Source organism: Perna viridis, chromosome 12 (assembly GCF_037379345.1).
Source record: "Perna viridis isolate PV_CMFRI_1.1 ecotype Kerala chromosome 12, ASM3737934v1, whole genome shotgun sequence".
NCBI lineage: Eukaryota > Metazoa > Mollusca > Bivalvia > Mytilida > Mytilidae > Perna > Perna viridis.
In genome coordinates, this window is record NC_142456.1 from 37,211,774 (window position 1) to 37,267,132 (window position 55,359).

Sequence of the window (55,359 nt, forward strand, 5' to 3'; positions counted from 1 at the left end):
TTGCTTTTTTTGCAAGGGCTGCTCACCCTTCGAAAACATCTTAGATTACTCACGGATATAGTACGACACATGCTATTTGTTTTCTGCCTACGGATTAGTTGTTTTATGTTGTAATATCTGTTCTCCGTTGTTTGATTTTGGTGGTCAGTCTTAATTAGACATTCCTACATTTACACATTCTATATTGTTACACCAAATAGTATGATCTGCACAATTGATTTCATGTATAAAAAATGTAGTTGTGCTGTAAAAATATATTTGCAAAAGAAAAGCATGTAAGATATGCCGACCACTGCTTCCGATAGTTTATAGCGGTTCAATTTTAATATTTTTTTTAATTCATATACTAGATTGAAACATAAAATGTGAAATGCAAATTCATATAAGTTGTTAATGAACAACGTTAATTTTCATTATCAAAACTGAGTTTGTAATTATACAAACTTTCGCAGAAACTTGATTTTTGGAAACAGTCAAAAATGTTTTTTAGATTAGTCATGTTTAATTGCATTTAGATCCAGTCGACTTCATGGAGTATGCTATGGTCGTATGGCGGAATGTTAGCACCCAGCCTGCTGTTCATAAAATGTAACGCATCCATCCCATTTAAAATAGATAAACTTTCAATCTCCTGATCAACTATTTCGCAAGTTTTATCATCCTGTAACTCTTCCTGAAAATAATCAGATACAAACCACGTAAATAAATGTTAGATGTAACATGTTAGTTTAACACTACGTGTCAAGTGAATAACTATTCATATGCTATGACATGTGTTGCTTTTGGGAATAAACAATGTGATTCTTCTCAAAATAGTAGTTTTTCATTTATGTACAGAATCTCCCATAATAGAGGAGCTAATTTTACATGTACAATGTACATATTTGTATATATCGTAATTTTGTCTTACAAACATAGTTATTATAGGTATTAGATATGGTTCCGTAAAACACAGATGATGAGTCTTTTTGATTTCATATGTCTTAAGGATTAAGACCAAGGGTACGGGACACAACTCTTGAAATTCGTGATATGTTTGTAACATATTCATTTTCACCAAAGTCTTTCAACCTTTCCTTTGCAATAGAATAAAATTCATCCAAGTTGCTTTGATGCTAACTAGAGATTGATGTAAAATGTTGAATACACTCATTCCAATGATTTGTAAGAGTTGTGTCTCTTACCCTAGGTTCTACCTCGTTAAGTTGCTCCTTGATGAATTCAGTATTGTAAAATTGAGACTGACATGAATATACAAAAAATCGCATAAAATTATTTGTTACATAATGGTTGTGAACCGATAAAAATAATCATAACAGATAATTATTGCAGTCAATAGTTTCTGATTCAAGGATCGATGTTTAAAACATACCCTGCGAGAGTATATGTTCCTTAGCGACACTTATTAATGATAGTATGTTTTTTTATTTTATTTAATACAGTTAAACCTGAATAACCTGAACCCTTTGTGGACTTTTGATTTTTTTCCGTTAAGACAAGTGTTCGATTTATCAAGGTTCAGGATAGGTTTTACTATACCTGAGCTTTATTATCTTTGCCTCTTGTTCATAATTTACTAACCACTAAACCTAATGAAATATAACAATATTAGTCATTGTTGTATACATGCATAGTCCCTTAACAAACGTACCTGGTATAATTTGATCACGACTTGAACTCTCTTTTTGAAGTGTTGAATAACCGTTACTATTGTAGTTCCACCAAAAATTGTTCCCAACACGGCTGAAAGAATTGTTAAAATTATTCCGATTATATTAGGCTTCACTCCTTGTTCATTGTAATAATGTATGTTGGAAGAATTTGTTGATATTGCATCGTCATAAATGTTGAAAGAATTTGTTGAAATTGCATCGTCATAAATGTTGAAAGAATTGATCAATATCGTCTCTCCATGGCTACCAGTGCTTATGTTGACCGTTTCTCCACGGCTATCGGTATTTATATTGGTGATATATTTTGATATGGTTACCAGAAAAATTATCGGTTTTGCTGGCGAATAGTCTAAATCTGAAATTTTAACTAGAAAATACAAAATTATCATTAATTGTAGCTTTACCTATGAATCATTCAAAAATAGTCAATAAAGCGATAGATTTAGGGTAAGGGACACAACTTTTACAAATCATTGGAATGTTTGTATTCAGCATTTTATACCAATCTCACATAAGTAACTTTGACTGAATTCATTCTGTTTCAAATGGAAGCTTCATAGGCTTTGCTGAAATTGAATATGATACAAACATATCACTGATTTCAAGAGTTACGTCCCTTAATCTAGGTCTACCTCCTTAAGTAATTCATTCTTTCACATAATATGTTTAATATGTTTGACTATAAACCGTACTTAATTCCTTAAATTTAACACCAAATTTTGTTCTGGAAGTTTGGTTGGCAGATCTTGACTGTTAAAGTTTAGTAAGAATCTTATATGAAATAATGCAATATTTCCTATCAACATGTATGAAACAAATTTGAGTTATGCTTCTTTGGATAGGTTAATGTCAAGATCTATTTATATAGAGTGTGAAGGATATTGAAAAGGCGACTAGTAGAAAACCTGTTCCACTAGATATTTTTAGATCTGCCAGGTAGTCAGGTGGTGAACCTGATCAATTTGCACCTGGACAGTTGTTGAAGGCAGATGATTATGAGTATTTAGGTTGGAAGTTTGGAGGAAATATTGCCAGAGATGTGCATTTCCACATCAGGAATGATATTGACATAGCATATATTCAGTGGGTGTCATGCTCACCAGAGTGATATGAACTCCCAGGTAAAATATTATTTCAAGGTGATCCAACCCCATTCATTTTTTGTATTTGAGAATTTCGCGTGGAATATGGTTGATTTTCGGTTTGTCAGTTTTGTAAATATGGAGCATACGGTTGTCAAATTTGTATTATTGGCGGTTTTCATTGTGTAGATAGTTTCGGTTCTCAGACCTTTTTGTTCCTTTCACAGGGGACTATGGTTAGAGTTGGCCTTTGTATCCATTTATTATGTACAGCTATAAGTTGGAATATACATTTAAATAGAGCTCATTACAGCTGTGCTATATGGAAATTATTTGGAATTACAAGAATTACAACTATCAATGTGTTCAGTTTGATAAAACTTGTGGTTGAAATGGAGAGTGGTTATAGTTTTAAACTGTCATAATATTTACAAGCCTTTTGGGATATTATTGTTATATATACTAGTCCGTTTGTAGTAATGAATCGAATAATATACTTAATTCAAAATAATACTGTCATGATGAGCTAAACAGAATTGTGATATTTTGAACATTGATATCGACTGTGATATAAACTAGATATAAACTTGATATTTATTTATTTAAATTCTTATATTTTAATTAAGTGTATTTATTTAGTCTGCTTTGTGTCTTTTTGTGGTGTACTGTTGTGATGGTGTGTGAGTGAAGTGTAAGTTGAGAATGGTCGTACGTGTGTTTTTGCCTTGTGTTTATTTATTTGTCTTGTGGTTGTGGTGTAAATAAATGTATTTTTTTTATTTGGTTTCTAATTTGACAGATCTCAGACTCTGATTTAAATTAAAACGGTTGTAAGAACCCAGATGTTGATTCCCACTTCATTACAACATTAGTGGCAATAAATAATCAAATAAGACATTAGTCCTAAGCAAACAACGTTTGAAGGTAATACTAAATGGATCGATAAAATATATTTAAACTACAAAAGATTTAATTAGCAAACACTGATGGACCCTCATTTCAGATAAAAAAAACATAATTAGCACTTATATTATTTACCTGAACAATCTTCTGTTGTGCTTTCTTTATAGGAGCAGAGACATTGTAATCCGTCCTCAGCAAAGTGATTGTATATTAGTCCTTTTTCCCCTTTATCAAAACAAGAAAAAAATAGTCATCATAATATTCATGAATAACTTGTACACTCTACTCGAAATGACAATTTCTTGTACATTGAATTCGGTCTAAACTGAATGAAATAAATAATCCGAAAAACTGTCTGAAGTGACTAGTGCCTTAAAAATCAAACCAATTAAAATGTTCAGACGTTGTTTTCATTGTACAGTATTGAAACAATAGGGGGACTGTTTCAATAGCATTTGATATTTTGTTACATTGGAAAGGTTTCTTCATTGAATCGACTCTACCACGAATATTTGCAGAATTTTACAGCGTTTCAAGATGCACAAGAACTAGTTTAATATTCCTAACTAAACCCATTTTAGGAGATGGCTTTTCAGGGTTGAGTTTAAAAAGGTTTAACAGTAATGTATATAGTACCTGAACCGATTCGTGCAACTATAATTGCGATCGTTTAACATCTAATCGGTCACCGGTTACTCGTTACCATTTGGTCAACGTTTATTTAGTCAGCGGTCATCGATTCTTCAAATAGTTGTATGGATCGGGTTATGGACTGTACATGGACTTTGTGTAGCCCGTTACATTTAGGTGTTTTTGTTCAAAATGATCTTTAACAAAATTTTCCTATTTGCTCGTTTTTACAGACTTTAGTTTCCCGTTTTAAGTACAGCTATGCAAAAAAACCAGGCAGAAGCTTTTTATTAAACAGCAAAAAATATATGTATCAGATAAAAGGAAATGAACATAGGAAATGTATTTGAACAGTTTCATTGATTATGAAGAGATATGATGAATCACTATCTGCCTGGCTTTTTAGTCACAACTATACTAAATTAGTCGTTTATATTAATATCAGAGGGGATGTAGAACATGCTTGTTAAACTAATCAAATTCATGTTAAGTAGCAGCCTTTACAAAAATAGAGATTCATGCATATTAAAAACCCACCAAATACAAATTTATTTCTCATTCAGTAATGGATATACATATATATAGACCACAAAACCGGTCTTAATTGTCATTTGGTTGTTGCGCCTTTGAGATAAAAGTTGTATAAGTCGTGTATACATTATCGACTTGCAAGAGTTACCTCTCTTGATTAGGTTTGATTTGGTTGATTTTAGTGGAAGATACATTTATTGTTTTCAAAACAAATGCAGATCTCAAAACAAAAATTACTAAATAAAAATATCATAAGAATAATTAGTAAGTGAACAATTGCCATGTTTAAAAGATAAAATGGAACTGAATACAAATAAAATATAAATAAAACATAAAAATATCAAAGAATATGAACAAAACATCGTTGGCTTGTAGAGGTTTTGTAAACTTCGGACATCTTTAGCGTAGGCAGTCTCTGAATTTATATGGACTGGTACCCAATATTTGTTGCAGAAAGAGTAAGAAAACAAATAAGCAAATTTAGTTTATCACCTTGTAGTTGGACTTTGAAAATAAAAATACATATATTTTATATGAAATTAGCACTTTCAGAGTCATTGCTTCTAACGTATTTGATTGGAGAAGGATATGTCCAGAATACAAACGTATTTTATAAAAGACTGATACAATAACGTAACAATAGGCTACACGTGAACTGATAAAGTATTTAGTATTTATTTCACCATACACTTCCACTGCTTTTGTCAATGCCTGCAATTTATTTGACTTTGAATGTTATAACTAGTTTTCACGTACAGAGTTAGTGTACGTGACATTTAAAAAAAGCACAATGTGAAAATTCGCATACCTGTGCAATTAATAATAATGTGTCCTGCTTCCAATAAACAAGAAACTGTATTCAAATGATTGAAGAAGCCATAACACCCATAATCATTGACCTCAATCGTTTGTAAAGCTGTTGTGATAGAACTAGTGAGTACAGAATCTCCTATCTGTTTATTTAAATGTCCATCTAGGCAGGTACAGTCATGACACGGGATACAATGTCTGCAAAAGAAGGTCATCCGGGGACAAAGACCAGACATGATAAACACAGCAAAGAATATAAATAAACCAAAATAATACATTCAAAATTACAAATGTAAATGAGCATCTCGGACTCCACTAACAACAAGCAATCTAATAAATGCAGTTTCAGAAAATAGTTTCTATTGCCTATAATCTAAATATGATATGACGTATAAACAACGTCAGTGATATTTGCTGAGGTTTATATGTATAAGGAATACAAGAAATATACTGTAGTTGAAAAATTAAAACATTTGATAATAATGTACAGTGTTTAACTTGGAAATCAAAACATCATTAAATGTACATTGACTTGAACTTAACTGAACTTCTTTTGGACGATAGACATCTGTTTGGATTCATGAATTTTTTAAACTTTTTAAAGAATGACAGGAAAAAAATACGGTTTTAAGAGATTTTTGGTTTTTCAGGGAATCGCTTAAGACATTTTTCAATGTGCATTATATATTTTTTTATCATTTTTGTCGCACATTGGCTTCTAACAATCTTATAATAGTATTTAAGCATTATTATCAAACAAGAATATGCATGTAATGGGTCGATTCACAAAAAGACACGAGCCGAAACTATATCTAGGTGTATCCTCTTGTAGTTCTGTGTAGCATTCTTTTTATATGTAAAGTGATCAAAACAATATAATCAAAGGACAACGTCTAGATAGGACGAACAATACTACATGGCATTATCTATAGAAAATGAAAAGTGAATAAGCCATGCGTACTCTGAAAACTGGAAGCATCAACCAGGTGCCCTCTAGGGTTGATATACAGCCCTTGAATGTTACAAATGTCTGACTTACACTTCATATCATCCGTAAATGCCTATTGCCGTCATCTCCATTCCCTATAGAAGCCCAATCTTATTATTTAATTTTGAAACATACGATTTTATTATAATAACTTTTTTTAAATTCCTATTTCCCAAAACAATACCCATTAAAATGCAACATTTGTTATTAAATAGAATTTCATTGGATAACTTCATAAATTTCAGGACGTCGATTCAACCATTTACTGATACAAATTTTATCACATGCACGTCTTGAGATTTTTTAAAGTTATTTCGACAAAATATTTGTAACACTATAATGCAGATAACCTCAGAGTTTTGAAAATTTGTCATCGGCAATATGGCGTCTCTAAATATTTATATATTGTCTTTGTTCCATGTATTCACGTTCAACCATTCTACCACTGACGCTTTGAAATTTTTTTAACCGATAAACAAAACAATCATCTCCTAATTCGTTACCCAATTAATCCGTCGTCAGATTTTTTTCTACTATCTACATAGTTCTTGGTAGAGATTCCTCATACTTTGTAAGGAATAATTCCAAATCATCTTCTAAATATATAAAGGAAGATGTTTACAAAAGCCAGATATTTAATCGACAACATATGTGTCCAGTATATTGGACATGTTTTTCAACAAACGGTCGGCATTCCAATGGGAACAAATTGTGATCCTTTACTTGCTGATCTATTCCTTCACTCTTATGAGGCTGAATTTATAGCTGATCTGATCAGAAAGAAAACATATCGTTTGGCTAGATCCTTCAATCTCAGTTTCCGCTATATAAATGACGTATTATCTTTAAACAATCCTAATTTCGGGGATTTGATACATCGCATATACCCAAAAGAACTTGAGATAAAGGATACAACAGACACTGTGAAGTCAGCCTCATATCTTGAGCTACACTTAGAAATCGATGGTAAAGGAAAACTATTGACCAAACTTTACGACAAACGTGATGACTTCATTCAGAATTGTCAACTTTCCTTTCATCTGTGGCAACATCCCTTCAGCACCTGCGTATGGAATGTTCATATCACAACTCATACGTCATGCCAGAAACTACGCAAACTTTTTGTATCGCACTAGACCCCTAACAAATAGGCTCCTGGAACAGGATTATGTTGCTACAAGATTGAAGTCATCACTATAGAAGTTTTATGGTCGTCATCATGAACTCGTGGATTGTTATGGTATATCCATCTGCACCATGAAATTGATTTATTCAACGGATCATAGTTTTCCTTTCCTCGTTTGTCTACCCCGGACTTGACTTTTTATGAGCAACTCGGCGGGTGTTTCTAGAAAAGCAGAGGACGCTTACCCTACGGGTGCACCTGGTCTATGCTCCCAGTTTATAGTGGAGTCCGAGTTGCTCATTTGCTATTGTTACTTTGTATGTATGATTTTAGGTACTTTATGTTCTTTGTTGTGTATGCCTCTTTTCCATGTCTGGTCTTTGTCCCTGGATTACATTTGTTTGATTACCGCTATAACTTTGGTTCCCTTGATTACTCTAATAAACCATAAACTTAGTAGATTCTCCCTAACAGGTTTATGTTCGTGTCTACGTACGAAAAGAATAATAAGATAAGTGAACAAAAATGTGCATTTAAAAGCTGTAAAAAGAATTAGATACGAAAAAAAAAACAAAACAAAACCCACAACAAAACAAATAAAACGTTTTAAACCAAAGAAAATGGCAAAAATGTTCGGTCTAATGGCATTTGATAGGCGCGAAAGATACCTTAATATCCGAAAGCACTGTCAACCGAACCAGACTTCGATTTGATCATGACAACAGTAGCTACTTACAAATACTGGTGTAAAGTAGAAGTTACTATCATTTGAAACGATATCTTTGTGACTTTGTTACCACTAAAGTATCTGGAACGAAATAATCGCATACTCATTTTATTAATTGATTTTATTTATTTGTTATTTTTCAAAATTAATTACTGTTTTAATGTTTGAGGTTAGAAATATAAGAGTTTGTGTACTTGAAATAAATGAACATGGGTCATATGAGTTAGGTGGAACGGTGGGAAAAGGGTCGAAAATAGTTTTAAGGTCTCCCTAATTCTACACTTAGAGTGTTTGATGTTTCTATGAATGAATGCAATGTGAGAGAGATTGTAAGTAAGTTATCATCGAGTTAATGACACCTATATTGCAAGTGTAAAATACTTAGTAAGAATGAAAGTTGTAAGTGCAGAAAAAAAATGAAAGTGAGGTTGCAAGTGTCCTATTTCAACGACACGCATCAATAATTACAAATGTAAATCAATCATGCATGTGTTTTGTAAATATATGGTTTTTCCTTGAAATGATCTTTGCAAATTGTTTGTACATGTTATAATATGCATAGACTAACTTTGTACATGTTGTAACATGTATTTCTTGGGTAATACAAATTATAACATGTACGCAGTTTTGAGCATGATATAACATGTACGAAAATACAACTTGTATTCAACAAATATATGTTTTTTCATCCAATCGATACTTAAAAGGTAACTGTTTTGTATTTCAAGCTATTAGTTGACCCATATTGAACGCTTTACAAAGTCCTACCTCAATTAAAATATTTCGTTCATCAAGATTTTGGATTTACCTAGGAGATTTATAACCTTGGTACATTAGGTATCAAAATAAGCTAATTTAGGAGAGAAAAAATCAGTTAGTTACAATGAAACATCTTCATCATGTTCATTGTCAACGAGTAGGTCAGCCATTTTTATCGTTATACAAATATTTTGACCGCTTCAGCAGACCCAATTAAAATCAATATTCATTTAAAATATCGGGTAAAACATTGTATAAATAGTTTTAACGCGCTATTTTCTGTAACGTTTTGGCTAAATAAAATAAAAAAGGGCGAATCTTGCTAAAAAAATAACACCAAAAATCAATAATGTAAACAAATAGTTTATGATTTATTAAAGAGTAATCAAGGGAACCAAGGTTATAGCGGTAATCAAAAGAATGTAATCCAGGGACAAAGACCCGACATGGAAAAAAGACATACAAACAAAGAACATACAGTGACTAAAACCATACATACAAAGTATGTTGCGGTTAGAATGCTGTTATAATTCTAATGAGCTATTTGAATTCATTAGCAAAAAAAAAAAAAAAAAAAGAAAAATTAAAAAATAACAAAATAACAAATAACAAATAAAAGATAAAAAAAAAAGAAAGATTATATGGGAAAACAAAAGATTTAGGGATAAAGACCAGACATGGATAAGAGACACACACAACTAAGAACATAAAATAACCATTCAAAGTAACAAAAGTAAATGAGCAATTAAGACTCCATGGACGAGGTGCATCGGTGGATTAAGCCTCCTCTTTTTTTAAGAAACACCCACAAATTTGCTCATAAAAAGTCGTCCGGTGTACAAGATATCAATTATATAATAGGAAGGGTTCGATCCAATGATTTGGTAAAATAGATTCCAGGATATCATTTGCTCATTATGCCAAAATATTGCACAAAATTAATACAATTTTTCAACAAAAATTTTGGATAGTTCTAAACTCGGTACCTTCATCATTACGTGTATATGATTACATGAACTGTACAGCACTTGTTTCGGGAAAACGTCCCATTTTATGGTAAATGGGGTGGGGATTTTGAATGGGGAGGATAGGGATATAGGGAAATGTTTTTCAAAGTATTTATTGATATGATAAATGCATTGAATTAAAAACCAATTTGAATTTTTAAAAATTTGAAAACATTATTTTTAATTTGTCAGTATTATAATTGATAAAGAAAAATGAAATGCACAATCGAATATGATGTGCCTCAATACACTTTAGACCACAGCCATGGTAAAAAAAAGTGATGAACATATGACCAACATTTCGTGCAAGACAAAGGCTGCCTCTGTCCAAATATATGAAGAAATTAGGCATATTAGAATCGAAATAAATCACGGAAACTGCATTTTATCATTGTTTACCACGGGATAGCCATTTATGCCGTTATTTAACCACCATTTATTGCTCGAGGAAAACAATGCGACATAAATGTCCAGCCCGTGGTAGGACAATGATAAAATTTCCGTGAATCATTTCTTAATCAAATATGCCAACATAAGACACTGCTGGAATTTTTTCTTGAATTTTTGAATGTTTCCGCCAACTTGACCAAAGATGGTTTGTGATTTCTATATATTACTTTGATCGGAGTTGAGGTCGGTAAAGATAAATTGAAAAACAAAACAGTGTCTAATGTTGGCATATTCAATGTACAATTTGCAGATTTCATTACTCTGGACATCATATTTTCAATCATTACAACATGATATGCTTACTAATGTAATTGAACATGCTAAATGTTCTACTTAACATTCTAAACACCAATAAACAATTCTCATATCAAATGTGAGATTTCATGTCATGCAAGGGGCCACACATGTTCCTTTCCGGGCAATTGGGACACTGGCAAACTTGTTAACATACCTTGTTTTATTACAGTAGCACTGTCTTTGGACACAGAAAAGCAAGTTAAAGGTTACAATGAAATGAAAGGGAAATAAGTTATCTCCATTTAAGGATGAAATTGCAAAGCATTTTATATAATGTATTCTTCAAATGCAATGTCTATAATAAAAATAATATTTTGAATAAGATTTCATGGAAAGAGTAATGAAGGGAACCAATATATCAAAAGAATGTAATCCAGGGACAAAGTCCAGACATGGAAAACAGACATACACAACAAAGAACATAAAGTAACTAAAATAATGCATACAAGGTAACACAAGCAAATGAGCAACTCGGTCTCCACTTAAAACCGGGAGCATGGATATGGATCAATGTGGAAAAAACGTGTTTTTCTTTTCACAATGATCGATTCCCCGCCTGATTCTTATATAGAATAGCACTTAATTATTGCTTCAACAATTCATCGTTAAATGAATCGTTCAATTTAAATCTGAATACTATTGTTTTATTTTTCGGTACTTATCTTTCGATGTTTCCCTTACTCAATATAACTCAACTTTATGTCCCGGTATTGCCATCAATATATTAACTATTTTAGCTCATTTGTTGATTCCGAAATAAAACCAAATGAAACCTCAAATTAATTTGTTTTGTTTTGATTTGTTTTGTTTTGTTTTGTTTTGTTTTTTATTTTGTTTTGTTTTTGTTTTTTGTTTTTGAAGGTTTAAAGTATGAGGAAATGAAAGTACTTAGAATAAATTATCCCCTAACCTAAATGTGAAATGAGTCCCTTTAAGGTAGTAGACCTGGGTAAATGACGGTTATCCATATAGAAAAAAAGGTTTTTAGACACTAGAATTTTTAATGACTCCTGATATCCAAGTTTAAAATGATATTGATGTAAAATTGAAGCAACTCAAAGCATATGTTTTACTTCTAGAACAAAGATGTCAGCCTCAAGCAACTTTCTCTTTGTAAACTAGAAAATTGAACTGTTAATTGATTGTTTCAAATGGGTATATTAGGAAAGCATTCATTAATATGTAGACACCATGACTTCTATTGCATATCATGATTCCTGCAGATAAAATATTCATACCGAAATATGAAATATGTCAATATATTGTATGTCATAACTTGACATGAATGAGCAAGTGTGGCTAACGATTTAGCTTGCAAGTATAATAAATCATACATATCCTTCAGAGTTGAAATAGATCCTTTCTTAGAATGCCTTACGAAATGTCTAACTCTCTTTTTTTATTATGTAGCTGCGTTTATCATGGATTCTACCAGTATCTAACTGTGATCATCATATAAATTTGTCTCATTATGCATAAATGAATATTTGTGTGACATTATTTTGCATCAAGCTGTGTTTGGCAATGCCCTTTATGAAAATAATCAAAATTTGATAATGACTAGGCTGACCTTATTTAATACTTACATGATCTGAAACATTAACTGACCTTAACTGAAGATCGTTTAAATATTAAGAAGAAACATTAACTGATCTTTAAATGAAGATCGTTTGAACAGAAAGAAAAAAATGATTTTGGGTGATCCATTAACCTGTGTACGGTTACAATTTCCAAGTAAGAGAATTAAATTCCTTTCGTTTTCTGTCAGCTTCATTAAGCATGAAATTCCTTTTCCATGATAATTCTGCTATTTAACACACCACACCCTTTTTGGACCGTTGGACTGTAAGGAAGGTACAACTAAAGTACTGTCACTCTTTGTATCGTACTTTGTTTGACGCTGGGACTTACTTATAAACGAGCAAGGTAGATTTACTTATGACCTAGAGATAGCGTAATGCCTTTTTTTATCTATACAGGGTTTGGCGACCCGTTATACGATGTAGACTTGCGATTAACAAGAAGGTGTAGGACTTTAATTGAAACAAGCATTTCTTTTATTTTACGGAATTCGAAATGAACCTGACATAATTGCACAATACACATGTGCTAGGTCGCAAATGAAAGTTTTTTCTGGTATCGCAATTTGTTTTTTTTTTGTTTGGTTTTTTTTTCGGAATGGTCGGTAAAATATATTTTTTTCGCATACCCGTTTGTACCATGAGGAACCATTATTACGAAACCTTAATAAAACAAGTGATTAATCAGGAGCGTATCAAACTTATGCAATTGGAATATAACAATACTTGTACCAGAGATACACTCCTTGCTTGTATACATATTTCCGAGTTGCGTCTGATGAGAACAAAATGTGAAAATCAATAAATTTAAATGTACAGGTTTAATTGTAACTATTAATTGTAATAGTTACAAGTTCCAAAATTCCAGGAGTGAAGGTATTTTCCCCAACTACAATGCATGATACATTATTTTAAGCCCTATCTTAGACAACCAAAACGCTATATCTCCTTATTTCTGCAAGCTTGGTGAAGAAGCAGTGATAACTGACTACTATTTTACAGTCTTCAGTACGACTAAGCCAGGAAGAGTATCCCGCGAGCAAGGCGAGCATGCAACTACGAATCATCGAGGCAGTCAATGTGACGTGTTGAAATTTACTTTAGAAAGAATGGAAATAAGCATATAGTATATTCAGGAATATTATAAATTCGTATTATGTCGTAATTGTATGAAAAATATAACTTACATTGACTCCAAATAGTCCTGGGAATCGAACAGTATGTATGGCACCGATGTAAGTTTGTTGTGGGAAAAATTTCTGTAGAGTAAACACTCAAGCACATATTAAAGCAAAATATAATGTCGATGTACTGATGTGAATTAGGAATTGGACAATCCACAGACTAACATTTGAATAAGTTTAAACATTTTCCTTTCCTCGTTTGTGTACCCTGGACTTGACTTTTTACGAGCAACTCGGCGGGTGTTACTAGAAAAACCCTACCGGTGCACTTGGTCCATGCTTCCAGTTTTTAGTGGAGTCCGAGTTGCTCATTTGCTTTTGTTACTTTGTTTGTATGATTTTAGTTACCTTATGTTTTTTTTTTGCTGTGTATGTGTGTTTTCCATGTCTGGTCTTTGTCCCTGGACTATATTATTTTGATTACCGCTATAACCTGGGTTCCCTTGATTACTCTTTCTATGATATGATACTTACACATATTGTAATATCCGGTTTTTCTTAAACAAATTTGGAGGAATTGAAGCAAGTCTGTTTCCTTGAAAAGATCTATAATATATAAAAATAATTGTATATCAACATGAAAAAAATATCAACAATTCTAAATTCACGGTTATATTGTACAATTTGTTGAATTGCCATGAAGGGGACAGTAAATTCATTCCCTCGAGGCGCCCGCTATTGCTCGAGGAAACGCCAAAATCTGACCGATGGTACTAGGGAATAATAAATATTCTGTTCTTCGAAAAAAAGGGGGAAATATTTTAATATATTGAGCCATTTTCATAATCTCATTGTGTCATTGCTTTTCCTATTATAATGCTTTTATAATCCCATTGAACAATCCTCTTTTCTAATTACGTTGTCGGTATCAAGAATCAAATAGCGTAACTGCCATTGTTAATTGTCTGTTAACGTTGAATTGGATTAAAACAACGTTCAACGATTGACTCAGATAACATTAGTTCTTTAATAATCTAATGCAAATCAGAAAGAAATCGAAACACGAAATGATTACGGCACCACTGGTCAATATTAAAACTTTAAAAAACAATTAAGGGATACTTTTTTATCAAATATAAAAATAATCGAGAAGTGATATGAATACCGATGAGAAAGTGGATCCACAAAAACCCATCAATTGAGCTACTACAAGTCACCACAATATCTTCAATGATGTGTAAAACCCATACAGTAAGCTGTAAAAGGTCCAAAAACAAATGAAGTGAAACCATGCATGAAAAAACGAAAATCGACCTACTTTTGGGGGAAAAAAACGTAAAACGAATTAGAATGAGCATAAAAAATAACAACGACATGACCTCAGGTTCCTGGCTTGGGACAGGCATATAAGATATGTGGCAAGGTTTAAACATGTTTCTGAGTGTTTCACCTTGCCCTAAACTTGGGACGGTGTCAGTAACAAACAATAAATGATTGAGTACAATAGGTATCTTTTTAGCTTCATTGTTACGCTAATTTGTCGACACAGTCAAATCTATCAAAGGGCATTCAAAACAAGTTGATACGTCCTGAAATCTTGTTAAAAACACCTTCGTATTAGTTTCGGAACTGGCAGAAGTCATAAATCTGCCTTCAATGATATTTTGTGAAAAAGAAATTAATGAATTTTGTTTGAAGAGAAAAATCCAGATACACAGCCTAGATCATTTTCAAACAGAAACACATCATTTCAAATAATTGATAGGATAAAAATTGATGAAATTGTTTTAAAGGCAGAAATTGTATTGCACGGTCACTAGTGGTCGTTTTTTTTTCGTTAGTAAAACTGGTATTTTGACCAAAATGAAGTTCAATTTATCCATTAAAACATGAAGTGAATAAAACGGAATAAATCACCTTTGTCATACTTCGTCAATATGCGATATTAAGTAGCCGAATTTTCAAATATCAGTTAAAAGTAATGTACGCATGCCCAATAACTCTTAAATTCACTTTTATTTCAATTTGGAAGCAGCTACAGAGCACATTTTCTGTCTTAAAGTCATTATGATATTGTACTTTTTAGATAAAAATAGATCTAATATTATACAAACTTGACGTCTCATTTTCTACCAAAATTATTGCAACTGGATATTTTTGGAATTTATTTTTCATCAGTATAAAAGAATATATTGTTTGTTAGCGGATAATCTGCAACTGATATATGTTCGTTAACAGTGCAATTCACTAAAAATATGACTCATTTTACAAAATAAAAAATCTTGTGTTTGTTTCTTGATTCTAATGGACCTGATAGTCAAATTATCAAAGTGGTTGGTAATTTCATTCTATGTTTTACCCGGTGCCTGATTCTTACAGAGATTGATACTTTAAACATACGACCGTCAAACTCAATATTAACTTGTACAATATTGAATACTTACACAGTAATGAGTGCCCGGTTATATATAAACAAGTCATATGATAATTCTTCAAGTTGATTGTTCCTGACATATCTACCCAATTTAGAAAAAAAAAACATGATAAATGTAGATCCTATTTAATATTTTGTTCTAATTTGAAGCGCTATGTTAAAAAAAAATTGAAAATAAATAAAGTAAGATTATTTTACAACGCTAAAAAAGTATTATAGACTCTTTGATCGTTTTTGTGTTCCCATGTCCACAATTAAAAAACAAATAAGGATACATGTATTAAATGTTAATTCCAAAATTATTGCGATGTTTATGGACTTATCATTAAATCGCAATAATTAACTTTGCAATGCTTTTTTAACAACATCATACATTAAAATAATATCCTTTGGCCTAAGTGCCTCAATAGCAAAAGTATTGTAAATTTAGTATGGTAAAATAAATCATTCAAGGTGTATGCTTTTATTTTATTTCAGTTATTGGAGTGATTGTGTAATTTTTTCCCACAGTGGCCATATTTTAAAAAAAAGGGGGGTATGATCACGACAAGTACTTTAAACCAAAGTCAGAAATGTTTTGCCTCTGTATGTCTTGTTTCCTTTTCACATTTAGTTTATTTTTTTTTTAATTTTGGTGAAATTGAATATGATACAAACATATCACTGATTTCAAGAGTTATGTCCCTTACCCTAGGTCTCCTCCTTAAACAAATTACAAAAAAGTTTGGAGCGTAGTGAACTGCATGGTGTATAATGCCTGTGTACATTTTGAAAGGACGAATGGGATAAAGGTTTTGCCATGCAAGGAATACAATTAGGGTTTTGCAATAAAATGCCAGGAATGTGATGCAAATTTACCCATGCGAAGCGAGAGACGAGACAAGTTATACGCTGTAGATGATACATTTAATTGTATAAACTTTGCTTTAGTGCCAAGCTTATAATGAACTATTTATAAATACATTTTTTGAGGACAACAAAGCTTTTAACTATAAATCAAAATCGCTTTTCCTGCTTATTCAGAAAATATACGTCTAATCCAAGAATTAAAGTTAATGCTATAATAATCCGACACACTAAGTATGTAACTTAAAAGGAAACAGTTTACATACATTTGTGTCTTTAGTCATATTTTGTTAAATCGTGCCCACATTTCAACGAATGGTGAAGATGTAAACATTTCGTTTGAAAACAAATCTTTTATTAACAGAAATAGAAAACGAGGAATCAAACTTCTGTAGATACAGTTGCGATCACTTTTAACCTCTCTGAAATTTTATCAGAATATGTCAGGAAAACTGTTCTACGACAGTAGTTAGAACAGAAATCTTGACAAATCCTGACAGGGTCTGATAGAAGCAGTCCCGGGTCAGGACACATTTTGCACTATTCCCTGACAGATCCTGCCAGATATTGTCCTGGTCGTGACAAAGAAAATACGTAAAGCTGTTCTAAACTGTCATACCCATGGACAGTTCCTGACACTAAATTTTGTGTGACGTAATTTAGAACAGGAAGTCCGCGATTAATGATGGAAACCGTGCGACTAATGCAAATGAGCAAATCCGATTATGAAATGATTACAAAATTGATGGAAGAGTAATCAAGGGAACCAATTGAATTTCCAATTATATAGTTATAGTCGGAGCTCGTCGTGATCATCATCCCATGATCACTCGATGGTTGTTTATGTTCCAATTTTCGTCGATCACGGCGAATTTTTAGCAACCAATATGATTTTGAACTCTTCCAATTTACCTGAATGGTCGTATATGTAGAAAAGGAAGAAACTATAAACATTAGTTTCATATTAGTGACTGTGACACCTGTATTTAAGTAAAAATTCTAAAAATTCTGCAAAATGTATGAGTGCTAGCAGTTTTATTTTTATGATGGTATAAAACTATTGAGTAAAATGCTAATTATTTCAATATAGCTATCATGAGGAACATAAATTTTAGTAAATATTCTTAAAAATGCAAACTTTAAGTTTCCATAGGGTCTAAAGTTAATAACTAAAATGCATTGTTTTCCATAGAACAATCATGTGGGTTGCTGCTATACATATATTTGAGTCAAAGTCTTAAAAAATATTATATTTTTGCACGATATATTGGTGCAAGCACTTTTTAATTTCCATAACTTTTTTTTTATTTAAACTCAGAGGCGTAGCAGGTACGACATACATAAATGTCAGGTCAAAAATTGAAGAAAAAAAAGAAATTCAAACCAAGGATTTAGTCCTTGTTCAAAGATAGCAAGACTTTCTTCCCGTCGCACGAATCGGGATTCGGGTGCTTCGCCGTTTTTTCGGAATCCTGTACAGTTTTGTACATGTACTGTTTGTTATTTAGTCAGAGAAGAATTCTCGAACTAGTGACTGTTAGTATCTGTCAGGAACTTTTCCCATCCACTTATCTGTTCTACCTAGAACAGTTCCTGATAGGATAATATCAGGAACCATGACATATTATGACAGAGCTTGTCCAGAGCCCTGACAGATCCTGACAAGGTGTGTCGCGGGACAGAACAGTTTCTGACAGTTTGGAACTTCTATGACAGCGAATCTTGACAGAATCGAAGAAAGGTTAGAAGTGATCGCATCTGTAAATCATATTGAATGACAAGTTTGGCAATATCCTATTTTAATTGCACTTACACGTGTTTAAGGTTTGGCAAATCTTTAAATTCGTCATGTTGAAGTTGTCGAAGTTGGTTCGAACTAAAATCCCTATTAAATTAACAATAAAATACAATGTCATAATATATTTCAATAGATCTATAATTATTCTCATATTTAAAATATTTTTGTGTCATGTAACGGAAACTACACACAGGATCAGCTATAATATGAATTCTGCGTAGATGGTAGTTTAGGAAATCGCTGAAAATCGTAACTAGATTAAACTCTGAACAAGAGGGGGTTAAGTTCACGGAGAATGTTTTTTTTTGTATTTTGTAAAACATTTGTAATTTTCTCTTATTTCGCCTTTCAGACATTTTCCTGCCTGTTTATTCGTATAAAGTGCTACATTTTAAAATATTAGAACACCTGTTACCATTCTGGCCACTTTTAGTTGCAGTTTTTTTCAATATGTTAGAGTAAGTGATACCAGATTATTATCCCAGACCTCAATTTCATATTCTAAGATGGACGTATAAAGGCAGGGTATAATTTAACAAGAGGTTTTCTTTACAAAGAGCACTTGGTATTTCTAAATGCGAAATAGGACAATAATAAAAGTTCATGGTCGGAGAGATCAGTTGAAACTATATATAGTATTTATATACTGACATATAAAGTCCATTCAAACACATGCGAACAAATTAACGTAAAAATGCAAATGTTGCATTAGTGCCTTTATATACATATAGTAGAAATTTGATTTATTTATCATTTGTATGATGTGCATTGTTGTGTGTGTAAACTTGTGTCATCATTAGTATATTGCTGATTACCTGGATGTATTCGACTTCATTGTCAAAATTATAATGCAGGGTTGGTTCCATAAGCATAATGTTTGTTCGTGTTTTTTTTTAAGATCAATGTACAATATATATTGTTGATAATTGTTTTTACTTACAAACATGCTGTGTCTTTGTTGGTAATCTGTGGTACATTTGTACGGTTCTGTTCTGTGCATATGTATGATTCTATGTCCATACATTCGTGATTCGATTTTGTCAAGGGACAAATCTCAGATCTAACACTAATGAGAAGTAATGCCAATACCATGAGCCGAACATTTTTCATTTTTCCAAGACAAATATCGTTCGAAACTAAACGAAATAAGACATGTTACAGATACCTCAACCGTAAAATTCTTACATTTGCTAAATCGAAAGTCGATATGCTACAATAACATATATCACTCAGACGATTCATTCAATATTGATAAAGTTTCGTAAATAAAATAAAATTATCACTTTGAAAATGTTTTCCTAAAAAGACTCACAAAAACTACTGAGAAAAGATTTGATGAATGATAACTAATAATTTTGGATCAAACGAATACTTACAATGAAAACCAGCTCTTAATCGAACCCTGAATAACAAAAAACTGTCATTTAAAATGTATTATGAAAAAAGGTAAATCTAAACAATAAAGTAACCAATTTGAAAGTCCCACGCCATAACGTTCATTGATATTATCCATCCATTTAAATTTAAAAATTGACATCAAATAAAGAGTAATTGAACCGTCTCCTGCAACTACTGGTAGTCGTATATCACTTAAAGCAACACACCAAATACAAGTACCTTGACGATAGTTTTATTGTATTCTTTCGGTTGTTGATTTTTTTGTTCGGGGAACGGCTGTTAGGTTTTGTGCTTAAAATAATTTTTTATTTCCTTTAGTTTGTCTACTAGAAAGAAAGAAAAAGTTTAATTTGAAGGGCTTACACATGCACCATTAAAAACATATTGTAAACTAAAACCATTGTAATGTGGTAATAGTATCCTATCTAGTACTGCTCCAACTAAGAATCACATAGATATCGATGGTAAGTTGTTCATGCATATACAAAAATATTTCAGAATGCCCAACAATATAGATACTAACTTCAAAACTTAAAATTCCAGTTAAACAGCGATCAAAGGAAAATGATTACAGAAGGCATTATTTAAAGAGTCTATCGAATGCATCTAGGATATGTTTATATAATATATCAAATTAATATTTTACTATGCCCTGCACAATGTTTAGATGGAAACACATTTAAATTTTCGATTATCATTTTTAGTGACAAACATGTTGCATGATATTTTTTTTCTGTTGATCGTGCGTCACTATTTAGAATATAATATATCACTATATTCTTTCAATGTTCATCTTCAAAATTGTATTTTAATCTCGGTTGCTCCTTGTCCCTTTGATTTTTAGTTTCTGCTAGATAAATGTGAAATTTGATCAGATAATGTTTTGGTACAAATACTCTAATATTTTAGATATTTTAAGCCTAATCAATATAAAGATGCAAGCCACCATGGCGCTCTTATTTGATCAAATAATAATTTGCTAATTGGTACTGATACCTATAGACATTTTGATCTAAATAAATTAAGGACACTAGGATTCGAACGATAATGAAAAAGTACATAATATTGAATAACTAAACAAATGATATACACATCAACGAACATGAAATAACAAAAACTACAGCCACTTAGAAACAAATTTAAATGAGTAACGCGGATTCCATCAAACAGTAGAAACTCGGACCTGCATCATTGTAAGGGTAAGCGTACCATGTGTATCGGAAAGGTAGGCTGCATCTGCTTTTGTTGAAACACTCGACGGGTTAATTAACAGAATATAACGAAATCATTTGAATATGAACCAATGACATAAATGTACACAAAGTTAAAAATAGACTTCCCTAAATTGACGAACAAACGGACGTACCGATATGGATCCTTGTTTTGTTCTGTGGAATGACTGCAATTACGGTAGAAATAATGCTTAAACTTAGGTTTAACTCATTTCGATTTCATTGAAATTATAATCAAGATAAATGTAATTCCTTATCAAATTGGGCCTTTCATTTATACAACTGAAAAACGAGTTTTAATATCATACTTGCCGTTCGTTCGGTTACGAAGAACTGCATATCGCTTGGATTATGGAAGGGGAGAAACTTTTAAATCTTTATTGTCGCCCATTTTGTCTTAGCTTATTTATTTTTCTTATAGTTTATTTTAACAATTTTTCTTATATCATATTTTATAACCAGAATAAAAAAAAGAATAAAAATGTATTTCAAAATGTGTCATTTCTGTGTAAAACATTTGAAAAGCTACACATAATTTTAACATTACTCAGGCAATGTGCGGAACCATATTTCAAAGTATTGAATATCAATTAAAATGTTAGCTACTAATGATTGAAAGTCATTAACTATTGCTTAACTGAACTTATGCTCTTGATTACCGCTATAACCCTGGTTCCCTTGTTTATTTTATGACATAAACATGTAGTTCATATCTCGTTTACTGGTATCTGTCTATAAATTCGTGGAATTCAGTTTAAGTATGTTACAGTCATTACCCCTCAAGATGATTTGCGCAATTTTTTTGTACAAATGTATACCTATGTAGAGTAGACTCGACGAATGACTGCTTTGATACTATATCTATACACGAAGGAACAATATATGAGTATGATGATCTAGTGCATGTATACCACCCTCAATCCTCAATCAATATGTGTTATGTCCAACTGAATATCATTAAATTCGTGTCTGGAATTCTCAAGAACTTGTCTGGATGTATTTCCGAACGTTGTATTTTTCCCTCTCTTTTTTTGTAGGAGCTCCAGTCACCAAGGAGAAAATAATTCAAGTCGTCACAATATGGGTGAAAGGCACAAATGATCTATACCTGTAAAGGGTTATTTTAGTGAAATGGAAATATACGATGATTTTCATTTAAAATAAATATCTAATCATTTTTTTTATTTAGTTACCTGTACGCGGATACTTAGGATTCAGAAAAATTGAGGTTTGAAAACAAGAAGTTCGAATTATTTTTGGACAAACATGTAATGTAGGCAGCTACAGATTTAGACTAACAAACGTGTACGTGTAGTATTTAAAGGAAAATAGGAAATGTAAATGAAACGAAACTCTAATGAAAAAACAGTGTATTAAAAATCAATACATAGAATAGTTTTACTTTGAAAACATCATTGAATATTCCTTTAATTTACTGGAGATCTAGCTAGTTAATTGCAAGTTTACTTTGTCGTACTTCAAATTATAGGTTTGTTTTGTTTGTACATGCAGGAACAATACCAAAATAAATATGGCAAAGTAGATATTACAGCACTGCAGCAGCTACCGCAATGATCCTGACTTAGTATAGGCTTTTCAGACGAAATGGTAGGTTAAATCTAGCGTGCTAAACCTCCCTCTTCCATTGCGGCGTGACTATACCAGTGGTGATTAAAAAGCATTTGCATATACCGGTAGGGTAAGCGTCCTCTGCTAAAGGTTTAAGTTAAATGCTTCTCTTCATTCTTTGAACATTATTAAAGTAATAAATAATATATTCTCACAAATTGTATGGTCTTGAAATAAATACTTTATTTTTTGTCCGATACTTCAAATTCTCTATAACAACAAATTGATTGGAAACGCTTTAAGGCACGCATACCTTGTTCCGTTCCAATGTATAATATCTAAAATAGACTACATATGTACCCTCCCCGCTAAGATGTATGAAACTGCACCATGGCAACCGATTTGTTCATCTGGTAATAGTTTTTCATCCTTTTTTGTCTACGCGTGACACGACACTTTATTATAAACTGGATTCCTGTATAGCAGGTACTGTGTCAGGCGTTAATTTTGGCGATTGTAAGGCAAATAAGTCAGCGGATACTAAGTTGTGCTCCAAGTACCTACATGTATATTAACATTTTGCGGAATTGATTTTGGCAATTTCAGACAGACCGCTAGTACGCCACAGTTTGCACGCTGCGTACATTATCCTCCATACGATACCTAGCAAGACGGGACGTGAAACGTCTCATTCATGTTCACGTGTTTCACATGATGCAAGGTCTTAAAACGGTTGCATCATTAAACGCTGTGAATTGTATTGAGGAAAGTCGTTTTGCCAATAAAATATGTATTTTGAGCACAGCTTAAACATTTGTGTTTTCATGATAGCCAACATTTTATTATATTCAAGTTTGCATAACACAGATATTGGTGTTATATTCTAAGACAGAACCATCATTTTGTTAGAATATGAGAACACACAAATTATGAATATATATATATTTTCAATATTGGTACCATGCAGTATTATTTTTAATTGCCCCCATTCAAAGTTTTCCATAGTTTGGTGTTTATTATGATACCGGTACTTTTATTCTGCAAAAGACTATTATGGGAGCTTGCTAAAGTTGGAATCGCAAATCGAAATTAAAAAAAGGTTTATAGTAAACCTTTCTAGTGAAACTATGCTATTTTCATAAATTCTTATTAAGAAGTCGCCATAATTATTCAAATAGAATCTTCTAACCAAACAAACTTTATCTCAAGTTATTCTTCCCCAAAGTACTTTAGATAAGATAAAGAACACTGCTGACACTACTGTCATTATGAGGACAGCCTCTTGACCGACACTTTGAGATCAACGGTAAAGGAAAACTATTGACAAAAAACACGATAAACGATAAACCCGATGTCTTCTCATTTCGTATTTTTATATTTCCGTTCATCTGTTACAACATAACTGCAGCACCTGTGTTACATATCATAACTCATACGTTATGCCAGGGGTTGTCGTAATTTCGGGGACTTTTTTCAGTACCGTGCTAAACGTCTAACAATCAAGCTTGATGTAATCACTACAAAAAGTGTGTTCTTTATCATGAACTCGTGTATCGATACGGTGTATCCATCTCACCATGAAAACCGATTAATTCATTGTGTCATAGTGCTCTTTCGACTTTCTACCCTCGACTTTGCAGTAATCGGCAGGTGTTTCTAGAAAGCAAAGGAAGCTTACCCTACCGGTGCACCTGGTCCACGTTCCAGTTATCAGTGGAGTCCTATTTATTCATGTACTTGTGTTTCTGTGTACGTGTTACTTTGGTTATTTCATGTTCTATGTTGTGTTTGTCTCTTTGTCCAGTCTAGGTTTTCTCCGTAGATCATATTCGTTGAATTTTGTGCTCGCATCATGGTCCCCTTGGATACTCTTTCAAGCAACAATTTTTATTTACAGAAAAGCAAATATTCATTTCGAATGTGTTTATATTGGCTTTTAAAAAGCATAATTTTTTTTCCACATGTTCTATGTCAACATCCAATTTCACTGCAACATGTTACATACCGTGCTTTGAAAGGTGATACGCAATATTTCCATATTTCACAATGGTAGGAAATCCATGGTATTTATACTAGATTCGAGATCAGTTTGCTTTGACAAGAATTGACAAGAATTGAAAAAAAGTTTTACGACTTTTAGCCGAATATCAAGTACGTCTGGAGAAATTTTTAAATGCAAATATATTTCCCGCTTTGAATAGGGCATCTTAACGGTCTATATTTGGTATTATCAGCAAAAATAGAGAGTCTTTTGCCGAAAAGGACATGAACAAGAAGACATTAATTCTCTGACAGAGTGGTAAAAGGCCGTGGTGTCTTTAATTTTGAAACGAATGAAAGTTTTAAGTATTTCAATGAGTGCCAATGCTGCATCAGTTTTCAAAGACCCCGATGTAGCAAATACATTGTCTACTATACTTTCAAAACTTTTAACTTCTACACCCACAGCTGTCAAAGAGAGTCTGCAGTCTCAACACAACACTTGTTACTCCCGTAGTGGTATTAATTCAATGTGGATCCTGAAAAATTCGAAAGATCTTTTGGAGACAATCAGTTCAGGATAGTTATCAGAATATAATAGCATTAAAACCTATGATTTTTCAACAATGTATAGCTCTATTCCCCATACTCAGTTAAAATCTCGACTTAAAAACATTACACATCGTTGTTTTTCCAAAAAACGATGGTACACCTAGATAGAAATATATAGTTCTTGATAGAGATTCCTCATACTTTGTAAGAAATAATTCCAAATCATCTTCCAAATATAAAAAAAGATGAAACTTTTAATTGACAACATATTTGTCCAGTGTAGTGGGTGTGTTTTTCAACAAACGATCGGCATTCCTCTACTTGCTGGCCTATTCCTTCACTATTATGGGGCTGACTTTATAGTTGATCTGTTCCGACATCGTTTTGCTAGATCCTTTAATCCAGTTTCCGCTATATAGATAACCTATTGTCTTTAAACAATCCTAACTTAAGGGATTTCATTCATCGCATCTACACCAAAGAACTTGAGATAAAGAATACTACAGACATTGTGAAGTCAGTCTCATATCTTAACCTACACTTAAAAATCGATGGTACAGACCAAACTTTACTACAAACGTGATGACTTTTCATTCAGAAATGTCAACTTTTTTTCATCTGGCATCTGTCCCTTCAGCACCTGCGTATGGAGTATTCATATCACACCTCACGTTATGCCAGGGCTTCCCGAAACTACGCAGACTTTTTGTATCGAGCTGGAATTTGGACAAATCGGCTTCTGGAACAGGATTATATTGCTACAAGATTGAAGTCATCATTACAGAAATTGTATGGTCGTCATCACGAACTCGTGGATCGTTACGGTGTATCAATCTGGCCATGAAAACTGATTTTTTCAACGTGTCATGGTTTTCTTTTCCTCTTTCATCTAACACGGACTTGAATTTTCTATTAGCAACGCGGCGGGTGTTCCAAGAAAAGCAGAGGTCGCTTACCCTACCGGTGCACTTGTTCCATACTCCCAGATTTTAGTGCAGTCCGAGTTGCTCATTTGATTTTGTTACTATGTATAATTTTAGTTACTTTATGTTCTTGGTTATGTATGACTTTTTTCGGTGTCTGGCATTTGTCCCTGGATTACATTCTTTTGATTACTGCTATAACCTGGGTTCTCTTGATTACTCGTTCAGTAATTTATAATTATAATTACGACTCAAAAACCATTTTTATTGTAGTACTTTCATTCAGAGATCGAAAAATCACCACGGAAATAGAGGTTGACCATCTTTTTTTCAACTACCATCAAAAGTTTGAAAGTACCGGAGGTTTTGTATTTTTTGGTTCCGCAACTCATTTGTAATATGATCCTTTTATAATCTGAGAGAGAAAATCATCAGCTTTGTCGGCATACTAAATTGTAACCTGTCCTTTCAAAGTTTTACTTCCTTCATCTGAATAGAGTACACGATTGGTCAATCTAATGCAAGGAAATAAATAGTCCTATTTTTCTATATAAAGTAGCGCTCTGAAATCCCCGAAGTAAACAATAAAATGTAAATCGGTCTTCGGATTTCAATAAGTTCTACTTCGAAAATTCCGGTAAGGAAAATGAAACTAAATTGAGACTTACAACCCTATAACAAAACATTTTCCCAAACAATGAATTTTAAAAACAAAATAAGTCCCCCCTCCAAATAAAATAAAAATAATAACAAAAAAAAAAAATAACATTCTTCCATTGACATGACTGAAAATGTTTTTATATTAAAGATTCTAGTCTCGTTTTCTACTTGGCGTGCCTGGTTTCTAATTCATTTAAACATATGTCATAACGTAAATGCTATTCGTGGAAGATTGATTTGGTGTTTTTTCATTCAAAAATGAGCATTTAGCACTGCTACAGTGTAATTAACAATGAATAAATAATCTACTTACCATACTTGCATATCACATTGCACATACATGTTTCTTTCCTCAATATTTTAGCAAAAATGAATATAAGACTTTACGTCATATATTGAGAAACTTAAACAATATACGAACACAACAAACCATTAGCATAAAACAGCGATCGCTTAAAATAAGGTACATACAAATGAACTACTATTTATATGCAGTAAGAAGAGTTAAGTACCATTTTGTATAAGAATCAAGCAACCGGTGGCAGATCATTTTCCCTAATTCAGTTAGTTTGACTAAAATGTATTCAGTACATCTATATAACAGCCAAAAAGTTATTTAAGTTTATCCTGAAGCGTCTGTGACAGACATTTTAGACTGCTTATATAGGGGAAGAGTGTGGAAAAATTTTCCCGCCATTTTTCCATAGTGCATTTTAACTAAATTTGACCTATCAATATCTTCAAAAAGCAAATTTTACTTTTCCACTTTGATGGCAATTCCTAGTGGTTATCAGGTATAATTAATTGGTTATTTCAATAAAATCTATGCGTTTTTTTCCTTCATGTGCCATGCACACCTATTTGCCCAATTCTTAGACGGAGGTGTACTTAAAACAAATACACAGAAAACTACTTAAGAGTTATTATAACGAACATGTAACAGTACACATATGAAACTAAGGTTAATACAGACTTTTCACTTGAGAAAGAATCTGACATGTACATTATGTATAAGAAACATATTGATAAAAAAATATTTGCTCCCCCATAACCGAAAAATAATATCTACCTACCTTTCCATAAACTGGCAAACGCCCAACAATTATTTTGATGCTAACCTTGTTAATGGAAGGTAAACAGTACCTGTAACTAATATCGTTGATAAGAGTTGAATAGGAATGAACTCGAATAAATCGCGGCTCACGTAATGAAATGAAATATTTAAAAGATTTTCAGGCATTTAAAACCAATACTCCAGGGTTAAACAGTTTTAATATACAAATATGAAATTTGAGATTAAACCATGACAGATTAGTTTCGTCAGTTCTAACTAACACTTATAATTGTTATTATACAACAAAAATAATTAAATTCCTCTCCGTATCCGATTCTCTTTTACTCTTGATAAACTTTTCGATATAAAAGATCTAAATGGTCGCACATACTCCACCCCTCTTCAGCAGAATTAATATTTGATGCCAATTTAAACGGCTTTTGTCTGTCTGTCCGCGTTGACAAATTCATTTTTGTCGACCACCAGTTGCATTAATATAATTTGAGAAATGCAGTTTTACACCTTTTTACATGTTTTTATGTATTGGAAATATGATGTCCTGACCTCCCACGCCGTTGTTTGAAATACTAATTATAATTTTCAGTCCTCATATCTGTATATAGCGCGAAATAAAGTCATAGTTTGGCAGCACTGAGATCCTGATTTCAGGCTGGCAAAAAGTCACATTTTCGGAGCTTCTCATACAAAGTTAGGGTTTGCTTTTTTGTATCTTCGTCATTTAAAAGTGTTTATATAATTTGAGAAATGTCTAATTTCATGGCTCCTCACCTCTACAAGTTTAGAGGAGAAGTGTATTCTGGGAATTTTGTTCAGAATGTTAGATTAGGCATTTACATGCTGATTCAGGAATATCAAAGAATGCATAACTCCAACAAAACTAAGGGATCAAATTTTCACGGCAATACGTTCAGCTACTTAAGCTTTTCATACTACCTATGCAGTTTTTTTGAAATTCTGTACAATAGTGTCAGAGGGGTTGTGATGACCAGCTGGTGCTTAGTTTATTTTTGAGTTGAATACACAATTTGGAACATTAATATATCCCGGTACTATGCATAATAACTATAATAAAAAGGATATTTAATGTCATTTAGGACAAAAATTAAAATTTCCATTATTTTGTTGTAGAAGATTAGCTAGACAAATATTTCATCCGAAATATTGATTAAACATTGTGCAAAACTTTAATATGTAAAAAAAAAACTGTTGCATTTTTGTGACAACAATTTATTTCTTTCCATTAGCTATATATCATTAATTATGCAGACATGAATATTCCACCTGTAAAGTTTTAATTGCTAATGCTTCTTAAAGACATAAAAATAAAGACATAACTTCTATAGCTGTGGAAAATAATCTTGCATATCTAGAATACACATAAAGTTGAATCTACAATTGAATGCACAATGAAATGTGCAAACGATCCACAATGTAAAACTGCAAGTTTTGCCCAGAAGGAAAGTACTTGTGCTCTAACGGATGATATAAACGTAATTCTTAATTCCATGTATAATAGTTTAGTAATTAAACAATCTGTACCAGGTAAAAGATTAATTTTGAATGTCAACATGTACTATTGTTGTGAAGCGTTATCATCAAGTATATCTTTCACGGGGTAGGGGGGTGGTGTGGTAATGAAATCGAATATTTGTTCCTGTTGAGAAATTTGGCCTATGAAATATTAGCAAACATTACAGGAGCGTCTACAATAGGGCAATGCCGATTCTTTAAAATGCGATTACATGGTCTGAACGTGAAGACATAATACAAATGAAGAGAGCAGAACAAAACATACAAAAACATATATAAAATTTTAATATTAAGAAAAAAGACATTGCAAATTAAATTAACTTTCACTTTTTAAGTGTAAAAATATTAATTTTTTAGAAAGATAATCGGCTAAATATATGAAATTAGTCTTCTATTAAAATCTGGTTAGTCTGATATGGTCTTGATCGTACTGACGATCGTCTAAGGCTATGTCGACGTAAGTGATCGTTGTCGAATATGGTCAATTTCGTCGACACAAAGTAATGATTGTTTGAAGCTATGTCGACACTGGTGAACGATATCAAATATGATCAATGTCGTCGATACTACCAAATATTGTTTAAAGCTATGTCTACACAAGTGATCGATATCGAATATGGTCTTTGTCGTCGATACTAACAAAAGATTGTTTAAAGCTATGTCTAGACAAGTGATCGATATCGAATATGATCTTTGTCGTCCGTACTAAATAAGGATAATTCAAAGCTATGTTGACATTGCTAACAATTGAACGTTATTTAGATAAACCAGGGCATTTGAAATCGAACCTTTATGACAAAGGAGAAGATTCTAATTGTTAACATTCCCATTTCCTTGTGGCAATATACCGAAATATGAAGCCTTTGTAGTATACATTTTACAGTTGATTTTTTAATATCGCGTCTTTGATTTAAACTTGAAGATTTATTTGTAGTGAAGGATACTCTTAAGAAAAGACTGCAAGGTAATTGGTATGGTCAACCTTTGTTGGAATCACTACTCAATAGATTTTGCTGTTGCCATACAATTTGGCCACAAAAATGGTTTTATCTCACAAATGAGACAAGAAAGAATCATGACTTATTAGTATGTTCACGTCTAAACGTCTTGATAATCCACCGAGCTTGGCACAATTGTCTTTACTCAATTACAAATTAACTCACTCGAAGCATTTTGTCTTGGAGTTCATTTTGCAAGTGCTTTAGTTTTTGTAAACTCTCAAGTTTTAGGTTTTATATTTAAATGTGTTTTGTCTATGAGATGTAGTGCATTTAGTGAAAGCACCGTGGTTGAAAACTTCAGATCACAAACCTTTGAATTCAATTATTCATACTTAAAAGAAGAAGAATAAATAACCGTATTATCATGTACGACCTCTGTGTACATTAACAAAGCTTGGTTATGGTGTTGAAAAAAAAGTAGCAACAGTTTCAATCAAAGCCTGTGATATCTTGTTCTGTCGAAAGGCCTTACAAATGCATGTACGGGACAAGTTTTAGGTTTATATATTTATAAGATATACATTTTTGTAGTATTTTATATACTTTGTATGCTATTCATCGAGGCGAGGATATCAATTTTAAATGTTATCAGGCACCTATTCAATGATTGTTCTGTTCGTGTCTTATACAGATCCATGGAGATCCATGGAAATATTACCATTTCAATTCGGAGGAAACAAGAAAAAGAAAGACTGTGGATATCCAGAAGAGTCATTGTGTCAGGATGCTAATGGAACATACGTTCGACAAACGTTCGTTTTACAAGGGATGTGGTAAGTGCGTTTGTTGTTATAACAACAAGAGTTGAGTTTTGATTATTGAGAACTACTTACCAATTGATGAAACATTTACAACATTTGAATAATATAAACTAAATGTCCACTAGTTTTGTTAAACAATTGTTTTTAATTGTTTGTAGATTGTCTTTTGGATGACATTCATAAGAGATTGTAAGTTAAGCTGGCTACGATTTTTCCTACAGAAATTTGTACTCTTTTTATCAACTTTCATCGTAAAGAACTAATAAGCTTAGTATAAAAGTAAAAAAAGCTTGGGTAAAAAGAGGCATCTATGTCGCTGTACCTATGTATAATGTTGTTTTATTAGGCCAGCTGCAGCGTACCCTCTGGTGTAAGGGTTTTCTCGTCATTCACTGAAGATCAGTGGTTGGCCTTGAACTGACAATTTTCATCTCATTGGGGTGGTTGTTTCTTTGAAATACAATGTAATCACCATGTTCAGTCTCTTTATATATATATTTTAAGATTCGGAGACACAGGAACTGAAACTTACATATTGTATAAGAAATATACAATGTTATAGAAGCATTTTTGATATTCTAATGTTAGGAGACGTATTTCTACATCATATCATTTTTACGGATGTTGGTTTCTTCAAATTCAAAATCTGTTCTTTGTAAGGTGTTTAACCTGAAACCAGATGGCACTATATTAGTCGCTAATACCTTGGATAATTCGTCTTTAGTAATACAGATTTAGAGGTATCCCCTTGTTGTCATTTCTATCTTAACCACACATCACAAATCTTCTTTTATACCTTACAACTTTGAATCTAAATTTGATGAATCGTTGTAGACGCGAACTCTTGTACTCTGTTTAGGGTTATCAATTCAGGTACTCATGATGTCCCAGACTAGACAAGAACTTATAAAAATGAAATAGTAAAGACAATCTTAAGTTTCGTTTCAAAAAATCATTTTAATTACATGAAAAATTAAGGTGAGCTAAATGACCTCAAAGAAAACTGTAAAGCTTGTTTCATGATACCATGGTTTATTGCAAAGCAAAGAGATTTATCACTGAAATACAAATACATTGATTGACTTTCCATATTATAATTTGATGCAATGCAGCCCGAGAAATTACCAAAATATATATCAACCAAACAAATGTTTGTTTATGTTTCTCATTGTTTGATGTATGTGTTAATATGTTCTCTCTCTGTTGTATGTTTATTGTTTCTTGTTGTCCATAGACGTATCTTCATTTAATTACTGTATGTTCATTAGTACTTATAGATGTTCAGTTAACCTTTAAAAAGTTAGATCCCCACGATAAAACACTGTATCTATGTTTTTTTTATTTCCTTTAAGCATGTCATGGACCCGTTTAAATGCACTGATGTGGAAATTAAGGGAATTTTCATGTATCACCATAAAGATATCCTCATCGAATTAAATTGTACATTCTTTCAGTGTAAATACAAGCACTACATTACTAATAGGATCGTGTATAGGTCTTGGCTTTCTTCGTTTTCATTTTTGTCAAGAAAGACGAACTCAACCCTGACTCTCAAGGGTAAATAATGTTACTACAGTGCAGTCAAAATCAAAAGGTCAACGAATAAATTATTCAATTTTATTACCTGCTCATTTACATAAAGATACAATAACGAAATTAAATTTCAATGTTTGCTAGAGTAAACAACGGAAACACGATTGTAGCGGTTTATTTTATTTGTTATTGTTTGCTTAGTTAATCAACTTGTGAATTCATTTGATGATACATTTGCTTAACATTAGGTAGGGTACATCTATAATAAAGAAAACAATATGGAGATCAAATGTTCATGAAATAGTTTTCGTTGAACAAAATAACCGCCCTAATATGAAAACACTAAGAAATGTTCAAAACGAAATGTCAAACGCATTTAACCTCGTCCATTTCGATGAAATGTTAACTAATATGCTGCTCAAAGTTTCAGCAGAGCAAAAAGCAAATCCGGTAAAACAAGTAGTGAAAACCGATACTTTAAATTATATTTTATCTACCCTATTTATGAAATTTGCAGTATTCCAAATTTAAAAATATGTAAAACACTGAGGCTTCATTCCTTGCATTGCATATGGTAGAACCTCTTGTTGATGGCTTTGGCTTCCCTTTCGATTGTTTTGGTTTTGAGTACTTCTTGTATATAACTGATATTTTAATTATAATCTTACGTTATGCCAGAGCTTGCCGAAACTATGCAGACTTTTTGTATCGCGCTAGAACTCTAACAAATAGGCTTCAGGAACAGGGTTATGTTGCTACAAGATTGAAGTCATCACTACAGAAGTTTTATGGTCGTCATCATGAACTCGTGGATCGTTATGGTGTATCCATCAGCACCATGAAAACTGATTTATTCAACGGGTCAAAGTTTTCCTATCCTCGTTTGTCTACCCCGGACTTGACTTTTATTAGCAACTCGGCGGGTGTTTCTAGAAAAGCAGAGGACGCTTACCCTACCGGTGCACCTGGTCCATGCCCCCAGTTTTTAGTGGAGTCCGAGTAGCTTATTTACTTTTGTTACTTTGTATGTATGATTTTAGTTACTTTTTGTTCTTTGTTGTGTATGTCTGTTTTCCATGTCTGGTCTTTGTCCCTGGATTGCATTCTTTTAATTACCGCTATAACCTTGGTTACCTTGATTACTCTTACAAATCAAAATTACATATTTGATTTTAATGATGCTGATGAGTGGTTACTCATTCAAACACGTGTACAGCATATCGAAATTAACAAAATATAAAACTGGTATTTTTTTTATTTGATAACATTGTTTTTGGCAGGAACATATTAATTCATATTAATGTTAATAAACAGTATGATAATAATACCGTATGAGTATTAGAAGTATTACATCTTTGGCTAAAAATGAGAAAAAAATGCGCATCATTAATGAAAACAAAATCTTATAACGACAATGCATAAAGGGATACAACACTAAACAAACAATCATTAAGAGGTGTCCCTGTAGATTCCACAGTGCTTAAGAGGTGATACATGGTAAATACTATCCGACCGCATTTTTTGTTCCAATGTAATGTTTATACTATATGTTTCTCGAATAATACAAACATATTTTAAATCAACAATGGATGACTCAGAAAATGATTTTAAAGTCTAACAAAACAACAAAATTTTGTACAAAATAAAGAGTTATCTACCTTTTTCAAGAAATTTCAATGCTATGTATGTAATACACCTATCTGATCTGATATATTGCCAGTGGAATAAAAAGAAATAACTAGGACATAAAAAATCGTATGACCTGCGTGGTTTTTATAACGTTATAAAATAGAACATGGCATACAGGAACACAAGACATTTGCAAAACTACCTACAGAAAAAAAGTCATCATTACCTGAATGAAAATCGATATTATCATGTTTGCCCATGCAATTTCACAAATATTACTGTTCGCGTGACCGGTAGCTTGTTCTAATATTAATCGAACATCATCCCCTCAGATGTTATTTATTTAATTCAAAAAGTTTTGTGCATGTTGTAATGTATTGACATGTTCTGAAATATCGTAAATACAACAACAAACATAGCATGGAACAAAGCCATTTATCCTAAATAGTCAAAACCATGCCATTCAGCTTCACATTTGTCCTCTTCTTTGCTTTTCATTGCAGAAATGTTATCAGATGATAAATACCGGTCTTGGTAGTCGTATTAACGATATGAAGCTTTATAAAAGAAGTTTTATAAATCAAATTTAAGGTGCAAAGAAATGCAGATGATAGTAAAATTATCCCAAAGTAAATGAGTGTTTCAATTTGTGGGTTTAATAACTGATTAACAAATCTATATATTAAAAGGAAACTGTTAACGGTTTCGTCTAAAGTTGCAGTAATTGTGCAGATACTACTTTACTTTTACATTTGGATAAGTCAGATTTAACACGTTTTTCTCCGTTGTTAAAAAATGAATAGATCCTACTTATTCTGATAAAGTATTTAAAAAAACAAATTGAAATATGTTTCGTTAGGACAGATATTTACATTATTCAGGACGGTTTATTTTTTGTTTTTTTTTTTATATCTCCCGTGCGTTGGTAAGAAAGGCACATAATTAAATAGTTTTATATTTTCAAGTCTTTTAGTCAATGCTGGTATATCGTAGACTTCAGGACCTTCTTCAAAGTTAATGTCTGGTTCTAGTTTTGCCTTTGCTGAATCGGTACTCCGAACTGTTAGACCTCTCTCTTTCTGCGTTCCTTAAACATTAATGTATCCGAGATTAGTCATGATGCAAAAAAAAAATAAAACGGCTTGTGGGAAACAAAACTTTTGGTACTCGAATATTCTATACTGTTTTAACTTCTATCATTTTTTTTCTTAATTTCACCCTTAAATAACGATAAAATATCATTCAAATTGTCAAATGAAGTAACTCCATTTATTTTAAATAAGCGATTTGCTCAAGCTGACTTATATACATATAAAATCATTCGATCAAAACAATAAACAATCCACTATCAAAAATACAAATTAACATTGCGAGAAAGATATAAAATTCATCGAGTATGCAAATAAAGTCACGTTTCTTCTAAGTAGAGACTTCACCACGTGTCGCATTTTTTTCTTAATATTTTATCAAAATATAAAATTAAATGAAGAGTAAAAACAAAATTACTGAACTGATGAATCCAGACAATATTCAGAAGAAATAGTCAAACAGAAAGTCCATATAACAAAATGGTAAAATTGGAGTACAAACCGGAAGCCACCGCTATAGACCCGACAAAGCAAGTTTTATAACACGCCAAACTCCCACTTGAATTACAGTTTATTATTTCCAATATATTTCAACACAAACAGGCACCATAAAATAATAACCAGGGAAAATAGGTAACATCAGTAGTCAAAACAGTACAACTGATACGACAAATTGATTAAAGAACATAAAAGTAACTGAATACATCTCGAATTAAGTGAAATCAAGTGATATGGAGTAAAAACAATTACCAAACTAAAAAACAAAACAAATCAATAAATAAGTTTAGAACTTTTCAGGAAAGGCGCTTGGAGTAATAACAAACAAGTTAAAAATACAGAAAATCATTCTATTGAAATTATAAAAATCTACAATCTACAAGATCTATTGAGTAACATGAACACCATGACATGGAAACTGGTTCCGCACAAGGAAAAGAATATTCTAATTCTAAAATCAAAATCGTCTCCTTTGACATATGCATATTTGCACTGTTGTACTAAAATGACGGCTGTCGTCAAAATCGAGTGGTGAAGGTCTGATAATGACGCCGAGGAGACTATATTAACATTAAGCTTCCAAATGAATCTGGGCGATGGAATAACATGCCGAGAGTCCAAAGAATTTGTACTTTTCATCGTTATAGAATCTGCGGTGAAATTTATATTTCATTTATGGATGTAGACCTAGGGTACGGGATATAAATCTTGAAATCAATAATATGTTTGATTATATTCAATTTCACCAAAGCATATCAAGCTTTCATTTGACACAGTATGAAATCAGTCAAGTACTTTGATTGTAACATGAGATTGGTGAAAATTGCTGAATACAAACCTTCGTATGGTTTGTCAGAGTTATGTCCCTTACCGTAGGTCTACCTTCTTAAGTGGACTGATGAACGTATAGTTCAATTGAGAAAAACAATCTACCAAATTACTATTAGAACCCACCAGTACTAAATAAAATGGAAAGTTTATTCTCATTGTGTAATACCAAGCTGTTAAATAATGTGCATAAATTTATTAGAAATATGGCTAATCTATTTTAATTATGACATGTTCATAATACTTGAATTGTTTGATTCGTCATTTATATGTATATATGTTTTGTTATGGCCTCATGCTACACTGTATAACATCTGAACGCTAAAATTTGAAAGTTAAAATTTGAAAGCTTAATTTCTAGTGGATAAATGAGCAGAAAACATATCGTTTATTAATCGAAATGTGAAAATGAAATCTAACTTATTTAACCTTTTAGTCTTTTTGAAGCATTCCTGATTCACATAGAAGAAGAAATAGATTGGCTAAGAAATGGGCACAATTAACGCCCATTGTAATGCCAATGACCTGTTGAAAAAGTGTTTCTTCAAAAGTTTCAATCCCGTTCTCCAGGAGAAAATTTAGCACACTGATCACCTAAAAGCAGAGGTATTATAAAACAACATCAAAAGGTCAACTGACAAATTTTAAGGAAAGATTCCTGAGACACCAATAGACACAACACAGGAAACCGAACAAAAACAGCATACACATAAAGTAAATAAGCTAAACGTAAACCAGGAAACATGACCAAAGAACGTAAATTAGTTTACTTTTCTATGGACCACTCCGAATTTTTGTTGAGATACAGTTATGCATACTCCGAAAACAATGTGAAAGGAATGTAGAGTGTATATATACAGTTCTTGAGTCTCATACAAAATCAGGACAGTGCAGACATCACTCACCGAAATTGCAAATAAGGAGAAAGTGGATGATTTTACACGACCTTTTCTAATTGTCAAGCTTTATCTAGTTTCCCTAAATATTTCCATAGGCATATATGCAGCAGAACGAACTTCTACTGCTGTGGGGAGCCTGCTTAGTTATATAAATTATTTACAAAGTGTTGAACAATTCAAAATGTTTGTTCAATAAGCATCGCACCTGGTACTGTGTTGTCAAGGAAGCATGCCAGTACACCACCGGTAAAATTCGGGTGGGCCAAAAGTGTTTTGATGAGTCCGTCTATTTCTTTGTATCCTACAAGCATATATATTCGGAAACAAAATATAGTCTTTGAATAGCAACGTGTATGTAAAACATGCACATTGTAAGTCACAAATTTTGAACTATAAAAATTAACATTTAACCAATTGTTGTAGATGGGTATAGTCGTATTTTTTTTTTTACTTTTTTATGTTTTTTTTTTATTGTTTGTATGATTGTTCCTTCTTCTTTTTCTTTTTTTTACATACTTATTCATTAATCAACTCCGATTGTGTCAAAACGTGATTACCCAAAGGTAAAACAGACTTTTACAATATTCTATATAAAACATGCTTTTGTTATGTTAATAATTATTAGAAATCGAAGTTCATAACTTATTTACCTGTTTCCAAATCTCTCGAGTTGTTTTTTGCCCAGTTCGGGATCATCAACCCAATAATTACAGAAATCCCGATTATCGCTAAGTTTCTTGATGACTGCATGTCAATGTACTGCATATTAGACATAATTAATCCTATGAACATGCCCAGACTTATTATTTGAGCACCACCTAAAACAGGGTACGGAATCGTCACAAAGACAGCTGCAACTTTGCCAACAATGGCTGAAAATATCAAAAATACAGCAAATAGCTGGAAGACAAATCGGCTAGCAACCTTGAAAAAAAAATAAACAACTGATTGACATAAAGTTGCATATTTATTACATTAATGAAGAGAAGTTTATGATGTAAAGGAAACGCAATTTCAATACATATTATACCACAAACATTGAAACACACGTTTTATGTGGGTTTAATCATTTGTTTAGCACCAATGAATAATTAATGTTGTGCACAAACTAGGCATGAAGTTAAATGCTTTTTTATGCATATCCCAACCCGTACATGAAGTTCATATCGGATAGGATTAAAATAACTTTATAAACTGTATAAATCAACACATTAAATCAAAGATTAGTTGGGATCCAAGGTTTTCGTAACGAACATTTTCCCTATCATTTTAAATAATAAAAAATGAAAAAGTTCCACAAAACCGGAAATTAATATCATTTAGAAGTATAAATTGCTAACAACATAAGCCCTGTCTTAAAAAAAGACACACACTTAATTTGAAATCAATCCATCTATTAGGGGCCGCGATAAGTGTGGGTATAAAAAAACATGAAGTCATATATTTTTTAAAATCATACAAAAACAAACTTTGTGCATTCATTAGTCTAATAAAATACAGATAATGATGTAAAATATGACAAACATTTGTTTTCTTATGTTTTGGTTTTTGTTTTTTTAACATATGAAGTTATTATTCTGTGTATAGTTAACTTGACAAATAATTGGTCAAAATTGTTGAATAACTAATATCAGAAAATGTACTATCCACAGAATGTTTTTTTTTTTATTCCAGGGTTCTCCCATTCATACAGTGAATAACTGTTAATAAACAACAGAACATAAGCTTGGTTCATAAACGAAAATCAAATGACCAAGTATTGTACAGGGTACCAAAAGTTTTTATTTATTTATTATTATTATTTATTTTTGTTTCCAGGAAACAATATACTCTATGTTATATTTATGAACGAAACTTAACATTTAAGTCAAAAACAATTTCTAAAATACTCTAAACTAACACGTGTTATTCCGATAGCTCCAATATGGCTACTTAGAGACGTTGTTCCATGGCCAGTTCCGAATGTTCCTGAAAATGCAATCATTACTCCTTCAATACCGATGCCACGATTAATTGTGTGAACAGGTGGAGGAGGAATACGAGCCATCCTTGCGCAGACGTAATAGTCACCTATAGAACCAACTATACATGTAAACGTTGCAGGCATAAATGCAACCAGTATCCCTGTGTCAAAATCTATTTTACCAAACTGTCCTGTAAATGAAAAAAAAATAAAAAAAATAAAAAACAAACATAAAAGTATTCAAATCCATGCGAAAACCAGGCAGTGGGTGGCACAAAAAAAAATTTTGTTTTCAAAATATTTACACCCGTTTCATAGCACAAATGCATCCTTTCTAAAAATTAAGAGCCGTTTTTGTGAACCTCAACAGTTAAAGAGATGTAAACTGCATAGAAAGCATTGAAATTCATTAAGAATGGGGATTACTCGTTAATTGACCAAAATTGTTTTAGTTTTTCTATGGAAATTTTAAAGCATTTTGAATTTAAAACATACTTTATAATGTTTGACATACATATGATGTATACATTTCATCGGAACGAAAATTCAGTGGGATAAAATTTACCCTGTGTCATCCATACCATTGGATCTGCCTGATGTTTACATGGACAGCCTCTAAAAGGAGTTGATGTCATAGACCTATTATTTTCAATGTTACTTAGTTTGCATAGTATCAAGAAAATAACATATAAAACTCAGGGACAACACGTGGAGACATTATGACAGTCACTGGTAAATGCAGAAGGATTCCGAAAGGACAGACACATATGGAATTGAAACCAAGTTTAAGGTCCACTACGTTATCGACAGTATCAAAAACATAAATAAACTGTCCACTATATTTTCTATAAAAATTCATTTTAAGAAGCCAGTAATATATATTCTATATAGCTCTGCAGTCCTGTTCGTAATGAGTCGTAAATGCAAACTTAGTCGTAAATTATGACGTCACATTATGTGATATATCTGGATGGGATTTAAAACCAAACACGATACATTAGTAATGAAAATGCATTTTCTGTACTACATCAAAAGTATTTATTTATGAGGATGTTAGGTAAAAAATAAGACACATGAGAATCATTTGAATTGCAACATAGAAGTATACATATATTCAGTTGTATATGATAAACAATGTTTCAGTTAAAAAGTGTCGGAATGAAAAGTTAAAAAAAGAACCACAATTGTGCAATTTCCCCAAAATAATTGTAAAATTGTAAAAATTGTAAAATCAGTTTTTGACCCCCTTTTGTTTGTTGTCTACAGTGACCCCAGTGGGTACAATTGCCCGGTGTTTAAATAATTGTGAACCCCATAGTGAACCCCATATATTGTATGGCTATCAATCGATAACGGGGATTAGTTGACTTACATCAACATATCACAGATCAATATATTTTATAGTGATTGAATATTAAAAGTTACTAATTTATTGCTGTTTATTGGTTTTTTGATGCAATGGTGCGATAAATGAAAATTTGACATTTCGATGATCTACGTTTGTTATTGACGATACAATATTATCATTGTTTGTTATTGAAAATACTTTAATAATATCTTGTTATTTAGCCTGCAATGTTTAACATATGACAATCACATAATAATCAAATGATTTACAATATGATAATAATCATGTGATAATCATACGTTAAAAATCATATGATTATCATATGAATATAAAAAAAATGAAAAGTATATGTTCTTAATCGATATTACATATGATTGGTATTTTGGTATTACATAACAGATTTCAATGATAATTATACGCCATTTTATTTTCATTATGATATCATTATCACACGTGGCACATTTGGGTGTTTACCTGGGTAAGGAACATAAAACCACGGTGTTGTGTCTATGGCATGTGTCTTTGCATCCGTCCTTGCTTGGTATTGTAGTTTGGTTTTGTCATCAGTAATGACGCCCGTCATTGTAAATATCCCAGCTACTCCCCATCCTATCAGTATTGTGATTAGCATCTAGAAGAGAAACACATTATGAATTTATAATTATTGTTTTCAAGGAATAGTTTTTCGCATAGTAATAAGTAGAGTGTTGCATAGTAATAGGTTGAGTGTTTCATGTCTGAGCATCACTAAAGGAAATATATCCGGCTATTGATTTGCTACTCCGGTAGTCATTAATGAAATGTAATGGATGATTATGTTTGTTACAAAAGTGAAAATACTAAACACAATAGGAAAATACGATTGGATAAAATATTGCCACATCATAAAATTTAAGCATTAAAACACACAAACAAAGAAAAAAAAAACAAGCAACTTAGTAAGAGTAATCAAGAGAACCAAGGTAATAGCGGTAATTAAAAGAATGTAATCCAGGGACAACGACCAGACATCGAAAACAGACACACACAACAAAGAATACAAAGTAACTAAAATCATACATACAAAGTAAAAAAAGCAAATGAGCAACTCGGATTCCACTAAAACTGGGAGTATGGACCAGGTGCACCGGTAGGGTAAGCGTCCTCTGCTTTACTAGAAGCACATGCCGAGTTGCTCATAAAAAGTAATAGAAAACGATATTCCTTCTTTGGGATCAGATCAGCTGAGTATGGGGAATAGAAGTATACAATGTTGAAAAATCATAGGTTTTACTGCTTTATACTCAGATAATAGTCTTGAACTGATTGTCTCCAAAATATCTTTCGAATTTTTCATGATCAATATTGAATAAATACCACTACGGGAGTAGCAGGTGTGGCAGGACTGCAGACCCTCTTTGATAGTTGTGAATATAGAAATTAAAAGTTTTGAAAGAGGTTTGTTGATACATTTTGCAGATCCAGCTATGAAACGTTGTTTTCATGGATTTTTGTGGAGTTTGGTAATCCGGTACTTAGATGGTAAATCACGAACATCGTCCTTTGTTAGAGAGACCAAAAGAGGATAGCACATATTAATGGTTTTCCACAATCTCTTCTTTGTGGTAGAGTGTGGTAGCAGTATAGGTCTTATCACTGCTATTATTTTCTATGTCTACCTCTGATAATAACATTGGAAGTAAAACGTTTTGAAGACAAAAACAATGTTATTTTGGGCTTTGTCTGCTGGTACGACAACATATTTGTCATATATAATGGACAATGTTTTTGCTACATCGGGGTATTTGAAAAACCGATCGGCATCCATAATAACTTTAAAGTTAAAATTTTAAGGTTCACGGTACTTGGGACCTTTGGAAAGGATATTACGCAGAGATTCGTTTTCAAGGATGGTTAAATCTCCCGTAACGACGTGACCAGATGGACCATATGGAGAGTTTTTGCAAGAACAGTCAGGTGGTTTAGCCTTGAAGTCCTCAATCTCGAGGATCTGCAATAGCTTTTTATGCTTGAAAATTTGGATGCAATGGGTGAAGTATAGGAATATGAAATAATTGGTATGGATTTGTCTTTGAAATATGGGTGGAGTTTGTTGGTAACGTTTTCTGTGAGGTAGGATGTTAGCCAAATTAATTGCATTCATACCTTTGTTGACAAACGGTAGTGGAAGAAATGATCGTTTTCCTTCATGACTTTTCACACAAACTGGTTTAAAGATTCTGTGAAAACTAACATCCAACAAGTCTGTATATTGATGAGGTGGGGTCAGAAACAGGAGTGTCAAGACTTGATTTGTAAAGGGAGTGTAGTAGAGTGAGAGTTATAGAATAAGGTTTGGTTCTAATGTGATGAAGTCCAAGAGGTTTTGTATGGAAGGAAGGAGACCATCTATGGAGACATCATGTAACTTAGGTAACGTATAGGGGCGTTGGCCATGACTCTTTTCCCGTCTTCGATTTTTGTCAAATAAATTTATCACATTTGTGCTATTCTTATATTGGCTTGAAAGGTTTCCTATACTTTTGATGTTACCATTGCATCCGTAAGATATTGCAGTACCGAGTCTGTGTATCCAGTACTCCTCTCTTTCCCTACGATAGTGTTTACTTAGAACGGAATTGTTCGTAGGATGCTAATTTTTTTCTAAAATACGAACTTTCATAGACAGTATCGAATGATCTTGTTGATGAAAGTGTTGATAAACTTCGGGAGTTTGGTGGTGTTAATTCCCGAACGATGATCGCACATTCTCTTGTTTAATCGTTCTTGCGTTTCTCAGACATATACTAAACCACATAACTCCAATTCATATATTAAGTTTGTTTATTTGCAACTTAAGTCATCGTGACTTCTTGTATGGAAATTTTGTTTGTAAGGGAACTGGGTAAGTAAGAGTCAGTTATAAGAATGTTGCATGCTTTGCGGTGTTAATACCACATTTTAATATGGTACAATGTGGTTCGTCATCATTGTAGTCAAATATAGCATTAAAAGTGATGGAACATGGTTTAATAATTTTGAAATAGTCAGAATTTTGTACTGGAATAGATGGTCTGCAGACTGGACGAGTGAATGGGTACTTTTAGTTGCATTGGTCGGGGTAAATCACCATTTAAAAGTAGTATTGAGTGTCCTTTAAACTAATATGTTGTAACTTTCTTGTTTTTATCCTGATATTACCATTAGATATACGGATTTTCCCTTTCCGTTTGACTACTGTCTAGATTTTATCAGTTCGGTATTTATTACCTTTCATATTGACTATTATAACGAAAATTTGATTACTGTTTAAATAGAAAAAAAAACTTACAAAGTAACAGTAAGTTCTTCTCTGTCTCAGAATCAGGAAAAATGTGGGTGTGGCCAATGAAATACTTTTTTTTTTAGAATATCCAAGTCTTTACATAAAGTAATCAAGGGAACCAAGGTTATAGCGATAATCAAACGAATGTAATCCAGGGACAAAGACCAGACATGGAAAACAGACATACACAACAAAGAATGGTACTTAAGTTATATACCGATAACACTTGTTGTAAAGGGTATCTGATAACATGGAATCCATTCTCTCTTGTCCAGACTAAGATTGGTATGTTTCTTCCGGCCAGGTACAGACATAAAATCAACGAGATTGAAAATGTGCTGAAAATAAATTAACAGGTAATTATCAATTTATTTAATTTCGATATGTTCGGTTTTAAGTTCGTCCAGACTATAATTTTACTTTTAAAACTGCATCGTTCTAATTTTGTTGATTGGAGGTTACTCCTTCACACGTAAGTGTAATATAGTGAAATTTGTAAATTTTATGTACAACTTTAAATCATATATTTTTTTATCCTTATGATTCCACAGAAGACAGGAAAAGCGTAAGTTTGTATATGAATTCGCCATCATCACGATCAACATTTAAAATGTATCATGAAAAAAAATTGAATTTACTTTTTTCAAATATATCTGCACAATTGCAAGAAACAAAAAGTAATAAATTATAAGCTACTACAACAATAAGTTGACTCACATGCCCGATATCCCCCAGTGAATTGCACAAAAGTCGCCAAAAACCTCATAAATCGCTAGAATTATCAACAGAACTGTAGGAATAATCGTGATTGGACCAATAAATGTCATCAATTTGCCCACAGTGCCCGTAAGTCCGACAAGAGCATGCAAACAACCAGCAACAATCAATGGACCTTGCATCTGAAACATTCTGGAATTTTACCTAGGAAAGTGAGTTTCTCAATAGCAAGCTAAATAAAAAAAAAGTTAATGTACATTGTTTCTATGCAGAATGATAATTAGTGCAGTAGAATTAATTGGCGGGTAGAAACCGTTATTAGAGGTAACAAATAATGTGAAATTTCAGTAAAAGCCCGGTTCTCATATACATACCAAAATACGACATCAAGGCTAATATGGCCTTATGACTATATTTAGACATATGACAACATTTTGTAAGCCAAGAAGGACATTATACACGTGTATCATTCGATTAACAATGGAAATAATAATATTCAGTGAGGACACGACAATTTGTATAAAGCAATAACAGATTATCATACCATATTGGTTAGTAGAAAAAAAACATGACAATATTCAGTGACTAAAAAAAGACAATGCAACTTGCATCGAGCAATTTAAGAACATGACAACATTCAGTGAAAAAAGGACATGAGAACAGTTGGTGAATGAACAAAAATTTGTACATTCGATAAACAAAACAGGATTTGACACGATTCGGCCTGCAAAATAAGGATATGAAAATATTTGAATGTGAGAAGCAAAAGGACATAACAACTATTGTTGAAGAATAACAAAATATAATAATTTTGGTAAGTAGAAAGAAAAATTTACAACAACATTAGTACGTTCATCGAGCATTAAAAGAAAATGACATTCGTTGAGCAAAGGACGGATATGAGAACATTCGGTGAGCAAAAAAAAACGAATTGAATACGTACGGTCTGCACAAACAAGGACATGCTAACATTTGAGAAAGTAATCAAGGGAACCAAGATTCTAGCGGAAATCAAAAGAATGTTATCCAGGTACAGAGACCGGACATGAAAAACAGACAAGTACAACAAAGAACATAAAGCAATTAAAGCAATACATACAAAGTAACAAACGTAAATGAACTATTCGGACTAACACTAAATACTGGGAGCATGGACCAGGTGCACCGGTAGAGTAAGCGTCCTTTGCTTTTCTAGACACATCTGCCGAATTGAGGAATAAATAAAAGGACATGGCAACTTTCGGTAAGCAAGCAAACTTTTAATAGGGAAACAAATGACATTACAACATTCACTAAGTAAATGATGACATGAAAACATTGGTGCGCATACCTGTAAACTGAAAAATGTTGCTGAATATAAGCCTGTATATAAAATAAGGAATTTGTCTTGAATTGTAGGACTACTAGTACTATCATGTATTCCCATGAACTTAAATTTTGGACGAGAAACACTTCATGTTACTTTAATATCATCTCACATACTACACCCCATTAAAAATAAATGCAAGTTGTTTTATTACTTACCATTCTTAATCTCGGCAGTATTACATCTGCTCTATGACTTGTCAGTTCGTTATGACTGGAGTTTTTATGTGTTGAATTATCTTTTGAAAGAATACACAAGTCAAATATCAAGTATCATTGCCATTCATATTTACGAAAAAGTGTCTTTTTATCAACAATGTATTTGAATGCTTATAATGCAGTGTATTTCACTGAGAGTAAATCTGATATCCATAACTGTAGTTAAAGACACAGAAAATTTGAAGAAGCTTTTCGGCTATAAATTTTTGCCGACAGAAATGCTAAACCGCACCAATTTTGGATGTCAATCAAATTATAAAAGGTAAAATGAATTATACAGACTGTAATAGAAAATAAAAGAACGTAAAAAAATCCTATTTTAGGCATTGCTTATCATTTTGTTATGCTGTTTTTTGTTTAGATTTTGAAGTCAAACACTTGCTCGTATTTGTTACAATATACCTTAATATAAATGAAAGGAGGTATCTGTTTGTAAATATGTAATCATTTAAACTGTTATGGTATAAAAAGCTTTTATATTCAGTCAAGGCTCAGGTTTTACCTATATGTGTAGTGTTAGAATTGTCTGCTCCATAAACACATTTCCATTCATCAAGGGCGGTTAAAGCAACAAGAGGAACTATATATCCAGTGGCAGGTCCCTGATACACGGGCATTCTGAAGAATGAATCGGATTGAATTAATATTTTATAACGTTACAAACACATAATATGATTGTTTTACCGATATATACATTTGCCAAATACCCCCTCCCCCAAAAAATAATGACAACTGTAGGGTCAAATTGTCTTGTTATTTTGTTGTTTTTTGTCTTGTGTTGATTTTATTTGTTTGTTTTTGTTTCATTCTTCGTTCAAAATCATATGACATACACATAATGTTAACAGTTTTGTGTCACGTATCAGTAAAATATATAACTCTATAGTTTTCCGATATAGATCATGACTTTTGTCCTATCAAAATAATCAAATGTATACCTACCGTATTTTGACAAAAGAGGAAATTTGTGACAAAATGCCTGTTAAAATAATTGTTTACGGGATATTTACTTTATAAACTTAAAAAAGAAAAATACAAAACATAAATCAGGAATAATTGAATTACAAATATAAAAATGAAAAAAATCAATTGCACATTTTGGTATGATGTTAACCGTTCAAACGTGCATAAAATATCGGTATAAAATTACTGAAGCGTTAATAATGGCAAAATTCTGACAGTCATATTCAAATCTAGTTAATTTGGAAACAAAGACGATCGACATCACAATGTAGTAAAAAGAATAAAATAGATTACACATATAAGAAACTAAAGATATTGAAAACAACCTGTGACACACACACACACACACACACACACACAATTTACTTTTAGATTCCAAATAAACAACAACTGAATGTCTCTGTGTAATTGCAACGCCCTAACATGATGGTAGTGTGAATAAAACTGAAATTGAGAACATAGCATCGTGAGGTAAAGGACCTAGCTCATTTTGCTTGCTCTCCTGTAGCTCTTCTTTATGTCAAGTGAACTTCATTGCTGCAGCTAAGAAGTGCCAAATAAATTACTGCAGTGAACTTAGCAATTTAGGCACAGCTAAACCTGAACATAACATGTAATAAGAAGTACTCAACGCAAAAAACTATCTTAGTAGGAAGCCACATCTAGCACACTATATTTCCTGTGCAACATAAGGTACAAAATTTACCCGTTAAAGGGTCTTGAATTTTGCAACACTGTAATTTTCACTAAATAATCAATGTTATTGTATATCAATATGATTTCCCTATAGAAAGCAATGCAACGTCAGCTCGCAATAAATTGCCATATTGCACTAGTGCAAATATAATTGAAAATTGTGTCGTTATCCGTGACAAAAGTTTAAATTTTAAACTAGAATTAATTATGTTGCCGTACAATAAAAGGACTGTTACTGCATGAATACTTGGAAATACCACCCATCGTAGAATATATAGTGCATTCGTAAACTCGTCCAATATAGAATTCAACTCGGGATAATATTCCCCCGCGTTCATGCAATAATCTCATATCATTATTTCGTCATCTTCAACTTCTATCTTAAGTTTTCAAGTCTCCAAAAGGCGGCCGTTTAAAAAAAACTGCCAAATGAAGAAAAGGTAAAATAAAAGACATTGCAATATCTTGGACACCTAGGCTTCTCGGAATTTGAAAATTGGAAGAGCGGAAAATTTTTTATTACGACCAATATTATGCAAAACAAAACGGAAACGACATGTTGCCCGTTGCCATTACAATTGATTTTCCCGCCAAAATTTCGAAAGCCTCAGATTTGGGTGAAATTTTGTTTCTAATGTGTACATCGCTTACCGAATTTAAATGTGGGGATTTCAAATCCATGTGAAAGTTGTTGTTGCCATGGTTACCGGCTTTCCCACTAAACCTCCAGAATGCTCCGTTTACATAAAAATGGGGCTTTTTGGGGGGTGAGAATCAAAATCTAAATTTGAGGTTTTGATGACTATGAATGGGAGGGGGGGCGACAATACTTGAAATGTTAACTTTAAATCATATTTACCTTACACCAAATGTGACTTGGACGAATGTTGTTAATCCACTCATAAATATGGTTGTTGATAATAGAGTAGCTTTCAACTCTTGATCATCTCTGGCACATGTCACTTCCGCTACCAATATAGCGGTGGAAATATTCCACGGTAAGGCAAGAAGCATGTTCTTTAACAAAAAATAATTCCTATTTTATAAATGGCTTTATAAATCAAACAACTTTTCATCATATAAAAACCAAATTACACAGAAATGAAAGAAAATAAAACATTTAGACACTGCAAGTAAGAAGAAATATTATAGCAGGCCTTGGGAAAAGAAAATAAATTCTATGATATAACAAATAATTAATCAGAAATTATGTAAAATTCTTTGCTAAAGCAATACCGGGCAACAAAAATAAATCCAACAAAACACAACGCATAAAAGAGTAATCAAGGGAACCAAGATTCTACCGGAAATCATAAGAATGTGTAATTAAGGGGCAAAGGCCAAACATGGAAAACAGACATACACAACGAAGAACAAAAAAAAAAAAAAAAAAAAAACAATAACAAACATATTATATAATAAGTAACAAAAGTAAATGACCAACTCGAACCCCATTAAAAACTGGTAGAAATGACCATGCGCGTCGGTAGGGTAAGCGTCTACTGTTTTTCAAGAAACAGCCGAATTTCACATAAAAAAGTCAAGTTCAGAGTAAACAAAGATAGCATAGATTAGGGTAAAAATAGCCATCTTCAATCAGGGGCTGCTCTGGCTTCCAAAATTCTGTCGCCAGAAAAATCGCCAGCAGCCATATTGTGTCGCCAATTAGAGCCAAAGGGTGCCAAAAAAAATTATATATATTTTTTAAATATGACAGTATTAAGTCCACTGATGAATTATCGTCGTCAATTTATCAAAATAACCTTTCCATTCTTGACATATATGTACCCAAAATTCATTCTTGATGCATGTATAAAGCAAGTTTTAAGCTCCAGTCTGTTACATTTTATATGCTATATAATAATGTACTACTCCAGATACAAGTGTTTTATTTCTATCAAGGACTTTCTATTACTATTCTCATATACATATATTACCTGCTTTTAAAACATATTCACCTTTATCCTTTATTGTCCAATTTATCTTACAATATAATTTGATATTTTTTTTTTATGTTTTTAACAAACTTGATTCTTTTTTACAAGTGATTTCTATCATTTTGTAACATAGACCATTAATTGTGTCCCTGCTTAATTATCTTGATATCTAAATTGTATTTCCTAAATTAGATTTTGGGAATCCCTATTCTATTTGTTTACCGATTTTCCCGCCAAAAAAGTCACATGGCAAAAGTGTAAACAAATGTCATTCATTTTTTTTTTTAGTATAACTTCTTCATTTCGAAGTGTTTAGGCACTGCCTGATGGGATAATCATTGTTAATTGGGTTAAATTGATTCTGCTATTAGGTAAGCCTGTTTCTGAATGTATCACATGGTTAAACAAGGCTTTGAAGCTTGTATGTAGCCACGAGCACATGGCCGTAATTGCGTTTACCTTCGACCAAATGATGAGAGTCTTGATTGGCTCAATAATATATTTACATTTGATTGACACCTCCCATGAGGATATTGTCAGTCATGGTCATCTGGTCTAATTACCTTTAATTGTCTTCAGTCGTATATTGGTCATGGTCAATTAACTGTGACCAGGTGTCAACACAATTGTTTAATTAGAGAGAATATCTGCGACATTGGCGAAGCCCAGCGCGACCCCTGCTTCAATTAATAGCAAGGGTGGCCTTGAGCTGGCATTTTGCATCCAGTAGGGTTATTGTCTCTTTGACATACTCATCATATTCATTTTCGTTAAATAATCTCTTTGCCGCGATTATTACATTTTATTTTTGTAAGAAAAAGGAAAGGATCCAGGATATAAGACACTCGAGCTGTTACAATTGCGGTAAAAAAGAACAAGTATCGCGGACAATCAGAGGTTGTTTGCCTTATTTGACATTTTGTAAAGTCAAATGTTTTCTTGAGTCAGGATATCAATCTCAAACTTTTAGTAGCTTCATTCAAGAATATGACCCATTCTTTTACAATGCAAATTTTGGTCGTTCCTCACGCGGGACTCGAACTCGTACCGCTGTGACATCTATGGCAACAACGCCTGCACTATATCCAGCGCCCTCGCCCGTACTACCATGCATCAGAAGAATGACCCGCCCAGCGAAAGCTATATTTTTATATTGCCTAGCTGGCCGAGTGGTCTAGGGTGCTGAATTTAGTGTAGGCGGTGTTGCCATTGATGTCACAGCGGTACGAGTTACAGTATGCGGAGAGAACGACCAACAAATGGCTTTGCAAATTCTGACAGTTCTAACATCGTTGGGAATTTTTCAGACCTTATGTATATATATATATATATATATATATATATATATATATATATATATATATATATATATATATATATATATATATATAATGACATCAGCAGTACCATTTCCAAATATTCAGTTTATAACTAATATCGTTTCACTGTGTAGTACCGTTCGTGATTTAAAGGTCAAATCTCCACTAAATATGAATCGACCGAAGCGTGAATATCCTTAAACAAGGTTTAGGTGTCGTAAAAATTAAATGATCCTGGATATTAAATGTACACATTACCTTATTTAGTTTTTTTGGGGTACATGTTATCATGTTATCAGATAGTACAATAGGTTAAGGACGACGTTATTTGTATGTATCAATGTCCTTTGGTTATAAATAGATAACATCTTTATCGTAAGTGGAAGTTTTCATTTTTTCAAATTTAATTGGCTAATAAAGAAGAAAAAATACTCACAATATAGGTGTCATCAAAATAAAGAGAATCTTCGTGTATTAATTTTCTTTTAAATCGATTTTCTAAATAGACATTTAAAATCATAGGTTTAATAATACAGGACTTTGATTTTTTTTCTACACTCTGAATCACCTCTGCATGGACAGTGTCTGCCTTTTTTTATGGGGTAATACTAAATTGTCAATGACTGCTACGATGATTGTCTCATGATCAGTACCCCTCAAAATTGTGTACTATATATTTATATATTTTTAATTGATGTTTATCGTGTACCATGACGCTGACCCATTTAATATGAATTTTATCAAGTGATTGACAACATACTGGTAGTTTATAAAACTAGAATATATTTACTAGTTGGTTCTGTTTATAATTTTTTTTCAGTTCGATCTTACTTTGTATTTGATTCTATTGCTGCTGACACATGAACTAAAATTTGCAATCCTATTTGATAAATAAACAGATTTGACAGATATGTTCTTTTCTTTTATATATCCCATTTAACAATACGATACGTATGAACTGTATTTTTTTTCAAAATGAAGCCGATATAAATGAACAGCAAATAGACTCAATCGTTCAAACTCGTGTGTGAATTTATATAATAACTGAATAAAATATACTATGGGCAACTTGTTACTTGTAGTTGATTATATTACGCGAACGTTTTACCATCAATTTCAAATGATACATCTGAAAAAATCATTAAAAATATAATGAAAGAGTGATTAAGGTATCCAAGATCCTAGTGGAAATCAAAAGAATGTTATCCAGACTAAAGGCAAGACAGGAAATCAGACACACACAACAAAGAACATAAAATAACAAAATTAATATGTGCAAAGCAAAAAAAGTAAACGAGCCACTTGGACTACACTAAAAACTGTCAGCGCGGACAAGAGCACTGGTAGGGTAACCGTCATCTGCTTTTCTAGAACACCGAGCAGCTCATATAAAGGCAAGTCCGGTGTAGATGAAAGAAGGGAAACTGACATGTTGAACAATTCGGTCCTGATTTTCAGACGGATACACCATATCGATTCAAGAGTTCATGATAACGACCATAAAAATTCTGTAGTAATGACTTTAATTTTGTAGCAACAAATCCTATTTCACAGACCTAATAGTAAGTGGTTTAGTGCAATACAAAAGGTCTGCGTAGTTGTCGCAAGCTCTGGCACAACGTATGATTGTAATATGAAAACTCCATATGCAGGTGCTAAAGACCACACAAGAAAAGATAGTTGAGAGTACGAAATGTCATCGGGTTTGTTGTATAATTTGGTCAATAGTTTCCATTGCTACGTGTAAGTCAAGATATCAGCTGGGTTCACGGTGCTTGTAGTATCCTTTATCTTTAGTAGATACGATGGATGTATAAAGTCCCCGAAACTAGAATTGTTTAACCATAATACGTCGTCTATATAGTGGAAAATGAGATCAAAGGATCTGGCTAAACGATGTCCCTTTCTTTGGATTAGATTAGATATAAAGTCAGCTTCATACGACTTTAGGATAGGTCATCGAATAGTTGTATACCGACCGTTCGTTGAAAAACGAGTCACTGGACAAATATCTTGTCGATACAAAATTCCAGCATTTTAAAAACATTTTCTTCGGTATATTGGAAGATAATTTGAAATCGTTTTTTGAAGTATCTCTGTCAAGTACTAGATATCTGGATTTAGATGTCCCGTCTTTTTGGAGTAACAACGATGTATGATATTTTTGAGTATCGGGTATATAAGTTTAAATAGTTGAAAAATCATAGGTTTTAATGCTCTTTCGTTCGAAATCATTCGTTAAAAAAGCAAATAGTTGACATATGCATGTGTGTTTTTTTAATTTTATTTTGGATTTGTTTGTTTGTTTGTTTGTTTTTTTTTTGTTTGTTTTTTTGTTTTTGTTTTGTTTTCGTTTTTTGTTTGTTTTTGTTCGTTCTTGAAGATGAACAATAACACTTACTTGAAATGCGAAGAATATAGAAGACTGTAAAGGAGGTTTTTCGCTGACCTTATAGATCAACCTGCTAGAGTCGTCTTCTACTGTTACCGACTTGTCATTCGTGTCTTTTTCTGAGTTGTCATTTTGATCTTCAAAGCCAACATTAATCATTCCAACACATGTTGACATTCTCTTATTTCCCTTCGAACATTTAAAGTTCTCATCTTCTTTAACACTATGGACCGGAAGACTTGTTATTTTTGATAATTCAATTTCGTTGGTTTGATATTCACTTTTCTGAAACCCACTAAGAGAATAAGCGGATTTATTATCATTGCCCAGTGTAGGTAGCTCTAAGTCTTCTTGTTGATTTAATTGTTCGTCACAAAAACAACCTTCACGCATTTTGTTGAATATATGTTCAGTTTTGTTGACTTCAATTTAAATTATAGCTAAAAAGTATTGGTATGTAAGCTATATTCCCATATTATAGACAGGCGTTTGTCATGCGAGCAATTTGACATGAAATTAAAAACAAGATAAGTACATTGAAGGTTAAAAAAGTAGGGTGAAGTAAGATTGAAATAGAATAAATATGTATATGTAAAAAAATAATCGAAGCATATAAACAACAGTATACATGACAAGTCATGAAAATAAGGCAATTGATATTGTGTAGCTTATGAAATTTATTATCATTTATGTTTATTTTGGGAAGAATGTTGAACAGCCTCATAAATTATAGAACAAGAAACTGTAAAAAAAAAAAACGCAACAAAATATGGCGGTGAAGGAATGACAGTCATAAAAATTATGTCTATTTAGAAATAACCTTAGTTGTGGGCGTTCACACTGGATAACATCCTGATAAGTAATAAATTCGTACATCATAAAAAAGCATGTACATGTACATGTAGTTTCAGGTATTATATACATGTAACTTTTATAATTGTTTTATTAATTTCATCAGTATTGTTTACACTGACTTTAACGATTACATTGTCAGACAACAAATTGTATTTTTGGGCAGGTGCTTGTTTAGATCAAGAAAAGAAAAGAAAAACGGAGCGTGTCCTCAAATTACAGCATTTACCCAAAATGTATTTATTATAATTCTTTGTTTTATGCAATTATATAATAAACTTTAGAGCAAAGTATTAATTCCTCATGTGTGTCATGTTCATAAAGGTTGTTTTTAACATAAGTCTTAATATACCGAAATTAAGA

At 32.3% G+C, this 55,359-nt stretch overlaps 2 protein-coding genes across 2 annotated transcripts; both read right to left on the reverse strand.

Annotated features, from left to right (window-relative positions):
* Nucleotides 1–326: 326 nt before the first annotated feature.
* Nucleotides 327–28,263, reverse strand: LOC148602186 (uncharacterized). The gene is made up of 12 exons (XM_088555275.1): nucleotides 28,153–28,263; nucleotides 20,142–20,167; nucleotides 19,706–19,901; nucleotides 18,781–18,852; nucleotides 16,132–16,203; nucleotides 14,222–14,293; nucleotides 13,751–13,822; nucleotides 8,480–8,551; nucleotides 5,628–5,827; nucleotides 3,794–3,883; nucleotides 1,652–1,743; nucleotides 327–673 (listed from the first exon to the last, which is right to left on the reverse strand). The coding sequence occupies exons 1-12, from the start codon at nucleotides 28,158–28,160 to the stop codon at nucleotides 512–514; spliced, it is 1,134 nt and encodes a 377-aa protein (XP_088411401.1). The 5' UTR covers nucleotides 28,161–28,263; the 3' UTR covers nucleotides 327–511.
* Nucleotides 28,264–34,216: 5,953 nt separating this feature from the next.
* Nucleotides 34,217–54,613, reverse strand: LOC148602187 (solute carrier family 23 member 1-like). The gene is made up of 11 exons (XM_088555444.1): nucleotides 54,154–54,613; nucleotides 49,356–49,513; nucleotides 47,340–47,455; nucleotides 46,778–46,857; nucleotides 45,254–45,435; nucleotides 44,754–44,874; nucleotides 41,707–41,863; nucleotides 39,822–40,075; nucleotides 38,572–38,845; nucleotides 38,127–38,222; nucleotides 34,217–35,695 (listed from the first exon to the last, which is right to left on the reverse strand). The coding sequence occupies exons 1-11, from the start codon at nucleotides 54,535–54,537 to the stop codon at nucleotides 35,496–35,498; spliced, it is 2,022 nt and encodes a 673-aa protein (XP_088411570.1). The 5' UTR covers nucleotides 54,538–54,613; the 3' UTR covers nucleotides 34,217–35,495.
* Nucleotides 54,614–55,359: the final 746 nt, after the last annotated feature.

Excerpts from the sequence above, each read along its gene's own strand:
- LOC148602186 (XM_088555275.1), bottom strand. Across the intron at positions 3,884-5,627 it reads CATTATTATTAATTGCACAG|GGGAAAAAGGACTAATATAC; the intron begins GTATGCGAATTT and ends GTTTTGATAAAG. Across the intron at positions 1,744-3,793 it reads CACAACAGAAGATTGTTCAG|CCGTGTTGGGAACAATTTTT; the intron begins GTAAATAATATA and ends CAATTCTTTCAG.
- LOC148602187 (XM_088555444.1), bottom strand. The coding sequence starts at position 54,537 with ATGCGTGAAGGTTGTTTTTGTGACGAACAATTAAATCAACAAGAAGAC. Across the intron at positions 38,846-39,821 it reads GAGCTATCGGAATAACACGT|GTTGCTAGCCGATTTGTCTT; the intron begins GTTAGTTTAGAG and ends TTTTTTTTCAAG. Across the intron at positions 38,223-38,571 it reads CTCGAGAGATTTGGAAACAG|GATACAAAGAAATAGACGGA; the intron begins GTAAATAAGTTA and ends ATATGCTTGTAG.